The sequence below is a fragment of the Tasmannia lanceolata genome, unplaced genomic scaffold, assembly GCF_043159265.1.
Source record: "Tasmannia lanceolata isolate RefF3 unplaced genomic scaffold, GAP_Taslan_0.1 ptg000008l, whole genome shotgun sequence".
NCBI classification, from domain to species: Eukaryota; Viridiplantae; Streptophyta; class Magnoliopsida; order Canellales; family Winteraceae; genus Tasmannia; species Tasmannia lanceolata.
The window spans coordinates 20012853-20084941 of NW_027518685.1; the positions used below are offsets into that span (position 1 = coordinate 20012853).

The 72089-nt window shown below is 37.9% G+C and overlaps 4 protein-coding genes across 9 annotated transcripts in view; 2 read left to right on the forward strand and 2 right to left on the reverse strand.

The window, feature by feature from the left end:
* Window positions 1-3478: 3478 nt before the first annotated feature.
* LOC143884716 (putative UDP-arabinose 4-epimerase 2) lies at window positions 3479-48135 on the forward strand. Of its 3 annotated transcripts, none has more exons than XM_077388453.1 (11): window positions 3479-3618; window positions 5025-5236; window positions 7151-7275; window positions 10766-10879; window positions 10996-11103; window positions 11218-11309; window positions 20520-20661; window positions 20791-20885; window positions 22204-22333; window positions 22520-22664; window positions 23533-24059. In XM_077388453.1, exons 2-11 carry the CDS (start codon window positions 5176-5178, stop codon window positions 23772-23774), a joined length of 1254 nt encoding a protein of 417 aa, XP_077244568.1. In that variant the 5' UTR covers window positions 3479-3618; window positions 5025-5175; the 3' UTR covers window positions 23775-24059. The 3 variants fall into 3 exon arrangements, with proteins under 3 accessions (XP_077244568.1, XP_077244570.1, XP_077244569.1); XM_077388454.1 differs by having other exon boundaries at window positions 3482-3618; window positions 5055-5236; XM_077388455.1 differs by lacking the exons at window positions 22204-22333; window positions 22520-22664; window positions 23533-24059 and adding exons at window positions 47583-47712; window positions 47899-48135.
* LOC143883395 (putative FBD-associated F-box protein At1g61330) lies at window positions 36968-39464 on the forward strand. The gene is made up of 4 exons (XM_077386751.1): window positions 36968-37128; window positions 37240-38287; window positions 38378-38542; window positions 38654-39464. The coding sequence occupies exons 2-4, from the start codon at window positions 37316-37318 to the stop codon at window positions 39014-39016; spliced, it is 1500 nt and encodes a 499-aa protein (XP_077242866.1). The 5' UTR covers window positions 36968-37128; window positions 37240-37315; the 3' UTR covers window positions 39017-39464.
* Window positions 43682-56971, reverse strand: LOC143884718 (protein DA1-related 1-like). 3 transcript variants are annotated; one of them, XR_013253047.1, is made up of 8 exons: window positions 54824-55346; window positions 54540-54621; window positions 51035-51167; window positions 45608-45820; window positions 45449-45493; window positions 45206-45324; window positions 44967-45025; window positions 43682-44163 (listed from the first exon to the last, which is right to left on the reverse strand). XR_013253047.1 is itself a non-coding variant. In XM_077388456.1 (8 exons), the coding sequence occupies exons 4-8, from the start codon at window positions 45746-45748 to the stop codon at window positions 44150-44152; spliced, it is 378 nt and encodes a 125-aa protein (XP_077244571.1). In that variant the 5' UTR covers window positions 45749-45820; window positions 51035-51167; window positions 54540-54621; window positions 56722-56971; the 3' UTR covers window positions 43684-44149. The 3 variants fall into 3 exon arrangements, 2 of the variants coding, with proteins under 2 accessions (XP_077244572.1, XP_077244571.1); XM_077388456.1 differs by lacking the exon at window positions 54824-55346 and adding an exon at window positions 56722-56971 and having other exon boundaries at window positions 43684-44163; XM_077388457.1 differs by lacking the exons at window positions 51035-51167; window positions 54540-54621; window positions 54824-55346 and having other exon boundaries at window positions 43683-44163; window positions 45608-51010.
* Window positions 56972-60730: 3759 nt separating this feature from the next.
* Window positions 60731-72089, reverse strand: part of LOC143884719 (uncharacterized) — an 11886-nt gene continuing 527 nt past the window's right edge. Inside the window, exons 2-4 of one of the 2 annotated variants that reach the window (XM_077388458.1) lie at window positions 63808-64157; window positions 63524-63691; window positions 60731-63148 (exon numbers count right to left, since the gene is read on the reverse strand). In XM_077388458.1, coding sequence (XP_077244573.1) covers window positions 61495-63148; window positions 63524-63691; window positions 63808-64154 — 2169 coding nt within the window. In that variant the 5' untranslated portion in view covers window positions 64155-64157 and the 3' untranslated portion in view covers window positions 60731-61494. Of the gene's footprint in view, window positions 63149-63523; window positions 63692-63807; window positions 66680-72089 lie in introns of those variants that run through there. The other variant, XM_077388460.1, reaches the window with a different exon arrangement.

The following is a 72089-nucleotide window of genomic DNA, read 5'->3' on the forward strand; positions in this document are numbered from 1 at the left end:
TGCTAGTCTATCAAATCAATAGTTCTGATCCCACACCCTATGCCATAAAGTTATGGGTGTCAATGGATCCTACATCAGGATCAGATCCATCTATGTTTTGGTCTCAGTCCGTTTGGGTTCCTTATCGATCCGATCTTTTCAGAGTGATTTTCTAATCTTACATTCTGAATTTTGGGTCATTATCCATTTTCGAATCCGACCATCCATCATTGTTCTATGTCTCTAATGGAAGGAGTATGTTGTGTGTATATAAATCTATATATATTATAGAAAATAAGAAGTCAATGGTAGTACAAATTGTTTTTCTCTCTAATAATATATTTAATTTTTAATCAATTTATACCATGTGAGGCTTCCAATGTGCTTAGAACATTCAATCTGGTATTCTACAACTATTTAGGGAAATCAATTAGTAGAAAATAGGTTGCAAAGTTTTTTAATAATATTCTTTACAGCTAATTGCTCATAAAAATATTAAAAATAAAGCAACATGCCACCAACATTTGTAACTAGGCCAAACCAATTTTCTAGCTTTTTGCATTATTATATACAGCCCTTCCATGTATACTGCCAAATCATCGATATGAAACTAGTTGGGGTCGGCGCATATATATATATATATATATATACCTCGAGCAAGCCACTATAAACACACTATCTCCATGTTGTTTGACTCGTCCAACCCATTCATTCTATAGAACCTCACATAGATAGGGTGTTCCTAACAAACCATCTACATACAATCATCCTAACCACTCGATCTGTAGAAGCCCACTTTCTAGCTGTCCATTTTAAAACTCAACAAATCAACAGTTACAATGATCCTATGGACATGATTTCTTAGGGACACCCTACTTATATTATGTCCTATAGAATGAATAGGTTGGATGACTCAAACAATATAGAAGATGGCGTATATAGAGGGCTGCTCAGGCTGCGCGATATATATATATATATTTCAAGCTACTGATGTTCCCACCGGCCACTATCATGTTTTGATAACGAGATAAACTCACCTTGACATTTAGTCATTTTGTATTTAACCAACTGTCAAAAGCTATTACAATTACCAAAAAGTTCTCAGGAGCTGATTGAAAATGAAAAGACAAGATCAGTTTGTCTCATTGTCAAAATATGGTAGTGCAAATATCAATAGCCTCATTTAGTGGTCTTTTGATACAATGAGGAACCTAAACACATGACATTAATATAATAGAGCCCATGGCATGATCTTAACACGCTTCTCAGATTATCCCAAATATTCGTTTAGAGGCTGTGTAAATGAACAGTTACAGATAAAATGAGTAACGGCCCTGGTTCGAGTTCCATGACTCAACCGTTGGAATTATTTGAACACAGTGATTTTCACATGTCCAAAAATCAACCTTCTCATGTGACTCTTATGTTATGAGCCGTTCTCAGTGTCCGGCCTTTCCTCTTTTTTTTGTTTTCTTCTTATATTTTCTCAGGCGAAGCTTCTCATGCTGTTCGCATGAGTCTATCATATTTTCATTAACATAAGTCGCACAACTAACACTATATAATACTTTATGTTCATTTCTTCGTAGATTTCAATAATTATATTTCTTTGGGGGGATTTGCCAGGGACCATCGAAGAAGGCATTTCGTAGATGGTTCTTGCATGTCAGACCAGCCATAGAGGCTCACTTTTCAGCAAATTTTGTCATCATTCACGAGGTGGTTGGTTTGACATGGGATATACCATATGTGAAATGCTTTTTCTATTTGGATGCCAGAATTTTTTTGGTTCTCGGGACTTTTGTGAAATTTCCGCAGGAAACCCACATTTGGTTGCTAGTTATATAGTGGGCAAAAAAGAATCCCACAAACCAAAATAACCCGCATGAAACCCAAAGCTAGAAAAAAAAATCCCAGGAACCAAAATAATCCTGCACGAAATCCGAGGAACCAAAATAACCAAAAGAAGAACTTTTGTCTTCCCAACAGTTCAAGCAACCAAACAAAGCGGGATTTTTATTTTACCGGGATTTTTTTTCCCACCATAGTCCGGTCAACCAAACATGGGATTTTTATTTTACCGAGATACTTCCAGGGAGTTTTTTTTCCCACCAATCTCCCAGGAAGTTTTTTGTTCCACAAAAGTCCGAAGAACCAAAATAATTCTGGCATCCAAACGGTTAGTGAAAACTGAAGTCATTATCATTATCCCCTTCGGAGATCAGACGAAGCAGGGGAATGGGAATCACCCGGACAAGATTCACGTTTGAAAAATCGAGCGAAAACTCGTTCTTGCACAGTTGTTTGGTGGGTATTTGGAGAACGGATCTTCTCATTTCTTTAGTCCTTTCTCCTGCAACCAGAAAATGAGAGAAACACTGCAGAGAATGGTTGTCTGCCACACATGGAGGAGATTCCACCGTTCATGCATTGGTCCCAAATAGGCCATCTACATTCAATATCACCTGTTTTTTTGTTTTGCATCTTTATACTTCTCTTAATAATTGGGTCCACAAGGAGGGCTTAGGTGAAAAAAAATATACACAAACATATAACGTACTAGGGTTCCTGATACAAATGGAAACATACCTGACCCCACAAAGCTAAAAACATGCTATTCATACATAGATAAATACATAAAATATGAGGAATGGTCTTGTTTATATGCCATATACCAAAATTTAGTATATAAATCATCACTATCATCTTCCATATGACATGATAAATGAGCATCAATCTACATCAACCAATTAATTAGACCCTTATTAGATGGGTTTCATGAAAATCACACTTATTAGTTGTTATAATAATCAAATCAATACTTGATTTTACGACTTCTGAAGGGGCTAAAATACAGGGAACAAATTATTCTCCTCAAAATATAGTCAACTTTTTCCTGATTTTTAGCCAATTTTCTCTAGGGCTGCAACTTGGGTCGGGTTTTACCCAACCAGGCCCGAAAATAACATGGTTCGGGCTTAGAAATCATGTGTCTTGGGTATGATCGGGTTTTAAATTGGAAGACCCGATTCAATCTTGGGTAGTGCCGGGCTTAAAGAAAAGAAAAAAACTGAAACCCGACTCGATTCATATTTGTGTACTGTGGCTTTCTTAACTATCTCTTGAGATACATAACAAATTATTTTCCAATAGGAAAATGATATTACCATTACCGTATTTTGATGAACGCACTCCTCACTTTATTAAAAAGTACAGTATGGCCCGCACCATAGGATGGTCCAAACCATCCATTAGATGGGTCACAGCCTAAATAAGTTGTGCCCCAAAAATCATCCCTCCCGGCGGATTTCCGAAAATATTTCTCGGTTGCAGGACACATGGCCTTTATCTCTTGAAAGAATAAATAAAATACACGTATAAGATTATTTTATAATGATGTACATGTAAAGTTGGTTGTATAACAAGTATAAGAAATGGTTGATAAAATAAAAACTTTAAAAAAAAAAAAAAAAGGGTTCCTGATTCTCAGGGCTGTTTCATACGAAGAACATGGGAGGGAAAGGTCAGACACTACAAACCTGTCTTTCTCTTTCTCACATCTACTTTCCTTTTCCCTTTCAAACACTTCAAAAGACCACGACTCCGTCCAAAACCCTATCTCTCTCTTCCTCCTTCCAGGTATTTTCTCTCTCCTAGGGTTTTCTCTCCTTTTGCTCTCTTTCAACTTCAGAATTTTGATTTTCCTCATTGGATTCTTCCTAAATTAGGATTTTATTTTCTGGGTTTTTTATTTGAGTTCATGTAATCATGATTTTTTTTAATTTTTAGGGCCTGGTTATTTTGTTTTTGCTCTGGCCCTGCTTTTATTTTCTGTCCTTCTCTATATTTATAGTACTGACTGAGAATTTATTGCTTCTTTTTTGAACGGTAACGCAGTAATTTAAGACCACCCTTTTGTTGGTATTTCCTTGGTTATTTTCTATTTTGGGTTTTTCATTTTTTGGGTTTTCATGTTGAAAGTTAAAGTTTTTAAGAACCTCTTTTGATTTTCCTCTCTGTTCATTAGGGTTTGTCTTCTGATTTTATCTGGTTCTTGATACTGGTTTTACTTAGCGTTTTTTATCTTGGAATTTGAATTTTTGAAGGGTGATCTTTGGGGTTTTATCCTGACAACTTCAGAATTTTGATTTTCCTCATTGGATTCTTCCTAAATTAGGATTTTATTTCCTGGGTTTTTTATTTGAGTTCATGTAATCATGATTTTTTTGATTTTTAGGGCCTGGTTCTTTTGTTTTTGCTCTGGCCCTGCTTTTATTTTCTGTCCTTCTTTCTATTTATAGTACTGACTGAGAATTTATTGCTTCTTTTTTGAACGGTAACGCAATAATTTAAGACCACCCTTTTTGTTGGTATTTCCTTGGTTATTTTCTATTTTGGGTTTTTCATTTTTTGGGTTTTCATTTTGAAAGTTAAAGTTTTTAAGAACCTCTTTTGATTTTCCCCTCTGTTCATTAGGGTTTGTCTTCTGATTTTATCTGGTTCTTGATACTGGTTTTACTTAGCGTTTTTGATCTTGGAATTTGAATTTTTGAAGGGTGATCTTTGGGGTTTTATCCTGACAGTTAATTTTTTAACACCCTGTTCTGATTTTCTCCTTTTGGGGTTTCTCTTCTGATTTTCTCCCAAACCTAATCTGGGTTCTTGTTACTGGTTTTATTTAGGCTTTTGGATCTTGCAATTTTAATTTTTGAAGGCTGATCTTTGGGGTTTTTATCTTGAAAGTTAAAATTTTTAAGACCCTGTTCTGATTCTCTCCTCACTGTTCATTAGAGATTCTCTTCTGATTTTCTCCCAAACCTAATTTGGGTTCTTGTTAGTGGTTTTATTTAGGCTTTTGGATCTTGAAATTTGAATTTTTGAGGGGTGATATTTGGGGTTTTATCTTGAAAGTTAAAATTTTTACGACCCTGTTCTGATTTTCCCCTCTGGTCATCAGGGAGTCTCTTCTGATTTTCTCCCAAACCTAATCTGGCTCTTGTTACTATTATTTAGGCGTTTGGATTTTGAAATTTGAATTTTTGAAGGGTGATCTGTGGTGGATTTTGTCGTTATAGAATTGTTGGGATTCTCCAGCAACGACGAATGCACATTGGTGTGGAGGAGGGTCTTACAGAGTGGTCCAGACTGAGGAGTAAAGGTTGATCTCTGTGTGTTTTGATTGGAGGGTTTTATCACATGCTGTCTTTCGGCAGGAACAGACCTCAGCCAAGGGCTAGTAGATCTTGGTCTTTCCTAGGTGGGTTTCATTTTTTGCTTGGTTGAATTGGGAATTTGGCTTGAATATATATTTCCCCATTTTTTTTTATTTGCAGTAATAATGTTTGTTATTTTTTCAATTTTATTTTTCATGTAAATTAACAGATTACATCTTAGAGACATCGGCCTTTGGTATTATCAAATTGACCGGACTTGTCTGTTTGATGACAAATGGCTCTGACTTTTGTAATTTCTGATCAAGTGAATTCATATGCTTAAATATAAGTGAATTCATATGCTTAAATATCTGTATATTTTGAACCTTCTATAGTTAAATGAATCGAGTATACAAAAATGGTTTTGATTGGTTAGTGGTAACCTAGCATATTTATTTGCATGATGACAGCTCCTTAATTTGATTTGCATTTTTACTGTCATTGATCCTTTTCTATTGATCTATTGTAAGTAACATGTTCGTTGCCCTTTTCCCCTTTTCTTCTATAAAATCGACAGATTTTTCTGCTGACTGCCACGATGCATGGTTTTCTAGATTTTTGGTTAAATGAATATATATATATATATATATATATATATATATATATATATATATATATATATATATATATAGAGAGAGAGAGAGAGAGAGAGAGAGAGAGAGAGAGAGAGAGAGAGAGAGAGAGAGAGAGAGAGAGCATTTCCTACACACTTGTGTAGGTAAGTTACCTACACACTACCTTAAAATACAGTGGGGGCCCACATTGTTTGGGTGATCCAAACCATTCATTTGAATGGTTCTCATAGATAGGGTGTCCACAAAAAATCAGATCCGTAGGATCATCCTAACCATTCAAACTATGGAGGCAAAAAATGGACTAATTTGTGAAGGTTTATACACGTCCATTTTACCTCCACAAATCATAGGGTTGGGATGATCCTATGGATCTGATTTTTTGTGGACACCCTATCTATGTGAGAACCATTCAAATGAATCGTTTGGATCACCCAAACAATGTGGGCCCCCACTGTATTTTAAGGTAGTGTGTAGGTAACTTACCTACACAAGTGTGTAGGAAATGTTCTCTCATATATATATATATATATATATATATATATATATATATAGAGAGAGAGAGAGAGAGAGAGAGAGAGAGAGAGAGAGAGAGAGAGAAGTGTTCCTACACGATCGTGTAGATAAGTTATCTACACCGTCAGCTTAAAACACAGTGGGCCCACATTGTTTGGGTGATCCAAACCATTCATTTGATAGGTCCTCACATAGATAGGGTGTGCCCACAAAATCAGCTCCATAGGATCATCCCAACCCTTCGAACTGTGGAGGTAAAAAATGGACAGATTTGTGAAGGTTTATACCCGTCCATTTTAACCTCCACAAATCGAAGGGTTGGGATGATCCTATGGAGCTGATTTTTTGGTCACGCCCTATCTATGTGAGGGCCCATCAAATGAATGGTTTGCATCACTTAAACATTGTGGGCCCCACTGTATTTTAAGCCGACGGAGTAGATAACTTATCTACACGATCGTGTAGGAACAATCATTGGTAGATAACTTATCAAGCATGTCAATGTCCTTGGTAGAACCAATCATTTTGAAAGTATGGTGTGCCAGAGAAGTGTTGGCTTGGACTTTTTGGTTTTTTTCCACATGTGAATAAACATATATTTGGTTAACTATTTGAACTGCTGTTGGATTATATTTTATTATTCTTTGTTTGACGAAGATTCGTGAATAAATTTACTGATACATATTTTTGCTACTTTCAGTTTGGATCAATTAATTTCCCTAAGCCTGAATTTTTTATTATCAGCAGCAGTTGTTCCAAATGTTGTGCTTAGACTGAATTTTGGTCATCCTAAGTACCCCAAGAGAGGCTTCATCACCTTTTGCATTAAATTTCTTATCTCTTCATGGATTTGACTGTTTGCACTTTCAGGAATGGATTTTGCAGATACAAGGCGAAAGCCTCATTTTATTGGTAAAGTCATTTTGGCGGGTTTCCTCACAGTCATTTGCATAATCATGCTGAAGCAGTCGTCTGGTTTTAGTGGCACAAATTCGGTAAATTTCTAACTTAATATTAAACAAGTGATTTTTCAGTTGCTTCAGTGGGTTTTCGAGTGACTATTTCATGGTGTGCGTGCACACACACACCTACTCACATACACAAATACAAAGACTTATATATATATATATATATATATATATATATATATATATATATATATATATATATATATATGAGGAAAAGGATTGTACGCTCGAGCGTACCAAGCTTATGGTACGCTCGAGTGCCCAATTACATGTGGGCCCACTTTGTTAGGATGATCCAAAGCATTCATTTGAAAGGCCCTTACATAGATGGGGTGTGTACCAAAAATCAGCTCCATAGGATCATCCTAACCCACCATTTGTGGAGGGCAAAATGGACAGACCACAAATCTGCCCATTTTTGCTCTCCACTTTTGGAGGGGTTAAGATGATTCAATCGAGCTGATTTTTGGTACACACCCTATCTATGATAGGGCCTTGCAAATGAATGCTTTGGATCACCACAAAAAATGTGGGACCCATGTGATTGGGCACTCAAGCGTACCATAAGCTTGGTACACTCGAGCGTACAATCCTTTTCCTCTCTCTCTCTCTCTATATATATATATATATATATATATATATATATATATATATATATATGAGGAAAGTGTTCCTAAGCTATAGCTTAGATAAGCGTATCTAAGCTATAGCTCAAAAACACATGTGGCCCCACATTTTTTGGGGGAACCAAAGCATTAATTTGGAAGGCCCTTCCATGGATAGGGTGTGTACCAAAAATCAGCCCTATAGGATCATCCTAACCCAATCAAAGGTGAAGTGGAAAATGGACAAACACTGTGTGTCCGTGTTTCTGCCCATTTTTTCCCTCAACAGATGGCAGGGTTAGGATGATCCTATAGGGCTGATTTTTGGTACACACCCTATCCATGGAAGGGCCTTCCAAATGAATGCTTTGGATCCCCAAAAAATGTGGGGCAACATGTGTTTTTGAGCTGTAGCTTAGATAAGCTTATCTAAGCTATAGCTTAGGAACACTTTCCTCTCTCTCTCTCTCTCTCTCTCTCTCTCTTTATATATATATATATATATATATGAGAAAAGTGTCTCTAGTCGGCCGACTAGAGAACCTTCTCTAGTCCGCCGACCCAAAACACAGTGGGCCCACAATGTTTGGATGATCCAAAGCATTCATTTGATAGGCCCTGACATAGATAGGGTGTGCCCAAAAAATCAGTTCCAAAGGACCATCTTAACCCTTCGATTTGTGGAGCTAAAAATTGGGCAAATTAGTGAAGTTTTATACCCATCCATTTTAACCTCCACAAATCGTAGGGTTGGGATGATCCTATGGAGCTGATTTTTTGGGCACACCCTATCCATGTCAGGGCCTATTAAATGAATGTTTCGGATCACACAAAAACTGTGGGCCCGCACTGATTTTTTGGCGGACGGACTAGAAAACTTTTCTAGTCGGCCGACTAGAAACATCAACCCCTATATATATATATATATATATATATATATATATATATATATATATATATATATATATATATATATATATATACAGCATGTCATTTTACATGCATTTTGTATTGCAGTGCAACGGCGTACAGTTTTGTTCTGTGATTCTTGGTGTTGCCCATAAACATCTTAGAAGTATCTACCATCCCTTTATCCAATGTGATTGGTTCATATATTTCTCAAATAGAATCTCCCATAGATATTTTGCATATTCATGGAATTACAGTTTATCCTATGCAATCAAAGAAGCAGTTTGTTGAAATATTCGGTGATGGTGTTATCTCTTAGTATGTTGATTGTATTATTTAATAACAATAGTTTACTTTGATTGGTTCTCCTTTTCGTAAGTGTTGCTCCTCTGGTAGAGTTGTAAGGTCACCTACAGGGTAGGCTAACATGAGAGAGTGAAGCTTTGGTTGGTTTGTAAGCTGGTATTTTAGACGAATTTAAAAGGTGGTTTTGAGTGTTTGTTAGTGTTTCTTAGGTACTTAGAAAATGTCTCTGTATCATCATGAAATGTTTTGGTACTATATTGAATGGGACTCACCCCTTACCTATTCCTAGGTTGTTGGGGTATATGTCTGAAGTCTTCTAGTGTTGCTCCTTTGGTAGCGTTGTTATGCTTTTCATGTTTATTAAAATTCTTCCGCTGGATGTTCCATGTTCTCATAAATCCTTGTATTTCTTTCACTATATTTGACATAGAACTGCAAAAGAAACAGTATCCCATAAAAGGACCCATTATTGCCAATATGACCATCACAACAACACTCCATCTTGAACCAATTTTAGACAGCTTTCCATCACCACTTACACCAACTCACAATGGATAAAAAGATTAGTTGCTAATTCCTCTTCATTTTGCCACATCACACACAATGTGAATCAGATATTCTTTTTTAACTTGCTGATTGTATTTGATATTTATATACCACTCACCACTATTCAAGTAAAATCTTGGACCCACGGATGAATGAGAGCATGCTATGACTTGGACAATGGTGAGAGCATCATCCTCTCCTCATAGAGACGCAAAGACTTTTCCACAAAGACTTTTCCACTAACCAAATTCTGTCATCACTCCCAAATTAAGACACATAAGCTTCTCTAACAATGTTAGCTGAAAGATGCTTGAACTTGTGATCCTGTAAGTTTGTCCTCAATTATCATAGTACCAACCAAAAATTAGAAAGTAGATAGTTAGATACTAGAGCCAATTTTCCACATCAAAAATACAAAAGCACAAAGTCATCATAACTCATCAAATGCACTAATCTATGTCTTTTTCCTCATTTGTCATCATCATCTTCATCACTGTAGCAGATGCCTCCCCTCATTTCTACCCTCCCCAAGTGAATGAGTGCACAATCACAAACTAATCCACCTCCATTAACTTTGTTTTGATGAAAGAAAACCATCAGAATTGACAACTTTTGATTCCATTGAACGATTGGGGGAGATCATAAATCCCTAAAACCCCAAAACTCTCAAAACTCTCTAAAAAATTTAACATAGATCTTCAAATGGGTCTTATAAGACCTTGCCCTAACTTAAACATTAGTAGGGATTTAAGGGAAGAAAAGCCTAAAAGAAGGGCGGAAATAAAAAAAATGAGGGTTCGAGTCGTCAAAACACTGTTTTTTGTACACCTTTCATCGAATGTTTGTGCCTTAAGTGATAGGTATATGCTTTTCATTCCCTTCCCTGCCTTTATTTTTTCCCTTGATGCATTTTTTGAGCCCCTTGCTTGAGATGGTGCTCCTTGAGGAGTACACCTCTGGCGCCTTTCAAAACACTAATCCTTCGTACCCTCTCATACAAATCTTTACATATCTACATCACAACTTACAACTTAAAGATGCTTGTAGAATATTTCCTTTGATTGAAATGTTTGTTTTAACTTCTATTTGATGTTTCGAATTTCTTGGTTCTCTCCTCATCAGACGTTGATTATCCTGCAATTTTTTTACAGTTTTCCCAACTTGAACCTGGGGTAACACATGTCTTAGTAACGGGAGGTGCAGGCTATATAGGTTCACATGCTGCACTTCGGCTTTTGAAGGACTCGCACCGAGTAACCATAGTGGTATCTTACTATCAGATTCTAAGTTTTTATACTGCCCATTTCAAGTGTTCATTGGTGTTGAAGATTTACTTTACTTATGGGAAATATTTTGTTTATATAATGACGAATTTTGACAGGATAATCTTTCTCGAGGAAATCTTGGTGCCATTAAGGTTCTCCAAGAGCAATTTCCAGAACCCGGGAGGATTCAGTTTATTTATGCTGATTTGGGGGATTCAAGAGCTGTATCCTGATCACATCTGTCATTGACAAATGAACGCATTTTGTTTAGATCTTTTTTTTTTTTTTTTTGCATATAACACTGGATACTAGAGCTTTGTTCTTTAACTAAAATTTAGGTCAACAGAATATTTGCAGAAAATGCATTTGATGCTGTGATGCATTTTGCTGCTGTTGCTTATGTGGGGGAGAGCACACTTGATCCTCTTAGGTATGGTTTGCTTGGTTTTATTTTTATTTTTTTTGTTATCTCAAAAGCAGTATAACCTATTATTAGTTGACCGTGTTCAACATCATCAAACTAGATGAGGCAGTAGGGTTGAATTTGTTTGCTGTCTTCACCTTTGAAAAGGTTTCATGGGTCAAGCTCTATTAAGGAAGCAATAAGAGCTTGTGTTGGCATAATACTTATATTACATGATTAGTATTTAGGGAAAATTCTCAAAAAAATGGGATTTTTAACTGAAAATCTCAAAAAAGGGTTGAGTTGGCTAAATTCTAAAAAAGGGGTGAAACGCATCCCAAGGCATGTTTTAAGACAAAAATGCCCTTGAGTTGCTTTTCCCTCCAAGAAGGTAAGAAACGGATCCCAATGCATTTCACCTACGCTTTCTACCTTTTTATCTTCTTCTTCCCCAAGCCAATTGCTGAAACTCCATTGCCTGTTGTAAAACTCGATTGAAATTCCATTGCAGACCCGGTGAAACTCCCCTTGAGAACATCTAGATTTTATTGGATCTCTTTATTTTCCTTGGCTATGAAACCTAAGGTTCTCTGGTAGGCCCATTGTCATACATATTCTTAGGCTTATCATGTTCCTTACAATGCTATGGTGTATTTTCATCATCTTTTTGTTTTTGAAATGTGTGTTGTCATCATCTTGTTTATTTGTTAGGGATTTGTTATGGTTTTGTTAGGCATTTGTTATTGTCATCATCCTCTTTACAATGCTCTGGTGTATTGTCATCATCTCTCTATCTCTCTATTGCCCTCTATGTTTCTATTTAGAGTGTACCTGGATGAAACTCATGTTTATACAATTAAGACCGCTATTTAAATGTGTAGAAGCAATATTTTGTTCTCAGAACCACTGTTAATATGTGGGAACCAGTATTTAGTCCTCTCAACCACTAAGTAGTGGTTCGAATGGTTTGAATAATGGTTCTGAATGTGGAAATACATGAGGACCCTATGTAGAAGATCAGAACCACTATTTAAACACTTAGGTAATCTATTTATACCATCCTAACCAACCCCCCATGTAGACCTCTGAACCACTATATAGTGGTTTCGAGAGTATAAATAGTGAGAATAAAAGGTTATGCAGCTAAAACCAATATAAAAAGTAGAATCAATGTATAAATAGGGGATTAAACACTCAGAACCACTAATTATACATAGGAACCACTATTTACCACTATATAGTGGTTCCGAGGTATAAATAGTGGTTCTGAGGTATAAATAAAGGTTCACACATTCTACTGGTATTTCATTGGGTGTCAAAGTTGCAATGAATTTATGAACAATGGGTTAAATATTTGTCTAAACACTCAGATCTTATGGTGGTTCATAGTTTAGATGGCCTAATACTTGTTCCGATAGTTTAAATTGTGAGATTGAAAAGTTTATGCACTCAAAACCACTATAAAAAGTGAGAATGAGTGTATTTATATGGTTTTAAACACTCACTAATTATACCTAGGAACCACTATTTACCACTATGTAGTGGTTCCGAGGTATAAATATTGGTTCATACATTCTAATAGTATTTCATTGGGTCTCAAAGTTGTCATGAATTTATAAACAGTGGTTTAAATACTCAGAACCACATTTAGATGAAAGGAACAACAATTAAATCCTTCCAAGCACTAATTGTGGTTTCAAGATTCATGGGAACCACAATTACAGTAAAAACCACTATAAAAAGTGAGAATGAGTGTATACATAGTGGTTTAAACACTCAGAACCACTAATTATACAGTGAGAACCACTATTTATACCTCGGAACCACTATTTACCACTATGTAGTGGTTCCGAGGTATAAATAGTGGTTCATACATTCTAATAGTATTTCATTAGACCCATTATCCTTTTTGGAGTGCTTTTTGGATCTTAGTTTCTGAGTCTGGTTCACAAGCTATTTTGAGTCGAGTGGGACCATCAATCAAAGTGTCGTAAGTTCTACTTATACTGTACATAGTTAGCGCTTAGAGTTGGGGATCAAGAGAAAGTGGAAAGAAACTCGAGAGGATGGACAATTTTTATCCAAACAAAAATACAGGACATGAAATGTTGTTTGAAGTTTTGAGTATGTTTTCCATAGGCTGATCCTTGCCCTTCAATCTACAGAGGTTTCCATAATCCGAATTTCCTCTATGGATTGGCGGGCTAGGATCACCCTATGGAAATGATTTTTTAGGCACAACCTATTTGCATTGTGGCCCATCTAATGGATGGTTTGGATCATCCTATGGTGTGACCCGTACAGTACTTTTTGAAAAATGCTGAAGTATATGGGTTTACACCATATAAAAACCCTTTCTCATGAAGAAACAATAGGTCTTCCCTACCACCAAGTCAAAAGCCAAGCGTATTTATGTAATTGAACACAATTTCTATAAGGGCAGTAATAAATTCACCTTGTATTTTTCAAAATGGACTATATAGCCCACACCATAGGATGATCCAAACCGCCAAATTGATAGGCCACAACATAAATAGGTTCTGCCCCAAAAATTATTTCCATAGATGATCCCAACCATCCAATCTATAGAAGTTTCCATAATCTAAGTCCTTCTTTAGATCGGATGGTTAGAATCATCGTATGGAAATGATTTTTGGGGCACAACCTATTTATGTTGTGGCCCATCAATTTGGCGGTTTGGATCATCCAATGGTATGGGCTGTATAGTCTATTTTGAAAAATATGGGCTGAATTCATCCTAGAAGGAGGCTGTACAATGGAGTTTTACCAAAGGCAATGGACTTTCAACACTTGTCGTGGGGAAGAAGAAGCTAAAAAAGGTGAATAGGGTTTGTGAAATGCAGTGGGATCCGTTTCTCAAAAAAGTAGAGGGAAAAGCAACTCAAGGGCATTATTGGCTAAAAACATGCCTTGGGATGCGTTTCACCCCTTTTTGAGAATTTAGCCAACTCAACCCTTTTTTGAGATTTTCAGTTAAAAATCACATTTTTTTGAGAATTTTCCAAATATAACTTTGAGTTTGATATATTAGGGTTTGCAGGCTGCTTAATTGATTGGTTTTAAATTGTGATGCATAGAACTGTGTTATCTATGTCTCTGATATCTGACAGTTCCAGATTAAAATTGTTGTGGGAGGATCATTTGCAAACTTTCTGTTGTTTTATGTTGTATAATTTAATGTAGTTTCTTGAAGTTCTGTTGTTGTTACTGGATGTCAAAGTCCTTGATTGTGTTTGCTTGCGCTTCTTGTTACCCTTTCTTTTTTCCACAGACAAAAAGTAGTTTATTTGTAAGAAATAAAAGTTATCATTTAAGTCCCCCAATGTATTTGCTCTGCATCATTTTTAGTTTTCTGACTAGCGCTAAAGAGAGTGTCCTTTATTTATGTCTTTTCAAATTGAGTTATGCTAGGAAGAGGCGATTGTGGATCTGTTTTCGATAAAATGGGTTGCTCAGACATATGCTGATTGGCTCCATTAATTTGGGGCGGTAGTGGAAGCTTAATAGATCAATGGAGCCAGTCACCTTATAAGTGTGCCAAATTTATATGTTGCAACTTGTGTTACCGAAAACACTACACACGTGTATTTGTATCATATTATTCTCTCAGATTCTTCATCTTGTGCACTTAAATCGAAAGACAGTTATAACTACTTAGAAAGCTTTGTCCATTTGCATCAATTGCAAAAATCTTTTGATATATTATCCAGATCCTATTATTTGAGTACAATATCTTGCAAATGAGGTGCTAGTTGGAAAAATCATAGATGTCATTCTTTTATTTAAAAATGGAAAAACTTTGATTTTCATGATCATCATTGATTTCAAAGTTTGTTTTGTTTTAGTAATTGAAGGGTATGAATGTTGCAATTAATCGAGCATCTTCTGTAATCCATTTCAAAAAGAGTAGAACATCTTCTGTAATCTTGTTTCATTCTTTCAAACTTGTTTGGGGTTTGATCCCTTATAAGGTTTCATTTTTTACGCAGATTTTTAGCTTGATTTTCTGCTGTTTCTTTAGTGCATCTGATAAAAGAATGGTTCTAATTTTTTGATCTCATTTCACTTTTCTAGAACTTGTTTGGTCTTCCTTACTGCATGTAGAAAAACATTTTATCCTTCCTAAGGTCTTGGTATTGTTTAGATTTGTTCAGTGATACTCTTACAGGGGTTGCCAAGATATAAATTTGAAACTACTGTTTCATATCTTGAATTGCCTCTCAGTTTAGGGATTCCACCAAAATCTATTTGGGAGGCAGTCACTGGAAGGTTGTAAAGAAAGATTGTTCTTGGGAAGATAGGTAACTTTTATTAACTCCTCCCTTTTGAACCTTCGGGTGTATTTCATGTCAATATGAGGGATCTCGAGAGCAGTGGCCTGTTGATAAGCTACATTTCTATATGTGTGCTTCGTATTTTGCTTTAGTGAAATTATATCATTACCCTTCAAAACATAAATAAAATAAAATAAAATTGGGAAGCTACACAGAGATATTCTATTGGGAATGGAAGGAAGCGAGAAAATCCCTTTTAGGTGGATGCTTTGGAGAATGGGTGACAAGAAGAAAAGCAACACGCATATGGGGGGGGGGGGGGTGTTAAGTTTTGGGAAGGCTTGTTGGGGGGGAGTGTGTTTGTTGTGCCATGCATACCCAGACATATCTAGTTCAGTTTGTGCCAACTGGGAAGGGGTGTTTTATCACAAAAGCCTTTAGATGGGCTGGAGGATGGATAGTGTGGGGTTGAATGCTTAGGAGAAATTTTAAAGATGACTTGGTTAAGAGTCTAGCATGGTTGTTATCCTTATTAGTTAATGTGTACATCCTCATTGAGCGACGATAGTAGGATTTGGTGGGGAAGTGTGGTGGTTTATTCATGGTTTGATCTTTTTTGGAGCACAACAATTCTGTTTGCTCTGATGGCTAGAGTGGTAAGTGCCCATTATGGCATGAATTCACAAACCTATATAGGTTGGATTGTGTGAAGTGAAGTCTAAGCAAGTGAGGGGTTGGGCAGTGGGTAATGTGGGATTGGGATTTTGGGAGAAATCTTAATGATGATGTGATTAAGAGTCCATCAGAGTTATTTATTCTCATTAAAGAATCTATCCTAGCTCCTTCAAACCTTAAAAATTGTAGGATTTGGGCGGGGTGTAGCTGTTTTTTCATGGGTTGTTCAGTTTTTCTCATATCTCATGGGAGACATCCTTTGCGCTGGTGGCTAGTGTGTGGAATGCCCTCACTGCCCTAGAGTTCAAACTTTTAGTTGGATTGAGATGTGGGAAGTGTAGTGGTTGAGTCATTGTTAAATCTTTCTATGGGCTGTCATGGGGGGAGAGCAATTCCATTGCTGCGGGGTCTAGAGTGTAGAGAACTCCCATTGCCCCTAGACTTCAGGCCTTTAGTTGGAAAGCGGTGTTGGGAACAATTAACACCCTCAATAAAGAGAAATGTTTTAGATTAACCAACATTTGCACAACACATGCGGAAACCGAGGAATCTGGCAACACTGGTCATGCATTGAAAAGTGTCTCAAAAGGTTTGTAGTGGATTATTTTATGGTATGCTATTCTTTAGGTTTTGCGGATCCAATGGTAAGCCTTCTTAAAGTTGAGGTTGAGGGGAAAATCACCTAGGAGATAAGGTGGTCATTCTTTGGTTCAAAGGTTTGAGGGAAACTCACTTAGGAGAAGCGAGTCATTCTTTGAGTCATAACTCTTTATGTGGTCTTTTGGAAGTTTTAGATAAACGGAGTAGAAAAGTGGTCGAGGATAGGACACCGCCATGAATATAGCTATGGGAAGGGGTGCTTATTAAATGGGCACTAACAATTTATATGTTAGCTCTATGGGAACACGAGCCCGTAGGAGTGAATGTTACATTTAAAAATGATACGGGTAAAAAATTGAAATGGTTTTCTAGACCCATTTGAGTCAAAGATGTAACGAAACTGGAAGCGTTTACTTTTCTTACGAATCCTCACATTTGCTGTCATGAACAAAGTTTTAAATTTCGGTTTTGGTCGGCATGGAAATGGAAACATTTCGTTTTCAATTGGAAATTTTGGTGGAAATCATGTAAAATTACAGAAACATATGCAAATATGGACTTTTAAGATGAAACTTCGGGGAGTGCTAGAATAAACACAAATATATACTAAAAAATCATCACATAAGCCAAAAAAATGCTTGAAAGAGGGGGATAAAAACATGGCGTATTTTCATAGTATTGCTAGTGTCAGGAGATGAACTAACATAATCGATGCTCTAGTTATTGATGTGGTTAGGGTCAATGACCAGAGTTCAATTTTTTAGTAGTTGTTTCTTATTTTGGAGCATTGTACACCTACACTTCCAAAACTTAAGGGAGTGTTGTTTGGGCATTTGCATGAGGCTCTAAGTTGATGGTTATTATGGCCCTATTGATGTGAGATTAGTTCAAAAGCCCAGATTTGTTAAAATGGTGCTTAAAGCATAGTTTTGAAACTCCCCTATGTCATTGTGGACTCCCCCGAGTCGTCGCCCTTTTACCTTGGCCGTGTTCCACGTTTTGCCCTACAGAGTCAATAAAAACTCATTTGACTCTCCCTAATTATGACTGTGTTAACCGAGTACTCAGCCACGTCAACTGAGTACTCGACCGTGTCGTGCCGAGTCGACTAGGATTTTCTTCGGCCGGGTTCCGCGCCTCATCCACGTTTTGAAGCATTGGCTTAAAGTGTGGGCTAAGGAGGTGTCAGGAGAGGCGGGGCAAATAAAAGGTCTGAATTTTTGAGAGACTATCAGTGTTGGAAGAGGGTGAGCCTGGCGCAATGGTAAGGTTGCTCCATTGTGACCTGGTGGTCACGGGTTCGAGTCATGGAAACAGCCTCTCTGCAAAGCAGGGGTAAGGCTGCTTACATCTAGCCCTCCCCAGACCCCGTGATGGTGGGAGTCTCGTGCACTGGGCCGCCCTTTATCAGTGTTGGAAGGCATTAGTTAAGCGGGTCAATCCTCCCGTATGAGATTTTGGGAAGAACCTAACTCCAAGAAGACTATAATCAGATTATTTTACATTAAGAGTTAAAGTGGAAGCAAATGTCCAATTCGAAATGCTTGAATGAGGGGGGTAAAAACATGGCCCTTTTTCATAGTATGCTAGTGTAAGGAGATGAACTAACAGAATCCATGCTCTGGTTATTGATGGGGTTCCTAGTATTGATAGGGTTAGGGTCAATGATCAGAGTTCAATATTTCAGAAATTGTTTCTTACTTTGTAGCATTGTATACCTCGAAGAATTGTACCCTTCCAAAACCAGAGGAAGTGTTGTTTTGGCATTTGGATGAGGCTTCTCGCGATGTGTTAGACATTTCTCCGTGGATGTCTCCATGGAAATATATAAAGCTCATGACCCAGATGGATTGTGTAAGGCTTTCTGTTAGGAATCTTAGGATTAGATTAAAGGAGATATCTTAGAGTTGTTTAATGACTTGGATGAAGCACATGCTACTCTGATTCCAAAAAAGGACAGGGCGGATAGACTTGCGAATTTTTGACAGATCAGTTTGGTGGAAAGTGTATAAAATCTTGGTTTAAGTGTTCGCCGATTGGCTTCGTGGAGCTTTGGGATGTATTATTTCTAATTCGCGGACTACTTTAGTTTATGCTATGCTAATTATAGATGGGGCATTGATGGTTAATGAATGCATCAATATTTATCATCGTCATGGAAAGAAGGATACTATTTGGAAAATAGATATAGAAAAACATATGATAGAGTGGGGTGGGGATGCCTTGATTACCTTTTGGACATAATGGGGTTAGAATCTAAATGGCTGAGTGGATGATGAACTTTTATCTTTGGTTTGGGTTTCAATTTTGGTGAATGAATCTCCTAAAAGATTCTTTAGGACTTCTACAGGTTTACACCAAGCTAATTTCTCTATTTACGATCATGGAAATTGTTTTTAGTTTTTATTTTTAAATGGTTGGCAGATGCTTTTAGTAGGATTATGACTAAAGCCAGATCTAGAGGGTCGATTGAAGGATTTATGATTGGTAATTTCGGAGTAGAAATCTCCCCATCTTCAATTTGAAAAGGACCCTTGCTCTTTAGTGGCCTAGATACTTGGAGGATTAAAAATCTTAAGATAGTCCTTAGATGTTATAAAGTTGTCTCGGGGCAAAATTAACTTCGCTATGGTCATGGCACTCCGTTTGGAGGATAATAAGGTTGCGGAGTTTGCTACTTTGTGTGACTGGTTCCATCCCCAATTCTTATTTAGGCCTCCCATCGTGCATTGGTAGGCCTTCAAAAAGTCTCTGGGATCCGGGTATTAAGGTAGTGGAAAATATTTTCTCTCCTTAGAAGAACGTCTGTTTTTCCTTACGGTAGAATAGCCCTCGTCAATGCGGTGCTTGCAAATCTCCCCATTTATTACTTGTAGTTATTCTATTGCCCTGTGTCGGTGATTAAAAGAATTGAACAGCATCAAGGGAACTTCCTTTGATGACAATGAGAATGGCAGGAAGTGTCATTTGGTTAGATGGGAGGAGGTGTATAGGTCAAGGAAGAAGGGGGGTCGTAGATTTACAAGTTTGAAACTTATGAATAAGGCTCTCCTCTGGAAATGGCTGTGGAAATTTGGTGAGAGAGAAAGTCTTTGGGGGTAGGTAATTGAGTCTTAGTATTTGAGGAATTGAGGGTTGATCTTCCTTGGATAATTTCAGATCTCAAGGATCCTCAGTTTGATGTGATATTAAAAGGTTCAGGCCTCTGTTTCATGATGGCATTTGGCATTTGGCATTGGGAAGAAAATTATATTTTGGAACGATGAATGGTGTGGTTGTCACTCTTTGAATGTTCAATATTCCTCCAATGGTTGAGTAAAGAGTACCCAAATGTATGGAACACGTTGAAGACCAATGATTGACCTAGATGCTGTCTACCTATTACAAAGTTAATGCTCCAATATTTCCTCGCTTTATCTTCAAACATTCGGTTTTGTATTTTATGATGTGTTTCTTACACTGTAGTGTATGTGTTAATTCATTTCATGTAACACAGTTTTCATGTTACAAATTTTGAAGTCGGAATACAAACCCTATTCACGTTTTCAATATGACGAATTTACTATCTATTACTTTGAATTGTGTGTTGTTGTGCATATTGCCAACCACTGGAAGTCTGAACATTATCTTTGCTCGAAACTAAGTGACATTGTCAGTTATGCCTCAGGTATTATCACAATATTACATCAAATACTTTGGTAGTCTTGGAGGCTATGGCAGCACATGGTGTCAAAACATTGATTTATTCTAGTACATGTGCAACTTATGGGCAGCCTGAAAAAATGCCTATTACAGAAGTAACTCCTCAGGTGAGCTCAAATTACTATTTGAATGTTTGTTGCCCAATCTAATGATGGTAAAGAAAGAAATATACTGTTGAAATTGTGGTTCACTTGAAGTTGCACTCTTTCAACTGCTCTCTTTGTGTCTAAATGCAGGTCCCTATTAACCCATATGGAAAAGCCAAGAAAATGGCGGAGGATATCATCTTGGATTTCTCAAGGAAATCTGATATGGCTGTCATGATTTTAAGGTGGTTTCATATTTCATAATTTAGCTCCTGTTAGTCGTTAGATTATTATTGTATTTTATTTTTTTTGAATAGCTAGAATAAAATTGTTAGACAGACATTGTGTTTTTTGTATTGTAACTTTAATTTCTGATGCATACTTTCCACAAGAGATATTAGTACGATGAACCCATTTCATCTTATGGAGAAATTGCGTGGGAGCTGACATTACCGTTGGAAAAACATGGTGTACTATTAGGAGAGAGGACATTTTCTTTGGTGTTTTCTATATTTATATTGATAACGTTTTTTCTATTAATCTAGATACATTTGTTGGTATGTTATTTATCAACTAATATCTCAATAGTAAACTTTCACATTCTAACATGTTGGGCTTTCCAGTGGCTCTTTGTCTGACTACTTTTATGACTGCCTAAAAGCAGCAGATATCTTAACATGTTTACATTTTGTGTAACATATGGTTGTCTCAGAAAGTAACTTGAGGTGTCAAACTTCTCAACCATCAAAAGCTCTCTGGTCTATGGGGTCTATGGGTAAATACGTTTCCCACAGTGGATAGCCAACACCAATAGAAAGCCAGCCAGAACTTCCTATGATACCAGATCTGAATTACCTTTGAAACCCTAGAGCTCATAGGCCACCACCCAATGATTTTAGAATTCACCTTTGAAATCAAGCTCTACTTTACGCAATAATGTCTTAAAAACATTCCCAATTCTGCACTCTGCACCTGAGATCTGAATGCCTCTGAAACCCTAGAGCTGTTATAGGTCAACACCCAATAATTTTAGGGTTCGCATCCTGGGTCAGGGTTTCCCTCACCCAAGATTCTCTGAAAAAGCATTTCCAGTTCTGGACTCTCACCTTTTAATAGGATAGGTGCAATTAATGTAAGTGCGGATTGCCAGGGTTAACCCAGAGCATCACATAAATACATGGTGTCTAAGACTAACATATCAGTAAGTGGCATAATGCTGAAGTCATGCTGACATCACTCAATCAAATGTTGTCAAACATTGGTGATTGGCTGCGTCTTAAACCTTAGTTTTGTTGCAAGTCAACTAAAGCTTTTTCATATTTTGGTGAGCACTAAACATGCAACACTTTATAGTTTGGAAGCATATTTGTGAACTTCCAATTTCCCATAATGAGCACAATCCATATCCTCCATCCTATATAATCTTCAAATTTTAGCTAGTCTGCTGGAATTTTTGTGAACTTCCAATTTTCCTTACTGAGCACAATCTATATCCTCCATCCTATATAATCTTCAAATTTTAGCTAGTCTGCAGGAAGTAACTCTGTTGATGCACATTTTCAGATATTTCAACGTCATTGGATCAGATCCAGAGGGAAGGTTAGGGGAAGCTCCCAGGCCAGAACTGCGGGAGCATGGCCGAATATCTGGAGCATGTTTTGATGCAGCATTGGAAATTATTCCAGGTCTCAAGGTATGCTGAAAATATGAAGGATGGATGTTTTATTTTCTCGTGACGTACATGTGGGTGTGTACAATGTGCATATTCATGCCATGCTACTATTGTCTATTATATATGCTCTTGAATGCTGTATCTATGAATCCCATATGAGATGAAGTTGTATATATAATAATTGGGTTTTTGTTGGCCATGGAGTAGGTTAAAGGAACAGACTATAACACAGCTGATGGCACTTGTATAAGAGACTACATTGATGTCACTGATCTTGTTGATGCTCATGTTAAAGCTCTTGGGAAGGCAGAACCTGGGAAAGTCGGCATATACAATGTTGGCACCGGAAAAGGTCGTTTTTTTTTATATGGTTGCACTTGTCATTGGGCTTTTGTTTATGCTAATATGATTAATTTCAATCCTCCTTAAAACCTTTTGGATGATATTTACTTATAATCTGTCTTCCCCTTATTTGGATGGCGTGGCTATGAATTTTTTTTTAAGATGACATATTTTCCTTGATACTATAAGAATTACAATGGGGACTAGGAATCCCCCTGGCAATACATAGCATCAAATAAAACAGGCCAGGGCATACCTTGAGCCAGAAAGGCGAAAGAGAAACATATCAGATACATTGCTGTCAGTACTTACAAAAAGAAGTTTACCCCGACTGTACCAAAATAAACACCCTGTCTTACAATCTTGCAACCCTTTATCCATCGTCTTCCTCTACCAACGTCCCCAAAAAAACAGGAATTCAACACAAAGCCATTCCAGCCCCACCGAAATCAACTAATAGGAGCATTTCCCGAGCTCGTCCAGAAAACTTTGGAGGTGGGAAATCAGGAAACCCATGCCAACCGCTTCGGGGTTACTTTCCAAAAAGCCAGGAGATGATCGAGTGTCAATTTCTCCCTCCAGATAAGAGATGGCCACCTCCCTCGAAACATCCCATCCCATAGTCTCCTCCGCCGGCTCCTATCTTCTTGCAACCTCCAGAGATATCGCGAAAGGCACTAGTGGAGACTCTCTCTTCATCATAAGTCATTTTTCTCAACTTGTGAAGAATTTTTTTCAGCACCATGATCTCCATGAATAATTTCTTCTTTCGGCCCCCTGGAAATGAAAGATGATTCCTGTTGCAAGGGGGTGGCTATGAATTTGATAATCTGGTTTTTGTAAAAACTGAGCTTGTCTATGATTTTGTGTCTGGACAGGTAGATCAGTAAAGGAATTTGTGGAAGCATGTAAGAAGGCAACAGGTGTGGACATTAAAGTTGAATTCCTCAGCCGCAGAGCTGGTGATTATGCCGAAGTCTATAGCGATCCTTCCAAGATCAACCGTGAACTGAACTGGACAGCTCAATACACAGATCTTCAAGAGAGTCTGAAAGTTGCGTGGAGGTGGCAAAAGGCTCATAATAACGGATATGGATCGCCCTTGGCCAGGATTTCTTGATACAAATACCATCCTAAGACATAATCTAGATGGACCCAGATCAAATCAGTAGTGCTCCTATACCCTAGGACATAATCTAGATGGACCCAGATCATGTCTGTAAGCTCCTACATCCATTCTTACCTTTTACTTTACAGGAGTGATTTTGTGATACAAAGATGCGAAAGGGAGAGAATTTCTTCGTTATGATGTTATATGGAGGATAGGAGCAGCTCATTTGTTATTATTATGTGAAACAGAAATATCCAATAATGCAGTCAGCAGGTTAGCTTTTACCCCTTTGATGTATGGTGGGCATTCTCTGATTTTTGTGCACTGCATCCCCCGCTAAAGTCAGGAAACCGTTTTCTGAATTTCTTGAAAAATTTATCAAGAAACATTGATAAGGAAAATTAATATCATATGCAAATTTTGACCTATATGAGGTCCGAGAATCATTGTTATCTAGAGCTGCCATCAAAATTGAATTTTATCCACCCAAGTAGGGGAGGGCTCTACTTCGGTGTTAACTTTGCCTCCAACAGATTACCTTGGCTCATTGGAGGGGACTTTCATTTTATTTTGAACAACAATGAAAAAACTGGTGGTAGTGCTATTGATTATATTGCTGCTACTGATTTTCGTTCTTGTATGTAGTTAGCTGGGCTGATGGATCCTGGTTTTCATGGAAATGCTTTCACTTGGTGTAATAATCAACAGGGTCCCTCAAGGATAGGCGTGCAACTCGGGTCGGGTTGAACCCGATTATTTGACTGGTCGGGTTTTTGAAATCCCGGTTGGGTTCGGGTTGGAGAAACTCAACCCGATTTGAATTCGGGTTGGGGTGTCGGGAACCCCACCCGACCCGAAACCCAACTTGTATTAGTAAATAATAAAATATACTCAAAATGAAAGTTGCAAATTTGCCTTTCTGATTTTTCCTCTCAAAAATTTTGATTTTTTATTGTACTTTTAAGATTACCTAAAATGCTAAAAGTCAAAAATTAAAAAAGGAATGATATTATCCCCCTCTGATGCATAAAATCCCCACCTTTCGCGTTACTTGAGAATTTATATGATGGGTGGCCGTGAAAACACGTGAAGTCTAAAAAAGTAGGTGCTTCCCACTCCATATGTTGATCCAAACCGTTCATCTGTTTGGGCACAACGTAAATAGGTTGTGCCCCAAAAATCATTTCCATAGGATGATCCTAACCCTCTGATATGTAGAAGATTACATAAATGATTTTTGGGGCACTCCATATTCAGATCAGAGGGTTAGGATCATCCTATGGAAATGATTTTTGGAGCACAACTTATTTACATTGTGCCCAAATAGATGAATGGTTTGGATCATCATATGGAGTGGGCCATACCTACTTTTTTAGACTTCACGTGTTTTCACGGCCACCCATCATATAAATTCTCCACGTTACTTACCCGTTAAGTTTCAAGGCAAATAGAAACGTTAAAGGCTTAAAGCCTAAAGGGGGGTGAATTTATCCTGGAACAGTGAACAATTATCACAGAAACCATTAAAAGGTTAAAGGTTTAATGTGTTTAATTGCCTAAATGGGGTGAATTTATCCTTGAACCCATTAAAAGGTTAAAGGTTTAATGTGTTTGAAAATCGTATCCGGTTGGGTCGGGTTCGGGTTGAGGAAATGACTCCTCGGGTTGGCTTCAACCCGACCCAAGTTGCACCAGTAGTAGTCAAGGATTTGGTGAACTTGATAGGGTTTTGCTTAACAGCTCCTTTCTCACTGAATTTCCTGCTGTCAAGGTCACTCACCTCCCAAGGGAACGATCTGACCGTGCTCCCCTGATTTTTACCCTGCAAGATAATATCAAAATTCCATGAAATCATTGTTCACCGGTTGGTCCCAAAGAAGGGAAAGATAGTTCGCCCGGTATTGTCGTGGAAAACACCACCAATACCGGTGTGACCCAGGTTACCTTTAGAGTTGCCATCAAAATTGAATTTAATCCATCGAAGTGGGAGAGGGCTCTACTTAGTTAGGCTCTGATACCATTGTTAGTTTAAATCCATCTGATTAAGGGATCAAGGCGCAACCGGATATAAATGGCGATCAAATTAGATTTGCAGGAGGCTTAGTTACTATGTTATCAATGGTGATCAAATTAAAATTCCCAAGGAACAAGAGAACAATATCAAAGTGATTACCAGAAATAGTCATCTCCGCTTGATCTACTCCTTGTTGGTTTCAATGTTTCTCAGACATGTACGCCTTGGAAGTTGAATCGATGGCTCCCTTCGATTACTTGGAGTGGTGGAGAAACCCTTCTTGAAGAACTTTTCTCCAAGGAACTAGAAGTAGAAGATGAAGTGTGAAACAACCAGTTACTCCAAAAGCTTAAGCCATTGGAGAAGGTATTATTACATCTTTGGGAAAAATACAATTACACCCCGTCAACTGTTTTACATTTTCAACTCTAACCCTGAGGTTTCGATATGTATAAGGTAGACCCCCTCTTTTGATACACTATCAATGCTAATGAAGACCCCATATGTGAATCCAAACACTACCAAAAACAGTGGGCCTACATTGTTTGGATGATCCAAAGTGTTCATTTGAAGGACCCTGACATAGTAGGGTGTGCCCAAAAGTTCAGCTCAATAGGATCATCCTAACCCTTTGATATGTGGCCGAACCGTCAACAAAGAGGGTCTACCTTATACAAATTGAAACCTCAGGGGGCCTAGTTGGTGACTTTTAAAAGTCAAGGTTATAGTTGAAAATGTTAGAAGGTTGAGGGGGTATATCTGTATTTTTCCCTAAATCTTTAATACTTTAACACTCCCCCTCACGTGTGGCCCCTTGTTTTTTAAGGTTGGCCTACACGTGGCAAATGTGGCCCCTCTTTTGGGTTTGGCCATTGCATGGTTTGAACCCATGAACTTCTGCTCTAATACCACGTGAAACAACCAGTTACTCCAAAAGATTAAGCCATTGGAAAATGTGTTATTAAATCTTTTATACTTTAACATGAAGGACTAGAGAACTTGAGAGAGAGAGAGAGAGAGAGAGAGAGAGAGAGAGATTGTGAAAAACGTCCAAAACCTGTAACCTTCTAGAGTTCTCCAAAAACCTTGGGTGTCCAAGTCGCCTTGGATAGTTGGATGTCCTTAGTTGCCCAAATCTCTTTCTTTTGTTTAAATCAAACACTAATTAGCAAACGAATCCTAACATAAAAAAAGGAAAAACTCCTTTTGGATTAGTTTGCCTGTTAAAAATATCTTACCAAAGCCAATCGTAATCAAATTAGGAAATCAACCTAGAGTTGGACATTCAAGTCTCCTTGGCGCCCAACTCACATGGGTTGCCATAATTCAATTTCAATCAAATTCGAATTTTAGAAACACATTTTCAAAATTCAAATTTAAATAAACAACGAAACTTTTCTTCTCTCTCAAAATTCGAAGTCTCTAATTGATCAATTAATCTAATTAATTAATCCAAATTAGAAAGTCTTCCTTCCAATAAGTATTAACTAATTAATCTAATTAATTAATTAATTTCCAAAATATGCCACATGGGAAAAATGCCCAACCGTATGCACCATACCATAAGGTGCATTTCCTCACATCTCATGTGGTTAATCAAATCCATCCAATTAATAAATGAAATCCATGACCTGGCTTCTTCAAGGGTCGAACGAGTTATGAGTAGGATCGTCGCAGGGATCCGACGGCCTATTTTGCAGGGCTCAAAAAGCCCCACTACAACCTTGCTTTGTAGTCGCACTGCGGTCGCATTTAGGAAGGTGGTCCCCACCAGGATATTATCTGAAGATGACTGACAGATCATCCAAATACCACTAATCACGTCATATGTTTACGTCCTACCTCTTATTTACAGGGCTAGGTCCTACGGGTGGTGGACACTATACCCACTAGGCCCACCCAAGGCATACTTTCCAATATAACAGACTGGGCTCACAAATGGATTTGCAAAAACCTTTAAAAATAAACAATTATTTTTGAAAATATTTTGATAAACCCTTTATCAAATCGACTTGTTTTAGAGGACTATGTTGAGATTGAAACCATAAATGACTTTCCTCTTTAATCAGAGGTGGAGGATTCCTTGTTGGGCATCCCTATTGAACCCGTGAGCTACCCCATAACCCAAAACTGCCCTCAAGTGACTCTAAAATTAGAACCACAATTGGAAAGCCTAAAGCCATGGATTGGGCCCATATATAAATTTGACCCCTTAGGGCTAAGGACAATAAAGGGTCATGATTGGCAGAATAGCCTTATCCATATTCCTATCCATAGGCCATTCTGTTGTGATCCGTTTAGTGCGCAAACCTTTTGAAGCACCTATGCTACCTGCTTAGGGTCTACTACCCCAGTAAGCGAGATAGGCCACCCCAATTCTTGTATGGAGGCAAAGTCTAATGTTCTACAAGTAAAGATGTGCCGTCTCAACCCCTCATGGAACTTTTAGGTCTGCGAAGAACTTGAATATCATATCTCCTCACCCCTTAGAGTAATAATCCGGCTTCACCAAGGGTCAAAAAAGTTAATAATTTTAATTAAAACTTAGCCATAGGTCCTCCGACCAAAGATTAACGGTCTAGATCCTTAATTTGGAGCCGTTCGGACCGTCGGATTACTTACTATAAATAGTAAGTCCGAATTTACTATAGATAGTAAGTTTTTTTTACTATAAATAGTAAATTCTGTTTTTACTATAAATAGTAAATCCGTTTTTACTATAAATAGTAAGTGGGCCACATGTGTATCAAATTTGAATTTCCTCTTTTGTGATAAAAATTTAAAGAGACCTAAATAACTTGGACACTTGCTATTCTTTTAGACTTAGAATAGGAAACACTTGCTATTCTTTCCTAGACCTAAATAAACTAGGAAAACACAGGATAAAAGAAAGAAGAGAAAAAGAGATGAAGAAAGAAAAGGAAAGAAAGAGAAAACAGAGAGGAGGAAGAAGAGAAGAGAAAGGGGAAGCTAGGGTTTCTCCAATTCGATCTTCGTTACAACTAAGTCCTTAAAACTTGAATTTTTCTTTGTAATTTAAGACCTAACAAGATCCAAAACCAAAACACTATTCACAAATCCCACAAAAATCTATTTTGATAACTACACCAATTCAGTTTGTCTTTTCTAATTTTATGCGAAAAGCAGTTAATTTCAGCACACAATTCATTTTGATAACTACACCAAATTAGGTTGTCTTTTTTGATTTTATGTGAAAAATTGCCAATTTCAGCACAAAATTCGTTTTGATAACTACACCAAACCAATTTGTCTTTTCTCATATTTTTGTGTGGCTGCAAATTTCAGCACAAAATATATTTTGATAACTACACCAAATCAGTTTGTCTTTTCTGATTTTATGTGAAAACTGCCAATTTCAGCACAAAATATGTTTTGATAACTACACCAAATTAGTTTTGTGTTTTCTGATTTTATGTGAAAAAACTGCAAATTTAGTACAAAATACGTTTTAATAACTACACCAAATCAATTTGTCTTTTCTGATTTTATGTGAAAAAAAGTCCTCTTATGCATGAAATAACAGTGATTTGGATATGGACAATGTGGAAAAGTATTTTCAAACTTGAATATATGGGTTAGGTTAACTATTTTGTAAAAGCAATTTTTTAAGTGAAAATTTTATTGCCTAACTTGAATCTTTTAGAAAATAATCTGTGTATAGAATTTTAAAGAGATTTAGGTTGATAAGTTCAAATCATAAATATCATATAAGATTAAAAAGGGGACTTTTAGAATGAAAAGAATGACTTAGGTTATACGTTGGAGTAAGTTAGGAAAATTACATTAAGGGGGAAACAAGTAGGTTAAGAGGAATAAATAGGAGTTAAAAAATATTAGAGAACAACGGATTGACACCTTTGACATGTTATAATTACAGGTTACCCTTCGATTTGACACTTGAGCTATCTTTTACCGTCTCATCATACTTATGAAAAACTCAAGGCAAGTTGTAGTTGACTTTTATGATTATCTATCTTTTTTCTGTGCTTTAAGAACTTTGGAAATCCTCATTTAAGATCTTTTTAACTTTGGCCCATATACATAAACTTGATGTTTTTATATGATACTCTTTATTGATTTATACACACACAAAAGTGTGTGTATATATATATATATATATATATATATATATATATATATATATATATAGAACATTTCCTACACAATTGTGTAGGTAAGTTACCTACACACTACCTTAAAATATAGTGGGGGCCCACATTGTTTGGGTGATCCAAACAATTCATTTGAATGGTCCTCACATAGATAGGGTGTCCACAAAAAATCAGATCCATAGGATCATCCCAACCCTACGATTTGTGGAGGTAAAATGGACATGTATAAACCTTCACAAATTAGTTCATTTTTTGCCTCCATAGTTTGAATGGTTAGGATGATCCTATGGATCTGATTTTTTGTGGACACCCTATCTATGTGAGGATCATTCAAATGAATGGTTTGGATCACCCAAACAATGTGGGCCCCCACTGTATTTTAAGGTAGTGTGTAGGTAACTTACCTACACAAGTGTGTAGGAAATGTTGATATTGATCCACATAGTATGTGTGTGATGTGTGCTCCATGTATATATATATGATGCTTTATATTGAGACCATGTTCTTTACACATGATGTAGCATTTCACTTTAGTTACTCACATTTGTATTCCTTCGATATCTTGATATGTTACGTAGTCTTTCTATTTCATATTCTATTGATACTCTCTTTACCTATGCTCGTTACCTTTGGTTATTATTCGTATTCGCCTATTGAGGTAATCATTTGTCTATCTTTGTTTTGATTGGCCTCTCTGGCTTGATAAATTTAGATCATCATTATAATACAAATTATTATGATTCTTTTATTATACGAGTCTGTTATAAACTTGTGCAGCTTGCCTGACTCAGTTACTACCCACAGGTTTTGTAGGTACATGTGATGACATGATGGCATGAACACAAATAAGGGAGCTAAAGGGATCAAAGGAACAATGTTTGGCCATGTGACCTTGTCGGGCAAAATGACTTTACTTTGTGAGTTGAATTGAGTTTCTTTTTAGTCCGCTTATTTCCCCTTTTGGGTAGGGCTGGCAATTTCACCCGAAAAAGCGGGGATCCGCCCCGCCCCGCCCCGTTTGGGGAGGGGATTCCCCGATTTGAAAGGGGAAGGGGAAGGGGAAGGGGATGGAGTTGTCCCCGCCCCGCCCCGCCCCGCTAATCAAATAATCAATGCCATTTTTTTTTTGTAAATTTTTAAGGAAAACTACTAGAAACTCTGTGGATCGGCTACAAGATTCCCCCAAACATAAACTTAGCTTGTCTTTTCCTTTTAATTAGCTTCTGAGAGCATTTTGGGAACTATAATAACCTTTTCACAGATGTTGAAATAATAAAGACAAGCTGAGACGCTGAGTGTATGCAATTATCAAAAAATCGTAGTGCCAACAGGCCCAATATCGGTGGCGAAAATAAAATAATAAATTGCATTTTTATTTTGGTTAGGGACTTAGGGAGTTAGGGTTTCCTTAATTCCTTCCCACGAAAGAAACGACTTAAAACTGATCTGAACGATCCTAGCCCCACAATAAAAAATGTACAATTTATTTGTGGGAGATGATTTTTCGCCCCCTAGTTGTGGATCAGCTAATCTCAAATCTAGCAGGCGGTGGCCAAAGGCCCAAAGTGCCAATTGCCAAACCATACCAACAGCTCGGATCACCTTGCGTGTGTGCCACGTACCACATTACTACATTAGATCACAAAAAACAACAACCCAGAACATGACTCGCTTCGGATGATCTGGATTGTTCATTTGCTAGTCCCTAATTTGGTATGGTATTGAACGGCCAAAAATCATCCCAAATTAGATGGTTTCGATCATTTCCCCAGTAATTAGATTGAGATGTATCATTTCCCCACTCCCCAGTAAATCAGTAATTAGATGGTATGACTATGGTATTGAACGGCCTTCACAGAAACTGAGAGACACAACACATAGAATATCAAATGGACACTAAAATAATAGGGATAATTACATTTACACCCCCTCTAGTTTCTGACACATCCACTTCCACCCCTATAGTTTAAAATGTGACAAATACACCCATGTAGTTTCAATTTGTTTAAGGTAGGCCCCCTCAGCTGAACTGCTGAAGGTTCGTCCAAAGATTGAAGGGTTAGGATGATCCGATGGAGCTGATTTTTTGGGCACACCCTATCTATGTCAGGGCCCATCAAATGAACGCTTTGGATCATCCAAACAATGTGGGCCCACATTATTTGGATGATTTTTTGGTAGTGTTTGGATTCGGGTATGGGCCCACATTATTTGGATGATCCAAAGCGTTCATTTGATAGGTCCTGACATAGATAGGGTGTGCCCAAAAAACCAGCTCCATCGGATCATCCTAACCCTTCAAGACTTCATACACTTGATCTGTCTAACAATTTCTTCACTGGCGAAATTCCCTCTTCTTTAAGCCACCTGAAAAGCCTTGAATACTTGTAAGTACCTTGTTGATGAAGAGAAAAGTGCTTCTGAAGTTCGATTGTTTTAGTTCTTGAACAGAAACCCATAAAGAAAATATATCAATTTTTTGAACCATTGAATTATTTCAACTTCTTTGACTTCTTTCTCTGAATTGACAAGTAAAAACATAGATGATTTTGTATTTGCAATTGTGTTCTTGGCCTGATTCTGACGTTGGATATTTGATTTGAAAGTTGAAACATCAGGAGGCTTAACAATAACAGTCTTTCAGGAGAATTCCCTTTGTTTCCGAAGGATGCGGGGCGGGGCGGGGAGGGGAGGGGATTTTGTCCCCGAAGGATGCGGGGAGGGGAAGGGGAAGGGGAAGGGGATTAGATATTCCCCGCGGGGAGGGGAGGGGGATTGCCCACCATCCCCGCAAAGGGGAAGGGGAAGGGGAGGGGGAAAATTCCCCGCAGAGGGGAAGGGTTAGGGGACCCCAACATCCGGCCCCGACCCGCCCCGTTGCCAGCCCTACTTTTGGGTAGCGATTCGGATTTTGGAATTTTGGAATTTGAAAAAAATAATTTCATGAATAAAAATTTGCCACAAATTTGGTCGTTACACTTAGGATTTGTGAGTCCATGAGCATGATATTCCTACAATGCTACCTAAGGACAAACGTTGTAGAATCGAATAAGCACATCACACACTCCAAGATATACCTAGTGGGTGTCATAAAACAAAAGCTTTATTAATAAATTAAATAGTTCAATACGTCAAATCACTGGCTTTTAGGGCATATATGCTAACAGTAACGCCCTTAAATACTAAAGACACTCTTGGAACACCCTTGGACGTATATTTTATTGGTAACCCATTATGCCTCTAATTGGTTATCATTTGATGGATTTGTAGTAGATTTCATTGTTGAGGGATTAGAGTATGCTTTATTTTTCATCTTTGTACTACATTGGAAGGCTCCTTGTCAACCCTAAAGTGAGCTTGGAGTTGAGTTCAGATGAGTGTACGAGGCACAGATTCAACCTCGGGACAGAGCTTTGGGGATAAAAGCTTGTAGTCAATTTGGACTTCACCAGTAAGAAGACCTGGTTAGTGGAAGCCATGAAAGGGATATTTATGGAGTAGATGTAGGACGGTTTGTACCGAACTACTATAAAAACATCGGTGCACTCTCTTACTCTTGCTCTATCTTTTGTGAATGTGTTTTTATCTTCTTGATTTTAATTGTAAATTTGTTATTTGAATAATTTATTAATTAATCTTTTAAAAGAGCAAATTTTTTTAAAACCCAATTCACCCCCTCTTGGATTGCCACATAGGCTAACAGTTTCTAGACGATTGTGAGTTCTTGTTGTTCACAGTCAAATGCCAATTTTAGAAAGAAAAAGTGTTATAACCCTTCTTTTAGTTTCCTTCGATTTTTCAGTAGTCTTCTTAGTTGCTTTTACTCGAAGCAGATAAGAAAAGGGGGTGAAAATCTCAACCCTAAAGATATTGCATGTTTAAAAATAGTAGTTAGCTTGATACACTTTCGAATCCTTAATAACCGATAGATAGGTTAAATATTAATAATATACCAATTTTGGCTCCCGTTTCAGAAAAAAATATACTAATTTTGGCACCCGCTTCAGAAAAAAAAATCTCTTCCTCCCCTTCTCTTTATAAATATCTAAACAATCTTCGAACGCCTAAACCCTAGATTGCAAGTTTTCAGTCTCAACCCATTTCCTTTTCTTCTTCTTGCCCCTTACTGGCTTGGTACTTTCATTGCCAGATCGTACTAAAAGTCTATTTGCATTGAGTTCAAAGGCTTCATATTGCCCAATCATCTTCCTTAAGGTAATGAATTTTATTTCTTTATTTTCAGTTTATATATCAGACATATTCTTGATTAATTTCTCCAAGATTATGGATACTCAATCGACAATAAATTGGATACTTTACTCATGTTCACTTCTTGGGTTGGGATCAGACTCCATAAAGTACATATAGACCCCCTCAACTATCTGACATTTTCACTTCTAACCCTATAGTTTCGAAGTCACCAATGACACCCCCAAGGTTTCAATGGATTTTTTTAACATGACGGAGTGAACAGAGAGTAGGAAATGACTATAATGCCCTTGTCCTCCCCAACTAAAAATTAAGGTTTTCATTCTTGAAAACAGAAAATTAGGGTTTGATTCAAACCCTCGTTTATTTATCAGCACAAACCCTCGATGTAGGGGTTTTATTTGTCTTCATTCACATCATTAACATGCTTTGCACAGAAACCCTAATATTTTAGGGCTTTTAAAATTTTTATCAGTGTTTTCTTCTTGCAATGTGGGGTTTGATGTAGCCATAGGGTTGGGTTTCATTGTCTGTGGTGGTGGTGTCTTGAAGAAGAGAAGATCTCTCTCTCTCTCTCTCTCTCTCTCTCTCTCTCTCTCTCTCTCTCTCTCTCTCTCTCTCTCTCTTTTCTTTTGTTTTTGTGCTTAAAAAATGGGTCGAGGATGGAGGAAAGCGGCGACGAAAGAGGGTTTCAGAAGGAGCGAGGATGGAAGAAAGATTTAGGGTTTAGGGGTACAGAGATGGGTTTAGAGGTACAACGACCGGAGATGGAGAGGACGGTGGTGGCCGGAGATGGCGACCACGGCGGTGGTAGATCCGGTGTCCATGATGAAGGAAATGTCGTCACCCTAATCCCTCTGCAAATGGCTTAACACCAGTGACGAGGGTATTTCTATCCTCAAAATATTAACCCAGGTTAGTTTCAGTTTTTCCGTCAAGTTAAACTGACGAACCGTCGATGGAAGGAGTCTACCTTATACAAATTGAAACCTCAGAAGATGTACTTGGTGACTTTTAAAAGTTGGGTTTAGAAGTGAAAATGTCAGATAGTTGAGAGGGTCTATCTATATTTTCCCCTTTTTTTATTTGGGAAATGATTTTAGGACACCCATGGAAGGTGGCATCCCTGAGATTGTCACTCCCCATGCAACCTTCATGTGGGCCTGACAACGTGCATGAGTTGGACCACATGCGGAGTCCCAAGGATACCACCCTCTCCAACATCGTGCCAGCAATTCTTTTTCCTCCTCCTCCTCTCTCTCTCTCTCTCTCTCTCTTGGTTGTTTTGGCATGTACCCAGAAACAATTTTTTTTCTTTTTCAAGTAGCTTGCTAGCAGGACATCGAGAGGTTCTCTTCAGGCTAGCAATCCCTACATTTCCTACATATGGGGTAGATCAAGTATGTATTTTGGCTTGCATATAGACCACACAAGGAGTGATAGTCCATAGGATGTTGTCCTCCCTAGTGCCACAAGGTCATTTAGTCCAGTGTTGTTCGCATGGCCAATGGGCCCGTGACTTTGTTGTTTCATATGTACAAAAAAGTGTAGCTATCAATAGTGGACCCGCACAGATCTCGTCATCAGATCGAAGGCCCGTGACATCAGGCATCCTCAAATTATCTTTGTTTTTTCAAATACTGCATGTAGTTCTTTGCTTTTGCAAATACCCACTCACGTTGTAGGGGTATTTTGCAAAAACAGGAACCTCATGTTAAAGTTTATATGGAAACATGTGTTTGTGGCGAAAATTACTAAAATACTTTTTTTTATCTAGAGGAGCTACACGATGTCAGCACCTATTAGACAATTTAACCCTCCGATTTGTGGATATTTTGCGTCATTATTTTCTTATTTGCCAAAGTGTCCATTATATAAAATAAGGTAAAAGATTTAGTAGGGATGACCCCTTGTAGGATGATTCGCACCCTTTAATGTGAATTGACGTCAAAAAGCGTCAAGACTTTAAGGCATTTTGACTTAAATTCACATTAAACTGGTGTGAATCATCCTACAGGGGTGTGAATTTATCTTGTGGGGCTTCCAAGATGATATTTTAATTTTGAAGTGGTATATCTAGAGTATATAGATAAAGCAATTTACTTTCATAAATCTAAAAAAAACTTGAGGGATCGATTTAATGAGTTCACCTACAAAGTACGAGCGGTGGATATGTGTGTTAAAAATAGATTTATAGCTGCATTTATAGTATAGTATAGATAGATGTACATGGGTAGGTCCTACACTAATTAGAAATATAGCTGCATTTATAGTATAGATAGATAGATGTACATGGGTAGGTCCTACACTAATTAGATATATACATACATTTATATACACGATATACACAAGCAATTCATTAATATACTATTGATGCTTAATACCTTTCATATAGCATTTGGCACAACCATGTTTTGATAATTGTACTAGCTCATCTCTGTCTTCTACAACCATGTTTTGATAATTGTACTAGCTCATCTCTGTCTTCTACAACCATGTTTTGATAATTGTACTAGCTCATCTCTGTCTTCTACAACCATGTTTTGATAATTGTACTAGCTCATCTCTGTCTTCTACAACCATGTTTTGATAATTGTACTAGCTCATCTCTGTCTTTTACAACCATGTTTTGATAATTGCACTAACTCATCTCTGTCTTTTATTATTTAAACAACGTAACTCTCAAAGGTTATTACAATTCCCAAAAAGATCTCAGAAGCCCATTAAAAATAAAAGACAAGCTGAGTTTGTGCAATTATTAAAACATGGGTGTTTTTATATGGTGTGTGTTGACGAATAGTACGGTATTTTTCCACTTGTTTGTCTTTCCTAAAAATGGCTGCATTTCCACCTTTTGTATGTTTTTCGTCAAATGAAGTCATATTTAGGAAAAGAAAAATAGAGTGAGTGAAAATGCATGCAGAAGTGTGTTGGAATATCATTTCTCAAATGAATATTGTACATATGTTTTAGGGAGGAATGCTTTAGTAGGGAATATGTTTCCATTGTATGTATGCTGAAATTCCTTATCAAAAATTTAGAAATTTATCTCAGTTCAATAGAACTAGACCCCTTTTAAACTAACAAATTTTCTTTCACTTGTTCTTGTTCTTTGCAGACGTGGGTATTTGAACAGATAGAAGAAGAGTCTTTCTTTCAAAAGGTAGTGACCATTTTTTAAAAACAAGAAGAAAATGGTGAAAAGACAGGAAATAGAGACCAAGAAAAATTTCCTAGGTAGCCTAAAACCCAAGAGAACTCTCCAAAAAGAAAGAAATCCGAGGCCTGTAACCCATGATCAAAGCAATAATAATGGATGCAGAATTGATCTACCCGCTGATGTTATTGACAACATCTTTTCTTTCTTACCAATGAACACTGTGAGGTTGATCGGCGAACGGTCTAGGAGATTCAAGCGTTCCTATATTTCCAATCGCCACCTTAACTTCGATAGAAAATTTGCCAAAGGATGGAAAAGAGAAGACTACACAAAATTCATCAATCATATTAAGTCATTCCATTCATGCCACAAGGTATTTTCTCTCAAACTCTTCTTACATGTGGAGGATGATGAACATTATAAAGTAGAGGATTGGATTGATTTTGCTGCAAGGAAAGCGGTAGAAGACCTTGATCTGGAATTCGCCAAGCGAAAACAGCGTTTTAAGTTTCCCACTAGACTTTTAAACAACATATCAGTCACAAGTTTGAAGCTATCCTTTTGTGAACTGAATCCCCCTTCGGATTTGAAAAGGTTGCACTCTCTGAGGACTCTATTTCTGTATAAAGTCAGATTGAATGAAGAGACATTTCAAGTGATATTTTCCGATTGTACGTTTCTCGAGAACTTGACACTCAAGAATTGTTCGATGCTCGGTCGCTTGGAAATTCCCACTTCATTTCTGAAGCTCAAAATATTGAGCATAGTGGATTGCTTGAAACTGGTGGAAGCTGTCCTCGGCGCCCCGAATCTAAGTTCATTCCATTTCTCTGGTAAGTTTTCAAAGATCACTTTCTCTAATGAAGACGCGTTGAAAGTGAATTTGAGAGACGCGGTACTTAGATTCACCGGTGTGCATGGATGGGAGCAACTTGGTCAATTTAGAAAGCTCATGTTGGACCTCTCTCATGTCGAGGTCCTAACTGTCAACAGTACAGTCATCGAGGTATGTGTCTCATGGGCCTTGATGTTCTTTCTTGGTTTGATTATCAATTGAGTATTTGATTCATAAAAATGAGTTTTAATGTTACTGCAGTGCCTGGCTCCAAATATGACGGCAGGAATGCTTAATTTAGTACCCTTTATTCTTGATAATCTAAAGGAATTTCAGTTGTTGATGGAGCCGATGGGAGCTTGGAATTCCTTTGAGATAGCATTCTTCCTCACCAAGTGTCCAAATTTGGAGAAAGTTTTCATCGATGTGAGTTCACTTAATAAATTCTAATTCTTTTCTATTTCATGTCACTAAATTCCATATCTATCATCTTCCTCTTATGCATCTTCTTTTCAATCTTGATCCAAAAATTTACAGCTCAGAGGATTTTCATTCCATTGTGAATTTTATTCGGACCTATGTGAGCAACACCTGTCCACACATTTTAATTATGCGTTCCCCCACCTCAAATATGTTAAGTTTGAGGGCTTCAAGTACAATACAAATGGGACACAACTTCTGCATATTTTTCTTGACAATGCTAGTGTCCTGGAGACTATGGTTTTAGTCTCTCCGAGGAAAAAGAGGAAAAATTCTCGAGAAATTGCTGCTGAGGACAGGCTGAATGACTATTATGTAGAAGAACTGAATAGAGCCTATTTACATTCAAGCATAGTCGCATGTGAAGAATCCAAAGATACTTGTGAACTCCAACCAACACATGATCATATTAGGGGATGACATAAAGGAGTTGCCTGCAAATTTCTAGTCTTTAGGTGTCCGCCATAAGCTTTTGCCAGACTCTAGGAGGAACTTGAGGCTCCAAATTCGACTCAGCTTCAAAGGTACAATCTCAAGAAATTTGGATGATATACTGCTATACTGCAATTTACATTAAGTTACACCTCATTTTGATATTGTTGAATTAAGTTATGGAATCTCATTGTAATGCCAAATGGAATTCTCACCCAATTTTAAATGAACGGAAATGAATGAGAAGTGTGTGAAAATATTCCCAGTCATGAATTTCAGTTGCTTTCATGAATAGGATTGTTTGCTACCTGTGATTGGCACAATGTTCTTTTGTTTTTGATATTGTTGAATTACGTTGAATCTCATTGTAATGCCAAATGGAATTCTCACCCAATTTTAAATGAATGGAAATGAATGAGAAGTGTGTGAAAATATTCCCAGTCATGAATTTCGGTTGGTTTCATGAATAGGATTGTTTGCTACCTGTAATTGGAACAAAGTTCTTTTGTTGTGTTACCAATAATCTTTGCATGAACAAACCCCATGACTAAAATGATGAAACAGGTTTGTATCTCTCAACACAATCTCTCGATTTTCAATCTTCGAAATTAGTTTCAAAGCAGTATGACAGTCCCCACAACAACGTAGATTTTGCATGATCTGGATCCGAGATCCTTTGATGGTGCCAACCAATGCAAAGGCCACAGCCAACTTTTCACTGTGGTGCATAAGTGAGAATTCTTTCTGTTCTTGTTCAATATCATGCAACACAAAGTTTATATTTGGTACATAGCCAGCCTCCTTCATTTTGATCTTTAGTTCCTCCAACTTCAAATATATGATGTGTATCTGTGGGTGAGATTTATCCTCCATGGAGAATACATGGACCACACCCTTGGCTTCAACCCAGCTTCTAGAAGGCTCCTTTCTCACACCTCTATCATTCATCCTCATTAGAACGTCCGCCTTTCGATCCCACATACCCATTGAAGCATGGATATTTGATAACAAAATGTAAGCACAAGGGTCATCTGGTCTCAACTGCAAAATTTTCTCAGCTGCAAATTTTCCTAACTCTAAGTTTCCATGGGCCTTACAAGACGCCAATAAGGCTTCCCACACCAACAAGTCAGGATCGCATGGCATAGAATCAATGAATTCAATTGCATCGTTAAGTTTACCAGCCCGGCCAAATAGGTCTACCATACAAGCATAGTGCTCTATTTTAGGCTCCAATTTATAAACTACACTCATTGCTTTGAAATACTCACAACCCTCTACAACAAGACCAACATGGCTGCAAGAAACAAGAACTCCAAGTAAAGTAAAGTCATCGGGGCGAATGCCTTCCTTCTGCATTCGACAGAATAGATCAAGAGCCTCTTTCCCGAAACCATGCATCGAAAGCCCTGCAATTATTGCATTCCAAGAAATGGTGTCTCTCATAATCATAGAGTTAAAAATACTTGATGCTGTATCTATATCCCCACACTTGGCATACATTGTCACAAGAGAGTTCTGTACAGAGAGATCATTGTTGGACCCCGTTTTTATAATTCTTGAATGGATTTGATCACCTAGGGAGAGTCTTGCTATCATGGAGCACGCCCGGATTGCACTACTAATAATAAATGCAGGAGGGCTCAGGCCAGATCGAAGTATTTCCAGAAACAATAAAAGGGCTACTTCTGCATGACCATTTTGCACACGACAAGTGAATAATGCTGTCCAAGAGATAATATCTATTTCTTCCAAATGATGAAACATTTTCTCTGCTTTTTTAACTTCACCACATCTCCCATAGAGTGTAATCAATGCATTTCCAACTGACACATCTGATATGAAACTGTTTCTCACAGCATAGCCATGAACCTCTTTTCCCACTCTCAATCCTTGCAAAGCAGAACATGCGCCAATAACACTAGCAATAACAAATGAATCAAGCCTAATTTTCTCCTTCACCATCTGTCTTAGAACTTCAACTGCCTCCACATTAAACCCAGTTTGCACATATGCTACTAGCAATGAAGTCCATGAAACTACATCCTTTTGATCAAGCCTAGATGCCAGTCTAATTGCTTCATCTATTCCCTCACACTTTCCATACATTGTAATCAGAGCACTTCCCAAAAGAGCATCTACTTCAGTCCCAAGCTTTACCATACACCCATGAACTTGCTTTGCTTGGTTAAGCATTTTGGGTTCATCAAATATTTTAGCAATGTTTGCAAAAGTAACAGCCAGAGGCCAAATTCCACAACAAATCATGTCTTTGAAGAGCCCAAATGCAGTATCCTTGAATTGACTCCCTCCAAGATTGACTAAACTAGTTATCATAGTAGTCCGTGTCACTACATCCTTGTTTGGAGTTTGATCAAAGATCCGCCAAGAATCTTTAATTTTTTCACACTTAGCATACATATCAACAAGAATGCTAGCTATAAATGTATCCGACGTGATACCGAATTTAATCGCACTACAGTGAATTTGAACTCCAGTGTTCAAGTCTTTCACTCGAGTACACCCATTAAGAATGGTTCCAAAAGTGAATTGATTCGGACGGAACTCATGTTCGTCCTCTTTGAATTGTCTCATTTGTTTAAAGAGTGCTACTGCAGCTTTCAAATTCCCAAACCGAATGTAGCCCGAAATTAGCGCTGTCCAAGAGACGACGTTTGGTTGAGGAATTTCGTCGAACAGTTTGTGGGCATTGCAGATTTTAAAGTGCTCAGCATAGGCATGAACAATATTGTTGCAAAGAAAGATAAATCCTAGACAACCCTTCTTGAGTGAGAGACAATGGATTGCCCTGGTGTCATGGTGTTTGAGTAAGGAAGAAATCTTGCCTTCAAGATTGAACTCTGGGTTTGATTCCATGCTATTGTGGGTCTATAGAGAGGGGAAATAGCTAAGGTATTAGTGATTGCTTCCATGATTGGATGCTATCATCTAGCTTTGAATCTGGTTGGTTCAATGTGTTTAATGCAATTCTAGTGGTGGAGAGAGCTTTACATTTGAAAGTATAGTAGACGTAGTTTTGGGTACCCTTTTTCTGATTCGAACGTTACATTTGAAAGTATAGACGAACGAGCGGCAGATGAAAAAACGACCGTATAGACCCATATCTTTCAAAAAAAAAACGGTACGGCCCACAACATGATCCAATTAGGCAAAAACACGTAAGCTCATTGCCGTTGGCCCCACCTTCCACTTGATCTAGAAGGCCCTGATTACTTCATCTCTTCATGGCTTTTCAGCATGTGGGCCCCCATCATGATGGTCCACTAGGTCAATGGTCCCCACATGGGACCCGTGTGATAAAAAAAGAAAGTGTTATCCCCGTTTTACTGTTCAAGAAAAACATTTCTGGTAGAAAATTATTTCTTGGGTAAATTTATTTTTTCCACAATTTAGAGGGAAATGGTATGATCATAGTTAATTTAGATAGATAATATCCCAAATTGAAAGACCCTCCAAGTAAAAATTGAATTGGAATGGAAAAAAAGTAGTAACAATATTTTTCCTTTCCAAACTTTTCCAGAAAATTCTTGGAATCCAAACCCAATTTCTTTGGCCTCAATGTAAGTAGGCTAAATTTCAAAAATCATCTGTATTGGATGATCCTAACCCTCTAATCTATTGACGGACTACACCATAGAAATATGTTTCTCTATATATCGAGAGGGTTAGGATCACCCTGTGGAGATGATTTTTGGGGCAAGGCCGATTTATACTGCGGCCCAACAAATGAACCGTTTGGATCTTCGAAATATACATCACATGAATAAACATGTTGAAGTCATTGTGTTCTCAATTCAAATACATGTGAACTGTTATTATAAAACAGCAAAAGCTGATCGCCAACAAATATGCCCGATTAAATTAACACAGGAAGTAAACATTAACTTAATTTGTAATCAAGACCGTTGATCATATAGATACATCAGGAGAAGACTCACATGGTACAGATCTCATGCCAGATTGGCATCTTATACGTACGATAAAGAAGTAAAAAAACAACGGTGTGGATAGGATCATCCGATCAACGTGTTCCCAATGGAAATTACAGTCTCCGTTGATCATCAACGGACCTGATCACTTCCACGTGGCACATGCAGGCACACAAAAAATATTTAGGAAAACCCCTACCAGCTAGCCACCATCTTTTTAGCATTCTTGAGAAGAAAAAAACATAGCGGGTCAAAAAATATTTAGGAAAACCCCTACCAGCTAGCCACCATCTTTTTAGCATTCTTGAGAAAAAAAAAACATAGCGGGTCTAGATATGAGGTTAAAATGGACAAGGGACACATTCTACAGGCGAAATATTAGGAGAGTAATGGATTTTGTCTCTAACATTGGGCCATGCTTAGCCACAAAACTACAATGCTTAAGATTAGCTCATTTTAACCCATACAAGCCTCAATTCTCCTTACATTTTCATGCCTTCTTCTCGCCCTCTCCCTCATGTTTCATCACACATTTGTGACATTAGAAGGGGGACACCAATTTAATCCGAAAAGCATGCAACCAATCAGAAGAGTCCTATTTGTCTCAGTTGGTAGGATAATCCACCCAGTGGGGCCTACCTTTGATAATTCATTGGCACAAAGTTGGATATGATCATATCATGAAAAATATTTAAAAAAATCACTTTTATGCATATTCCACTTCGTTTATGTAATCAGATTCATTAATCCGGATGAGAATGATAAATCCGGCCAATTACAGTTGAGAATGCCTTGATCAGATAATATAGGGTGTTCATCATCATCTCTGGTGTAGAATTCTTAAGCCATTGTGGTTCTTTATACACATGTCCCCAACTAGTTTGTGACAAAGGCTTAGTTGGGTTGGGTTAGGTTGAGTTGAGTTTATCTTAAACAAGAGATTTATCTTACACGAGAGATGTCCGCTACAATGGTCACCTTACAATATTCTACAAGATCAATGGTCATGATTTCACATTTGCGCTCCTATGCCGCCCTCTTATTTTTAACCGTGTGGCTGTATGTACATAAACGCCACTAGTAGATGACGCCCGCAGCACAAAACTGGTCAAAACACCTAGTAAACCCCAGAAATCGTGCAACCAAACTGGCCAACAAGATCAGACCCGGATCAGAACTTCGTTCCTGTTTGGATTTAAAGAAGACATTTCAGACAGAAATTTTTTTTTTTCTAGAGAAAATTTTTCTTCCCACAATTAAGAGGGAAATAATACGATTAAGGAACATCATAAATTGAATCTCACTCTAAATAAAACCAGAGTAAAAAAAAATTAGGTACTTTTAGAAATATTTTTCCTATCCAAACTTTTCCAAGAAATTCATACAATCCAACCAGGACCTTAAGGAAAGCTTCCCGTCAAACGAATATGATCAAGGGTTCGCCGGAGGCCATACCGAAGCACTGCCTTGTTACCAGCTCTAAAACCGTCACCATAGACCACTGAAGTATGTGTTTCAATCCTGTATCTGAAGAATTCACCAAGTTTCCTCTCAAATTGAGACCTCTTTCCCTTCTTTGATGATGTGGACGTAGAGGAGGATGATGATGTAGATGCAACATTACTACCAGACCCAGACATGATCTCCGAATCCAGCCACATGTGAGCCAGAACCTTGGGGTGCAACTTGGATCAATTTTTGGGAAGTCGAAATAAGTTTCTACCATAAAATCGGGTCGGGTTCGGATTGATTCAATTTCATTTTTTTTTTTAACAAAAGCTCAGCCCAGCCCAACCCAAAATGCACGCCTAGTTTTATCATGGAGAGAATTTCATTCCAAGATCTTTAGTTTGTTAGACTGTTGTTATATACCTAATGTTTATGTCGAGGTCCAAGTAACAAAGAACAGAAAGTTGGGAAAAATGCCAAATATCTACATGAATTAAGTATTCAAGTTGTTAACAACCATGAAATCTTTAAGAAATTACCATTAAGGTTCATCCATGCATGCATCAGCTCGTGCGCCAGGATCGACCTAATCTTTAATCTGCATTATGACTTTCAAACCAGTAAGATATCATCCTAATAAAAGTAATTACATGTTTGCAACAATTGGAATCAGCATTTTGTCTGAAAAAATGGCTTTAAGAGACCCTCAAATCAACAATCTAAATCAATAGTGATATTGGAAAAAGGAAGAGCAAATAGAAGAATAAATCAATAATACCTTGGGAACTCATACAAAACAAGAATGGCCGTCACATCCCGTCGACGTGTGAGCCTATATGGTTCTGTTTTTATTTTCCCGATTCGATTGCCTGACCCAATCTTTGGCCTCTTAAGAATCTGGTATTTTCAGAAAAAAGAGAACTTGATCTCACAAAATGCACAAAGAATACCGGTTAAGAATACACTTTTTGCTATTTAAGAGTTAAGAATGAACAATCCTTAGTGTTGGGACAGTCTGCACCTCAGACATGCAAAACCCCACGGTCTCGCCCAATTGATTGTGCCCCTACTCATAACAAAGAGAAGACAGAAAACCAATGGCCAGAAAAGCATTAAGACAAAAAAATGAAATATAAAGTGCTTTGCAACCAAAATTAGGGTTTTCATGTGACTGGCTTACATTCTTTTCTCCCTCCACGGCCTTATTTAGTGCTTGTCTCTCAACCAAAAGTAATGGAACTTGCTGCTCCACTTTCATATTTAGACCCTCAAAATATTCTTGGATCTCAATGTAAAGAGGATGACATTCACCTCTATCCATGATCGCTGAATCCAGACACTCCAGACAGAGCTTCCGACCATCATCCAGAGAGACATATTGTGTCCCTCTTGGCTGAGAAAATAAGCAGAAAAATAGGAAAAGCGTGATTAATCATGTTAACCACATGCATGGTTTTAAATTTCCACCGACACCGATACAAAATGACCGAAATGTCCAAAATGTTTCCATATCCATCCCCACCGAAACCGAAACCGAAATGCAAAAACCAAAATTGTAAGTTTAATAGTCTTATGCTATATTAGTATGTATTGTATATTTATATTTATAAGAAGTGAATGCAAAATGTGGTGCATGCATTATTTATAAATATTTACATAAATCACAAGTGAAATTTGGCAGGCACTGAATTGTTGGACATGCATGACAGTGCATGTCAATTGGTGTTTGCTGTTTTTAAACATTTCGGATGGTTGTTTTGCTTACATGATGATTTCTAAGTTCGTATTTGTGCTTATTCTAGCCTTTCCCGAAGTTTCATCTTTATATTCTATTATTTGCATATGTTTTCATACGTTTCCTTGATTTTACAAGATTTCCACCGAAACCGAATCGTTTCCGTTTCCCTGGCGACCAAAACCAAAACCGAAATTTAAAACCTTGACCACAAGATGACGTGATGAAGAACTAAAAGAATGCAAGAGAGCAGTGCAAATCAAGGGTTATTGATGCATGGATAAGGTCTCAGATGGAAATGATTCTAAATCACTAAATTAACTAGATATCCTTTAAATTTTGTGAGCATAAATGGATGCAAAATTTTCATGCTGGATCAAAGAAGATGTCTTTAATAAATGAAATATTTGAGCCCAACCTCCATTTGTTTACAGCTATAGCAGCGAGGAGTACCTTCAAACTCATGCGAACGGCAATATTTTTGGCGCCAGAAAGGATATGCCCTGTATTCAATTTTGCCAGATATCTTAACATGTTTACATTTTGTGTAACATACGGTTGTCTCAGAAAGTAACTTGAGGTGTCAAACTTCTCAACCATCAAAAGCACTCTGGTCTATCGGGTCTATGGGTAAATACGTTTCCCACAGTGGATAGCCAACACCAATAGAAAGCAAGCCAGAACTTCCTATGATACCAGATCTGAATTACCTTTGAAACCCTAGAGCTCATAGGCCACCACCGAATGATTTTAGAATTCACCTTTGAAATCAAGCTCTACTTTACGCAATAATGTCTTAAAAACATTCCCAATTCTGCACTCTGCACCTGAGATCTGAATGCCTCTGAAACCCTAGAGGTGTTATAGGTCAACACCCAATAATTTTAGGGTTCGCATCCTGGGTCAGGGTTTCCCTCACCCAAGATTCTCTGAAAAAGCATTTCCAGTTCTGGACTCGCACACCTTTTAATACGATAGGTGCAATTAATGTAAGTGCGGATTGCCAGGGTTAACCCAGAGCATCACATAAATACATGGTGTCTAAGACTAACATATCAGTAAGTGGCATAATGCTGAAGTCATGCTGACATCACTCGATCAAATGTTGTCAAACATTGGTGATTGGCTGCGTCTTAAACCTTAGTTTTGTTGCAAGTCAACTAAAGCTTTTTCATATTTTGGTGAGCACTAAACATGCAACGCTTTACAGTTCGGAAGCATATTTGTGAACTTCCAATTTCCCATAATGAGCACAATCCATATCCTCCATCCTATATAATCTTCAAATTTTAGCTAGTCTGCTGGAATTTTTGTGAACTTCCAATTTTCCTTACTGAGCACAATCTATATCCTCCATCCTATATAATCTTCAAATTTTAGCTAGTCTGCAGGAAGTAACTCTGTTGATGCACATTTTCAGATATTTCAATGTCATTGGATCAGATCCAGAGGGAAGGTTAGGGGAAGCTCCCAGGCCAGAACTGCGGGAGCATGGCCGAATATCTGGAGCATGTTTTGATGCAGCATTGGCAATTATTCCAGGTCTCAAGGTATGCTGAAAATATGAAGGATGGATGTTTTATTTTCTCGTGACGTACATGTGGGTGTGTACAATGTGCATATTCATGCCATGCTACTATTGTCTATTATATATGCTCTTGAATGCTGTATCTATGAATCCCATATGAGATGAAGTTGTATATATAATAATTGGGTTTTTGTTGGCCATGGAGTAGGTTAAAGGAACAGACTATAACACAGCTGATGGCACTTGTATAAGAGACTACATTGATGTCACTGATCTTGTTGATGCTCATGTTAAAGCTCTTGGGAAGGCAGAACCTGGGAAAGTCGGCATATACAATGTTGGCACCGGAAAAGGTCGTTTTTTTTTATATGGTTGCACTTGTCATTGGGCTTCTGTTTATGCTAATATGATTAGTTTCAATCCTCCTTAAAACCTTTTGGATGATATTTACTTATAATCTGTCTTCCCCTTATTTGGATGGGGTGGCTATGAATTTTTTTTTAAGTTGACATATTTTCATTGATATTATAAGAATTACAATGGGGACCAGGAATCCCCCTGGCAATACATAGCATCAAATAAAACAGGCCAGGGCTGAGCCAGAAAGGCGAAAGAGAAACATATCAGATACATTGCTGTCAGTACTTACAAAAAGAAGTTTACCCCGACTGTACCAAAATAAACACCCTGTCTTACAATCTTGCCACCCTTTATCCATCTTCTTCCTCCACCAACGTCCCCAAAAAAACAGGAATTCAACACAAAGCCATTCCAGCCCCACCGAAATCAACTAATAGGAGCATTTCCCGAGCTCGTCCAGAAAACTTTGGAGGTGGAAAATCAGGAAACCCATGCCAACCGCTTCGGGGTTACTTTCCAAAAAGCCAGGAGATGATCGAGTGTCAATTTCTCCCTCCAGATAAGAGATGGCCACCTCCCTCGAAACATCTCATCCCATAGTCTCCTCTGCCAGCTCCTATCTTCTGGCAACCTCCAGAGATATCGCGAAAGGCACTAGTGGAGAAATTTTAAAATGAAATTCATCTATTCATATGTATAAACAAGTAAATAAACCAAAATAACTAAATCAAAAGGTGGGATGAAAAGCTATTCATTTTAAAATATCTGTAATTTTTCTTATTTCGAGGTGAAAAACCTCGAAGAATAGAAAGTGTCATCAAAAGTGGACAAGATATGCATAGGAAGAGATACGGTTACAATAGTTTAAGGAGGGAGGACAAATGTAGGTTAGATTTACAAGTTGAGGAGGTCTTCAAGGTTGATTACAGTTATAAGTTTTAGGAATTTTGAAGTATCACTCATTTAAGTTTCGTGTTAAAACTCTACTCTAAAATTATCCTAGATGGTTATATTTAATTTTTGAAGAAAATTTTTCATACGTTCTTGCCTTTCTACTTTTTGCCCTTTTGGCATTACCAAATAGAGAAAAGCACTCCTTAAGGAAAGCTCCCCTTGGTGTAACTGTGATTGGGCAACCTAGATGACCAATAGCAATGTACTGTGACTAATCCCTATTTAAGAATCATCTGTTGTCCTTCTTATTTCATACCTTACAAGTAGGTTTGACATGCCAGGAATTCTCAGCACAGTGGTTCTCTACTTGCCTGAGACCGTCATTTTAAGGATAATTCATATTCTACAATCTAGGTCCCCTCCACACATTGTTTTCCTTTATCTCATACCGTACGAGTAATATGTTGTCAAATGAGGTTTCCTACTGCAGAGGTTTAAGAATGATCATTTTTATGTGTTTCCATCTAGTGGGACTGCTTCTTTACCTGCCTAGCCAATACCACCATATTGAGGATAATCCATATTCTTCATAGCAGGCTCCCTTTACACATTTTGCCCCCCATTAGTTTTGGGTAGGCATCAATTGCAACTTCATATAGCTTTTGTGTGAAGGACTGTCCAGGTTTTTCTTTTTCTCTTATGAGCAGCCAATGGGTTGTTTTGGCTAGTGAAGCCAGCCGAGTGGTAAGCTTGGAGTGCAGTGAACTCTGGGCATGGGGGTTGTAATGTTACTCTTTAAGGAATCCATGGCCTTCCTCATGAATCCATGCTTTTGGGTGAAATGGTTAAGATCCTTACATTAAATCTCCCATTGCTTGCCCCCAAGCAATTGCAAGAAGGATGGTAATACCATGTCGTATCGTTTGCGATAAAATGGGAACATGGGTGGTACGTCAGGGTCATGCGCTTGATGTCGTCCACGAGAATGGAGAAAATACCAAAGGCAGCCCTGTCGATCGATGTTGGGGCTGCAACTGTCCCATTTTAGTTCCTCCAGACAAGGAAGAATTACTGATCGAGCTATTCCAGACGGCATGCCCATAGGAGCTTCTGCCAATGAGAGGGTCAATGAGAGAGAGAGAGAGGTGCATGTGGAATAATGTCTCTATCAAGCGCACAACACACACACATACACACACAATCTACACACTAACACACATACATAGACACACACTCGCACACATGCACACACACACACACAGCACTTCAAAACACACTCATACACAGAATTAAGAGAAGGTGCAAGCTATTCTCTACGGTATTCATTGCATTCACCGTGAGAATTTGGATCACATTATTGTTGAGGGAGATTCCCTCAACTTGATTCGTTGGGTGAAAGAAAAGATTAGCTTTCTTTGGAGATTTGTGGGCACAATCAAGGAAATTATTGATATGAATGAGAGGGATGATGTGGAGTTCAGGCATGGCCTAAGTGTAGCTAATGTTGAAGGAAATCATTCAGATGTAGTTGCCATTGATAGGCCTCAAATCACGTATTTTCATTTCCTCCCTCCTTAAGAGGATTGTTTGTCGGGCCTTGTTTAACTCTCGAGTGTTATCTTCATTTTTTCTACTTTTGTTTTGGACGGTTTCTTTCCTTTCTAAGACCTTCTTAGTCTCTGTCATCTTTTTCCTTTTGGCCTTTTAATGCTATTGCCATGATAGGTCCGAATAATTGGAAGAAGGTTAACCTTACAGAAACGTGATCGATTTTTATGAAAGGGAAACTATAAACCTTTTATTGTAGGTTTTTGCAATGTGCACAAAATATTGATGAGCTATTTGCCACAACGCACTTATTTCTATAAATTTGTGCAATTCAGGGTTGAAAAGAATGCCAGGTTTCCTCCACAATTTATAAAATTGTATCTAGTGATAAATTAGAAAGATAAAGACTTTTATCACATGGCTTCTGAAAGAATAGATGCTTAAATACAGGTTTTACATATCTTGTAAGGGAATAAAACTACCAAAACAAGGAAAAGTGGCAATTAGAGCACATTCAGAATTGAGACCTGGACCAATTTTACCTGAATCCTATTGAAAATGGGAATAATAGACCATGAAAAAAATGACCATTTTCGTGGGGAGGAGAGTTCGTGCTCAAACTTTCTTGTAGAGCTCAGGCTAATTGTTCATCTACCTCAACATGAGATCCATTATCTACAAAAAACAATGAATAAATCAATATAGATCATGAATCACATAATAAAAACATTAATGTATTATTAACAATATGAGAAAGTTATATTAAATCGAGAGGAGCACACGAAAACTGGAATGGTGCCCTGAGGACCCTTCATTAAGGGTGCTTCTGCCCTTTGCATTCTCAAGTATATAAGAATTATAATCTCTTAGTTTTGATACAATGCCATGAATTTTATCCTACTTCTTCACATATTATATGACTATTGAAGTTACAGAGCACAAGATTGAGACTTAGGGATTGGATTTGAGCTCCTTCATAGAGACTTACCTCTACCCCTTCCCTAGTTTCTCTTTCTTCTACCTCTTTTTCTATTTTGAAACCCCTAGATAGTTTTTTCTTCTTCCAATAGTTCATCTAAAAGCATGTTACATGGATTTTTCTGAATGGGTGAAGTTCCCAAGTCGGACACTTCTGGATCTCTTTTATCTGGTTTTATGATTTGAGTTTTATCCATCCTAATAGCATGTTTTTTATATAAAAATAAAACATTATATTTATTCAAACTATTAACATTTTTTAATATATTACTTATTATACCCATCTTATTATGTAAATAAAATGCGAATTGATTAAAATATGTTGGGAATCACGAATTTTTCTTTTTGAGGTTTGCCGACCCTGGATACCCTGTCGGATTCAAATTATTGATGCAACATAGATTAAAAACCTTTCAAACCTTGAATCTCCTCCTTTCATATATTGTTTAAACTACATTTTTTTTTCCTTTTTCGTTAAACCTCATCCCTTTTTCTATCTCCCGGAGCTTTTTTCCCCCTCACCCATCTTCTATTGGATGTTTCCTTTCTCTCACTAGTCGAAATTTCTCTTGCCTCTGGCCAACTTGCTCCTCACTAAGCTTACCATAAAACATAACTTAAATGAGGTCTTTTATTCATAAAAGAGTGTTGTTCATTTAAGTTTGGTACATTTTAGAACCCTAACTCAGAAACAGCTTCAAGTTAGCAACCTAACTCATGAGAATTCAAGCCTTCACTCTTGTATAAACCTTAACCACAAGCCTTCTCTCACATAAAAACCCCAACCCTTATCCCCACCTCATTAACAAGCTAGGTTTTCCCCTTCTTTCCCAATCTTTCTTGCTTCCACACCTCTTCCTCCAACTTCTTCAAAAGCTTCAGCTGTTGGAGAAAGGTGTTATTTATCTTTTATACTTTAACACTCCCCCGCACGTGTGGCCCACTTGGCAAACATGTGGCACATGTGGTCCCACTTTAGGCCGACCATTGCATGTGGATTTTTGCTATCCGGGAGGTTTGAACTCGAGACTTTTGGCTCTGATACCAAGTTAACTTACCAACTTCTCCAAAAGCTTAAGCTGTTGGAGAAAGGTGCTATTTATCTTTTATAATTTAACACATTTGTCTCTCCAATGGCCTCTTATGCCTTTCAAATCTTCTTCAATCCCCTTTCCCCTTCGTTCTCAATTAGTCACAATCAACTCGATCATGATAAGTTCTTGCTCTACAAAGAGAAAAATACTCCATATTGCTTTCGCTCAAGAATTTCTCAATCACCTTTAAGTATCAGCCATACCCCAAAATGAATATGTGAAGGGAGGAGGTGATACAGTTGTTTTGAAAGAAAAATCTTACAATTGAGTGAGAAACCGGAATCACAAAATGAATATGTGAAGCGAGGAGGTGATAGAATTGTTGGGGAAGGAAAAAAAAGCTTAGAATTCAATGAGAAACCTAGAATTTGATATATGGCATGCCAAAGATCAGGTCATAATTGATGGCATAAATAAAAGGAGCCGCTTGAAACCATAACAAATGTTTTATAATTGCCATACTAGGCACAGAAATGTGCTAGTAAATCAAGTAACAAACTCAAGAGTACCATTGTTCTTCACAGACACATAATAAAAAGTGATAAGTAGGAAGAAGCTAAAGAAAGAAGATGAGCGCTATCCCCAAGAATGATATTGAGAAATTGTTGTTGAGCCAAAAGTGAAATTTTTGTTAGATGCAAGTGGGTGTTTAAACTGAAGCAGAAATGATGCAAGCAAAGTTCCTGAAAGAGCCCATAGTTGAGTAAAGATGATCCAAGAGAAGAAGAAGATCGACTGAAGTAGGCCCCAAGACGGTATGCTAAAATCAATAACGGGTCTTATGAAAAATAAGTTCTATTATTTTTCAATGATAATTCTTTTAAAACAAAGAAAACAAAACAACAAAGGAGACTGTGATCACTTGCATGTTGACAATCGATCACTTGCAATAACAAAACTACCATAGCTCAATGATAAACATACAACGAGTCCTCTTTTGTACGAATCATGTAATAGATCTGTGCGTTGTATAAGCATAAACACCCAAACATGGCCTTTAGATGTTTAAATGCTTATATAATTAGTCCTCCATTAAGAAAAAGTCGGTGCGGCAAGATTCAATCACACAAAAAAAATTGTTAAATACTTAAATAACTTTGTACGGTGGTCCTTGTGGTTCAAATCCATGTTTTGCAGCCATTGGTTTCGGGTACAAATTCCAAGATGACCATGTTGGAGAAAAGCTTCACCGTTCAATTCTATCACCAAGTTCTAAGGAGCTGTATTTTGCAGTTGGAAAATCCTAAGTGCAACAGCTACACTGTTGTGGGTTCAATCTAGCTTTTACCTATCAAAAGAAAAAAAAAATTGTATTTTACAAGTTGCAACTCTAGGTTGCAGATCAAGAACCAATTTCATTGTAGCTACTCGGCTATGGACATCCAAGACTCGGTGCTTGGACTGTCAATGAGATGAACCCACTAGCTAATCTGATCGTTTTAACATGAATTCGCATTAATCATTTTTTTTTCTTTTTTACAAAGCTGTGATAAGCTGTGATTGAGCTCAGCCCATTGACAAATCTATTCAGTGCCATACCTAGAATAGTCAAGAGTTGACCTAAACATATCTAAGCATAGACCCAACCACTCGGTGCCAAGTCTTGGATGACTATGAGTATTATTATTATTAATTCACTATATTTTGATTACTAATTTTATTGATGTATTTTTTATAACTTGGTATGGTTGACTTGGATCACCTACGACAAGTTGCAAGCCAGGTCTGAATTCTAAAACTTGAGCATGATATGATGAAAATATGAACATGAACTTAAGATTTATGACCTACCAAAAGGTTGTAACTTGAAGGTGTAATAAGAAAGGCATCAACCATTAAGTTTCACTTTATTTGCAGCTCCAAAAGTAATAATTAAAACAATATAAAGCACTTCACAGATAGCAATGGAATAGATAAGCTGAGTGTTTTATAGCATAAAAGATCCACAATTATATATAAAAGATACAGTTCTCACCAGTAACATTTGCCTTTGTTTTCTCTTCTTCTGAAAGTGGAATTGCAATAGCATGATCTATATCTTCATTCTCAGAGCCACCCTACATTCAAGTTGCCCGGCAAAAACAAAATTAGCATTAGCAGAGGAACATAGCAAGAGAAAGTGATGAACAAAGGCCACATAATTCAGCAATTGAAACCAAAAGAATCATCTGAAACCAAAATTTGGTGTTGGTAAAGAAAACAAGTCCCAAATAGATCAACAAAAAGAGAATTTCGACACGCAATAGCAATGGATTTTACCAATGAATTAGAAGGCTTGTTCAAATCTCTATTAGCTCCCTTTTTTCCACGATATTGACCTTCCGAAATTTTATGGCTCGAACCTTTAAATATTTTGTTCAGCCAACCCATAATGCGAGATGTTATTTGACCATGCACTAGCAAACAAAATTCTGTATAGAGTACACATTTTATCATGGAAAGATGTAAGAACCACCAAAACAGATTTCTAGAACGTATGGTTAAAATAAACATTGTTTTTGTAAGGGATAGCCAGAAGGAATGGGAAACTATATATGGTTTCAAGATTTTTTCTCATTTTTTGGATGCAACGATTAAAGAGAATGGAAATTTCATTAACAATTACAAATAGGACTAAACTTTAATGTGAGAGATAAGGGCAAGGTAGTAAGGTATTTGAAACAAACTTTCCATACATTAATCAATATATTATGAATTTATTTGGTCCTTCATGCATCCCTAAAAAGGGCAAGACAGCTAGTTTAAAATTTTGGCTTTCTTCCAAGCAATTATTTTGCCTTCAGCCCAAAAATAGAAAATTATAGCAGTTTATACACGATAAAAAAACAATATTAATTAAAGAAGAGAATGAGTTCATAAGAATGCAGCTAATAACAAAAGATATTCTGTTTTGAATCATTACCAAAGGAAAAGCCATGCATTAATAATAGAAAATCAACAATATGGTGGACCCTAAGGTAGCCAAAGTGTGGGATATTCAAGCACCACCACCAAGGGTTTGCTTGTTTGTTTGGGCTACAGTCCAAGAAAGGATTCATACTGTCAACTTTCTGAGAGACAGGAATATGTGGTGTATAGATTAGTGCTCTATGTATTGAGGTGGGTGAAACAGTGGATCATCTACTTGTACAGTGCAAGTTGATATAAAATATATGGGGGAGACTATTAGAAAGGTTTGGAATGGCATGAGCTCTCCCGGCAAAATTCATGGAACATTGGGAAAGTTGGGCGTTGGCGCCATGGAAGAAAAAGATTTTGTGGCAAGTCTCATTCCTTGCTACTATTTGGGTTTTATGGAAGGAAAGAAATGCTAGGATTTTTAAAGGATATTCTAAGGAGCTAAGTTTATTTTCAAATGCTGTCCATTCAAGGAAGCATTGGCAGTCAAGCAATTTACTCATCATAACTTGATTGTTAGATAATGGCAACATATAATACTGGCAACCTATTGAGTGTGGAAAACACAACTTCTGGGAGAAAATTCTTCTTGATTGATTTACAGTGGCACCTAATGAGTGTTTATATAGAGAACACTCAGAGGGAGTAACATAGAAAGACATCCAGATAAATATAAAAAATTGATAAATCAAGATTATTCCAATCTAGATCAGTATCCTAATCCTATCTTATTTTCTAACCCATACCAAACAACTAATATAAAAACAAAACTCACGTAACACAACGAAAATGAACATGGAAGAAAATAAATAAAATGGCTGTACACCTCGTGTGGAGAGAATTTTTATGATCCCAGACATGGGTATCTAAGTCTAATCCAAAATAATGGGTCATTCCCATATCAATAAGCAAAACAAAACAAGCAAAGACAGAGACCAACAAAAGACCCACTTGACATACAGAAATGCACAAGATGGTCATGTTCCAAAATTGCAATAGAATATCAACATCAAACCCAAAAAACTTTTTGTTTTGAAATGAATGATGATTTCAAGCCTCTATTCCAAAACCTTTTGGTGGCTTGTGGCTTTTGGCTATTTTCAAGTGGGTCCTCTGCCTTTTCAACACACACCCCAAAAAAAAAAAAAAAAAAACACTTTTGTTTTGAAATGAAGGCTCTGCACTTCGTTTTGGAGAATAAAAAATGAAGATGAAAAGAGGAAGAAAATAAGAGCAGGAAAAAAGAGTAACCAATTTACCTTGAAACACCCCCAAGTAAAGGTGGGGAGAGAGAGGGGGATGAAAATTCATGACCAAAATCATGCTTGCTTCGTTTATGGCAGTAAACTTCAATCTCTCTCTCAAACACAACAAAACCTAAAAAGGGAATGTTTGCCATTATTTGAGAGAGTAAGTCAAGTCAGTGAAAGGAATTATCTTCTCTTGGGATCTGATCAAAGATTTTATCGATTGTGTTTCTAATCTAAATTCGGGATTTTGGCGATGCAAAACTACTTAATTAGTTAAATGTGAAATGATATAATCAAAACTAAATACACTAGATGGCGCTGTCCCAACTCCCAAGTAAAGAAGGGGCCATCTTAGAAAACGTAGATTAACTCCTATTTTACATCGGACACCCCCCTCTAGTGTAAAAGGGAGAGTCCTAAATACACTAGAGTAGGCTGCCCCAAGTAAAAAGGGCAAATATATTATTTCCCTTTGGATCTTTGAAAAGGTAGACCCACCGTAGTGTTAAAAACAATTACGTGCATGTGGAGACCATATGCTTGGGCCCTCTTCGATCTCAAAATCCAAATCATTCATTTGTTAGACACCAATGTAACTAGCCATTACTCATAAAATCATCTCGATATATTGACGACAGACAACATCATATATAAACTTCTACGTATTGAAGAGTTAGGATCATCGTATGGAAATGATTTTCATCGGAAAGGCCTAGTGTGGATTTAATCGGAAAGGCCTATTTGCATCGGGGAACAGTTGAATTCTCTTAGGGCCCGCTTGGATGCCGAGAAGAATTTGATTTGGATTTCTCACTTTTGCAGCCCTTTTTTCATTGTAATTTGGATCAGATCAAATTCTTGGATTTCTAATTCAGCAGCTGACAGTGAAAAAAATCAGATTTCTAAGTTTGCTGTGGAAATAATAAATTGGAAATCCACAAGTCTGGGAGTTTCCTTCTACCCTATTTACTCCTCAATCTCTTCCCTCCACTAGGAAGTATCCCCTTCCCTCTCTGTCTCCCTCTACATGAGCTGCCGGATCTATTCAATTTGTATTCAAAACTCAATTTCAAATCCAAATACAAATGGAAGGTATCCAAACGGGCCCTAACGGAAATTTTAATTTTTCGTTTTGGGATCTGAATTCTTCTTGATCTATAATAAAGTTAGAAGAGGGAAATTTGAGCACGAAGGATGGAAATAAAGCTGAAGAGGCAAGAGAGATAGAGAGCCGATATTTCTATCCACCTTGATAGGAAACCCCCATCCTAGGTTTTTAGGTGGAAAGATTTTGATGGATTTAGGCATATTTTCCATGCCAGAACTTTCTACCAAAAAAAAAATTCTTTCAGTCCGGAATTTCGGATTTCGGTCGAAATTTAAAACCATGGTACTTAGGGTTGCCAATTGACAGTTGATATGTTGCTTTACTTAAAAACCAGCAAATGCTGATCCGCAACAAATGTGCCCGATTAATCTAACACGTCAACTGTCAATTGGCTGGGATGAAAAGAGGAGAGTTTTTTCGATTTTTTTGAAAATTACGTGAGAATTACACCTCACATTTTTTGACTTTTTTGAACAAATGCACCCATTCAACTCATATAATTTCAATCCTCCCCCCCGCGCCCTCCTTTATGCTTTTAACAAAGGCACCCATTGAATCATATAATTGCAATCCTACCCCTCCTTTATGCTTTTAACAAAGGCACCCATTAAAGCCGTATAATTTCGATCTTACCCCCCTCCTTTATGGTTTTTTAATTAAAAAACTATAGGGTGATCTTAACCATCCGATTTAAGATAAGAGGAATTATGGAAACATCTATAGATTGGAGGGCTAGGATCAGCCTATGAAAATGATTTTTGGGACACAACCTATGTATGTTGTGTTCCATCACATGGACGGTTTGGATCAACCTATGGCGTGGTCCGTACCGTTCTTTGTCGGCCCGTGCATCGCACGGGTTTTTTACTAGTAGATAGATAGATAGAGAGAGAGAGAGAGAGAGAGAGAGAGAGAGAGAGAGAGACATTTATATATAATCAAGGCCATTGATCATATAGATATATCAGGAGAAGACCCACATGGTCTAGATCTCATGCCAGACTGGCATCTTATACATACGATAAAGAAGTACAAAAACAACGGTGTGGATAAGATCATCCAATCAAGGTGTTCCCAATGGAAAATACAGTCTCCGTCAGATAAACGGACCTGATCACTTCCACATGGCACAAGCAGGCACAAAAAAATTAGGAAAACCCCTAACAACCTCCATCTTTTTACCATTTTCAGGAAAAGAAATTAGTGGGTCTAGAAATGAGGTCAAAATGGACAAGGGACACATTCTACAGGCGAAATATTAGGAGTGTGATGGATTTTGGCTCTAACCTTGGCCCATGCTTAGCCACAACAACTACAAGAAAGAAAGAAAAAAAGAGAGAGAAGAAGATTGCTTAAAATTAGCTTATTTTACCCAAACAAGCCTCAATTCTCCTTAAATCCTCTTTGTAAAGACTAAGAATTAATGGCTACCATTACAATTTCATGTCTTCTTCTCTCCCTCTCCCTCATGTCTCATCACACATTTGTGACATTAGTGAAGGGGGACACCAATTTAATCCGAAAAGCGTGCAACCAATCGGAAAAACACGATTTCTGTATCTCAACTCTCGAATCCTATCCTCGGAGTTTGAATGCCGACATCTCGGGACTAACACGAATCGTAATTCAGTTTGGATTGTCAAATGCGACCAAGACGGAGTCCTATGCGTCTCAATTGGCAAAGAGTGTGATAGATGATGACAAGGACTTGAAGGAACTCTTCCTAGGTTGCCGGAATTTGTATTCCGATGCCGCGTAGAAGCACTCAAAGCCTTGAATTCTATGTCGATTGGGGATGCCCTTCGGGGCGTAGAGTCCGCCGTGGACATGGCCGGACTTTGCCGACAGGGGTTCAATGAGATGCAACATTCAAACTACAAATAGCCATCAGGGCTGGATTTTAGAGCTCAAGTTGTAGAAATGTTATGTGGTGTGGCTTATGATATTATCTATCTTAATCTTTCTTCAATGAGTTGGAATTTATGACTAGGAATGTTCAAGAGGGAAGAATACACTTTCAAAAGTAGGGGTAATTATAGCACAGTTTTGTATTATTATTGCTCTTTTTTTTTTTAGAAACATCTACATGCAGCCAATTTAGGATGTGGCTCAACGAATGAACGGTTTGGATCATCCTATGAAGTGAGCCCCAGCATGTAAAATATTCAGAAAAGGGTATATTGTCCCAAAGGCTAGGTCTAATGGTTTGTTAATTCAAGCCATTCATTTACTATTGGAAGAATAATAAAAATAAAAGAACCAAGTAGATCTGGATCATTCATCAGACAGCGTTCCAACTAATAGAGCAGATAATGCGAAAAATTGCACAGTTTGATCATAGCACTTGAATGTGAGCATTTTGCCTACTTTTTACTAACTATCTATTTGAATGCCATCTATAGAAAGTTAAAAGTGTGATTTTTCTTCTACTCATATCATCTCATATCACTTGCTTTCAGTTCTGTTTAACATGTTTAACCACCTCATTTTTACAAGGGTAAAAACAAGCAGTAAAAGTACAAGTGGGTTCCAACAGTTTGATAATCAAAACCATTTAACTGATGAGTCTAATAATTACCAAAAATCTGCTGCATTGAACACCCTAATCCCCATACTTGTTGGGATTTTGAGCCATCCAGTTTACATACTATGATAAGTAAGACCACCATACCCAACTGCTTCGTTTCTTTCTACGTAGAACGGGGCGTAAAACAAATTTTACCCCATGTTTAACCATTAAATTTGTTTTACACCCATTTTATGTTGAATGAAATAGAGCAGGAGAAAATCTTTTGGGAATGGCATTTCTCCAGTGAAAACATACAAAGAATGGTTTCTGAATCACTGAAAAAATGGCCACTCTTTTACCCGTCCTGAAAAAAATGGAGCAAAACACAATCTGATTTTACAAACATGAAGCCCAATCTTCTGCAGTCAATTGGAAAGGTTGATTGATCGAACCATCATAATAGTCCAGTTGATATAACAAAAAAAAAAAGGCCTATCCACAGTGACTCTTAACTAGATAACTGGCCCATATCACTGTTAAAACAGTGATTTATTGCTTCCTTAACCGTTATTGCCTCCATCTCTGCTCACACTGGACTAGCAATCTAATTAGCTAATCACTGAGCCCATCAAGCCTTGATAGCAACTTAATGAACTAAAGATACTATTCATTGTTTTGAAACATTTAAGTTGGTTCTTGAACATCACCCCCTTCGCCACTTATGTTCGCAGGCGGTGATTGGTGGTCAGGATTCAGTATCTTCCATTCGTCAAGGCAATCTCAGGGATGGACTACTTTGATGTTCATTGGGCAGATCAACGGTCCTGATCACATGATGGAATATGGACCCCACCGCAGCCCCAATGATCATGCAGTTGTAGTTTGGGGTGCAACTCTGGTCGATTTTTTGGGAATTTGGGTTGAGCTTTTACCATAAAATCAGGTTGGGTTCGGGTTGATTCCAATTCATTTTTTTAAGCAAAAGCTCAAGCCAACCCATCCCAAATTGCAACCCTAGCTGTGGTGCAGTGCAAAGATCACGGGCATTACTCTGATTTTTTTTAACATTAAATCAAACATACCTCATTGAACATTTCGATGGTCCCATGCAAATATGTTCGACTAAAGTGCCAAAACCTCCCCATCTTTGCGTCAATTCAAAGTTTCAAACCTTTGTGGTAAGAACATCTGCATTTTTATAATCTTTGAAAACAGGATTAATAAGCTGTGCGTAAGTTGCTCGATATCTGGCAAGCGTAAAGCAGTCATCACAGTAGTCATAAACATCTTCTCCACGACTTCGGATAGCTGCTATAGCATGAGAGCATGGCCACTTTTCGATTTGCCACCTACAACAAGAGCAGGATCTCCGTACAAGGTCCACTCTATGAGAACCACCCACATCAACAATTTCAAACACCGTTGGACTACACTGGTGCACATCGTACTCTAATGATGCTCTATCTTGACACCCCACATGGAATTGAGGCTCAGATGCTAGCCTTCCGGAGCAATCTAAACTCCGGCGATGCCGCTCAAGAAATGAATCCGCCATTTTCGCACGGATATACTCCATCATCGGAACAATTGATAAGTCTCGTGTCTCATCATCTACCCAAGCATCTAAGCCTCGTTTCTCGATGTCCCATGTGATTGTATATCTATCTACTTCAAGGTGTGATGCTGCCCAATACTCGGGTTTAATCACATTCAACAACCATTCGTATCCTTCTTGACATCGATCAAAGATTTTATACATCCAATCATAAAATTCAGGACGAGTTCCTGCATGAGCCGCTTTCACAAAAATTTCCCCCAACAAATCATGTTCATTATGCTTGTCAAACAATTGCAACCTTTCAAGAAGGTAAGTGTGAAGATACCCGTGATAGACGTCTGGAAAAAAGTTACTAACCGCCTCTAAAACGCCACCCTCTCTGTTTGATAAGATCGTCAGCTTTTTCTCTCTTCGTCCCAAAATACTCGCAAACCCCTCGCAGAACCACAACCAGCTCTCTCTGTTCTCCGCCTCAACAGCACCACACGCCACTGGAAACATTTCATTTTGTGCATCAATCCCCAAGGCGTAAAGTAACACGTACGGGCGTTTCATACATCTAGGAGAGGCTTTCATACAGACAAGTGGTCGGCACCCTTGCACGAACCCACGAACCGGAGCATCATATGCAGCAAATAGTCCGAAGGAGTCGCTTAACTTACAGAACCTTGCGACACTTCCTGGATTAGTTTTCTCTATTTCTTTACAATAGCCTCGAAGGGCATCAATAGTTTCCTCATGGCGTATTGCTTCCAATACCAACTCTCTAGCCCGGCGAGCTTTATGACCACTTAGTGTGATCCCAAATTCACGTTTTATGAGCCCAATAATTTCTCTTAGCGTATAATCCATAGAATGTGTTTCTCTTCGAGCCATGATGAAATCCGCAACCCATTTTCCACTAGCTTGTCGATGTCCGGCGGGGTTGACTGTGCTTGATATCGTGTCATGTTTACAAGTATGGTTTGAGTTCAAAGTTTTTATTTTGAAGGTAGACTTTCCACGAACCTCAGAAGCATGTATACGCCATGAACACTTATCATCAACACATGTTGCTGTAAAACGATAACGGCCTGTCCTGATTGGCTTGTATTCGAAATTGGAACGCAGAGCATACTCCCTCAGTACGTTTCGAAAGGTCGCTGCATCTGCAAACTCTTGACCAACTTCTAAAGTAAAAAGTGCAGTTGTTTGATTCCTCACATGTAAATCTGCCGGTGTTGCTTGAACGGTTCCATTATCACTATCGTGTATAGGATTACTGCAGAACAAAAATAAAAAGAGAAAACATATGTAAACTACACATGGAGCGCATAAAGACGTGACCATGGTTTAAATTTCGGCCGAAATTTCCACTTGGAAATTTCAGATTTCGTCCGGGACCGTCACACCGAAAGTACATAAATCCGAAATCGTTTTCCAAAATTTTACATGATTTAGGCCAAAACCGGAAAATTTCACAACCGAAACTGACACCGAAACCGGCATCTAAAACCATGACTCTAAGCAACTGAAAAAGAGATGTAATTTCTACTCCATACCTAGGATTACTGCAGAATGAAAATATAAAGAGCAAAAGAGAGAAAACATAAGTAAACTACAAAGCAAATAAAGATTAGTAATTCCGATTCTATACCTAGGACTTCTAATGGGAATTGATGCAGTTGAAATGTTTTCAGTATGAGCTCTCAGTTGGAAAGCCGTGGAGGTTTGATTCCTCCCATCTAAATTAGCTGTATTGGCTAGATTTCCCCGGTCTAAATCCCTTGCTATTTCTTGAATGGATCCATTATCAGCATCTCGTCTAGATTATCAAGGAAAACAAACAAATGTAGATCACATAACAAATTTATTAGGGGAGCATAAGTAAATTATATAAAATGAAACTGCAGAAATACAAACAAATGTCATATTTAATACCTGGGAGTTGGAGCGGGGATTGAAAGGCTTTCGGCTGCAGAAACAAAGATCTCAACTGGACTGGATCCTTGAGGGAATATTTGCATCATATTGCGTACATCACCGTCATTTTCAATAGATACGAAAGGCGAATCCAATTGTAGGTTAGGATACTTGTACTTAACGTTGATGATAATGTTGGGTAGTGACATGCAAGTCTCATACACCTTGGACAAAAGATCAATATAACGGGCATTGCGATGAATAAAGGTAAGACGTGTCTTGCCTCCTTTGTAATAAACCTTGCCAGCATCACAAACAAAGTCACCCCCAAAGGCACAGAGTAATGGCACCATATTTGCAGACATTGACTGTGGATCATTCAACGAACTGAAAGCATGATTGCCTATCCATGGTGATGGTGCAAACTGTATACTAAAATTTGTAAGATAGTTCTTCTTATCCTTTTTGCATTTCTTCCCTTCAATCTCTACACTCTTATCTTAGTTTTACCCTATGATTTGGCCAACACTTTGAATTTCTTGTTGACACACGTGTCGTGTCGTGTCCGACACGACACCTGTGTCCACACTCCTTTAGACACTTTTAAATGTACTGCTTAAGTTTTAGTAACTTTATATGTATGCATGTGTATGAGTATGCTACTATTTCTAGATTTTTTAGGATTGCCATGTCAGATACCTCATATCCGTGTCAAAACTTGGCATACGAATCTGTATCCACAAATCATGATTATATGTACTTTCTATTTTATCCGTGTCCCCGATTCTAAATTTTGGAAGTTTGCCGTGTCCGACACTCCGTGTCCGTGTCGACACGCGACACCCGTGTCCGTGTCCACAAATCATAGGTTTTACCAGTTTTCAGTATTAAAACTTGGATCAAAAGTTTTGACTTAGTTTTAATGGCACAGCGCATTAATAAGTGACGCGATTCTGCCTGGTTTTCAGATTTAATATTTCCTGAACGGATGTACCATATGCCGTGGAAACTGTACTTGCCTTGTCCGGCTGAAAATTGAAACCCCGCACCAATGGAGAGAGGGTATTGTTCGATAGTGTTAAGGACAAAAAATAAAACTTCAATTTTAGTCTGAAAATGAGTCCCCACAGAAGTTTAAGTACTTTATAGAAGTTTATGGAAGTCGATAAAAATCTTGTGAAAGTCGTGCAAGTTTATGGAAATCCATAGAAACAATGGAAACTTGAGATGATACTTCGGGAAATGCTAGAATAAGCACAAATACACATTTAAAACTCATCACATAAGCAAGATAGTCACCCATAATGGTTTAACAAGATCAGATACATAGCCCATGTCAGAAATAGTAAGGTTCATTCCAAACATATTTCACATATTTTCAAAGAAAATTGTAGTGTCAATTCTTTTACTTTTCAACTCATCTTATTAATGCATTGGGAATTAATATTTTCTGGGTATAGTGTTTTTTGTTATGTGAGTAGATAAGAAGGAATCAATGTTCGGATTTTGGTGGACAGGTGCCGGCTGTAACCAACATGTGTCAGCCGAAGTTTAAACCATTGTTAGGAGTGTCTCGAAGGAGGAAAATAAAGAAAGAATGAAAAGGTAGGCCAAAGAAAGCAATTTTTACACAAAGAAAAAAGGGGTGGTATCTCATCTTTGCAAACATCACAAACCACAAAGCCCTTTCTTGAAGAGAATATCAAAGAAAAATAGAAAGGTATATTGCGAGAACAAAAGCATTTTCCCCATTGGTAAGCCGCATAGAATGGACATCCAGGATTCAAACTTAACTAGAAAATAGAAAGAAAGCCAGGTTTCATGTTTATGTTATACACTATCTTATGATCAATTTGGAGAAAGGAGCATAGTAACAACTACTTTGGTTGCATTTGAAGAGACTGAGAATACACTAACCCCAAACTGAATGCAACTAAGCAGAAGTTTTCAAAGAAGAAGATTGGGGAAGCAGACTTCGAGATGAAAAGGTATAAGGTTTCACACCTTGATGATTTTTGCATTTCACTCTTTCATGTTTGATGGGAATTTATGAAACAAATATGTAATGGCCTTCTTTAAGGAGTTTTATGAGAGTGCTCGGCTTGACAAGAGGAACAATGCCAGTTTTATAACACTTGTACAAAATAAGGATGACACAGAGGAGCTAGAAGTCTTTAAACCAATCAGGCTGGTGGAGGGTGTACAAAAATCCTAGCATAAGATATTTCAAAAAAAAAAAAAAATACTAGCATAATGGTTACCAATAAGGTTGTGGAGAGTGATTGATTCTACTATCTTGCGACCTCAAGGAGCCTTAAAACATAGGTGATGATATAAGATAGTGCGCGCTGATGCCCACGAATGCATACAGTCACCACGGAGTCAGAGGAGACGGTTTTCAAGATTGACTTGGAAGAACCTTATGATAGGGTGGATTGGGACTTTTTCAACTATGTGTTGAGGGTGGGCTGCGAGCAAAAATGACACAAAGGGTGAAGGATGGGTGGTTTTCTGTTCTTGTAATCAGCATCCCAAAAGTACTCTTGAAAGCTGAAGGGGGTTAAGAAAAGGCGATCCCCTATTTCCCTTTTATATATTAAGGTGGCAAAAGCACTTAGGCTGGTGGAGAAAGGCAGACAATAGAGTCTTAATAGAGGAGCTCAGTGATGACCGGTCAGAATTGGAAGTTATCCACTTGAAATATATTGAGAGCACTTAGTTAGCCCTAGGGCAATTGTATTTTGCTGAACAGCTGCGCCTGGCAAGATTTTGACTAGAATCACTTGATTTACCGTAGCTGGAGAGTCCCCAATAGATGCATCATGTTTTAGCAAATGAGAGAACTTTGGATCGCCTATGTTGTGGAATTCTATCTTACCATTGTTCAAATGGGTATTTTGTTTTTTCTTTTTTTAAGAAAGGTTAAATTTTATTAAAAATAATAAAAATACAATACAAGCAGAAGGGGGGGGTGTCCACTGAACGAGAAAAACCAGATTTCAAAGTTGGCATTTCAACCACACAATTATATCCTTGCAAATGCCATGGTATTTCCTTCGCAATGAACATGAGTAAAAGAAACCTTGAAAAATCTAGGCAGACACATCCAAATCTCTTGGAGAAGGCTGCCTCTAAACCTTCAAGGAGGGGGCTCTATTCCCAAAGCCACGAGATGGTGACACTAGAATCACCCTCAATCCAAACTTCAGATAAGTTGAAATCAAATACCTTTCAGATATCAGAGGGCCTTTGGGGGCAAGCATAGCCCATTCTAATGGCAAACCAGTCAGTAACAATATCCAACAATAGAATACCAACAAAAAAAGAAAGAACTAGAATACCATTCTATCCGGATTTGGAATGTCTTGGCCTCTTGGGTATTTTCATCCAAGCTTTCAGATCTTTTGGAAGGATGGTCAATGGTACCTTGGAAGAAAAAAGGAAAAGTGCTTTGGAACGTTTCCCTCTTAGCAATCCTGTGGATCCTATGGAAAGAAAGAAACTCTCGAGTCTTTGAAGGTGTTGCTAAGTCCCCTCATTTTTTATTTATTAAGGTGATAGCATTGATTATAGCATGGGTGAGAATCCTTCGTTCTTTTTGCTTCGTCTTGGCCTTCGATCTATGGGAGGGTTGGAAAGAGGTGTGCTCTAGCGTAGAAAAGCGTCCATTGATTGTTCAAGATTGAGAGGCTCTAGCGAATGGGTTGCTAAAGCTAAACTTTGATGGCTCTTGTATGGGTAACCCCGGTCTAGTAGGCATAAGTGGTGTCCTAATAGACTCAAATGGCGACATGATCTGGGCCTATTGGGATAGCAGACGCAAGCGAGGCAGAAGTTAGAGCCGTCCATCAGGGAATAAAGTGTTTGACCAAAGATTGTATGGATAAGGTAATAGTTGAGGGAGACTACATGAATGTCATCCGGTGGCTTAGTGGATCAATTGTCCCTCCTTGGAGATTCGCCCAGTTCTTTGACGAGATTCAAGATCGGGTGGAAGGGTTGACAATCATATTTAAACATACCAGAAGGTCCGCTAATAGAAAGACTTGCTTGGGATGACTCTGCCACTCAGGCTTTGGGGCATGTTGATGATATTATAGTCATTGGAAATGGTAACCGTGAGATTCAGAAGCTTAAAAATTTACTAAAAGAAAACTTTCTTGCGAAAGGCCATGAAGAACTTAGAACAAGAGGCTACAAAAGAAGTGTCAGATAACTCACTTTTCACCAAACACATCACCTGGTGTGACTCTGGCTTTGGGGCATGTTGATGATATTATAGTCATTTCAAATGGTAGTCGTGAGATTCACAAGCTTAAAAATTGACTAAGTTGGCCATATTCGAAGTTCCATACTGAGAGATTCAGAAGCTTTAAAATTGACTACCAGATGATATTTCTTGGGCATAGAGATAAAAAGATCAATGAGAGAATGCTCAATGCAAAAGAAGTACAGTACAGATCTCCTCAACAAATTCTAGATGATGAAATGTAAAGCGATTAGCACCTCAACAATCTACAACAAGAAGGCAAGTGGCAAAGAAAGAAACAAAGTCAAACATCCTCTTATTTAGCAGATTATGGTTGGAGTACTACAATATCTTACGGTAATCAGACCTGATATTACGTATGTAGTAAATTTTTATCTGTCGCTACGCTACGTGAAGAAAGCTCCTGCCAACAGTAAGCCAATGTCAATCAACCTGTTTATGTTGATGAATTTCGAGAACTTCATCATACATGTAATATTTGATCTTTCATTTTTCCTACAGAGTAATCTTGTATTTTGGTAGGTAAGCTCATTGAATCTCCGACCTCCAGGTTTAAGAACAAAGCCTTAACCACTGGGATCGAACATCCGACCTGCAGAGTAATCTTTTTTTTTTAAAATGATCTGCAGAGTAATCTTATTAGTATTAATGCCAGCCCCTGACTCCCCAACCCAAACACTAAGGTTCTAGTCATCACCTTCTCACTCCATTCAGCTCCTCCCACCACCTGCTATGAATCCGCAAGTTTGTTGAGCCAGAAACAGTATTCAAGACGCAACTTAAGTTCCCATGTTTCATAGATAACAAAACAAACACAGAGAATCTCCCACAGACCACATCCATTGCGAGGCCCTCTGGATTCCAAATACGATAATCCCACATGTGGTCTCATTTATTGGTAGATCAACCCATTCTTTGCTTTTATTTCCCCCGTGTAGCTCGCTGCATATTAGATTCCTAAATAAGTCAATCACTCTGCCCTCCTCTTCTCAATTCTCCCTAAGCCATTGATATTCCTAGAAACTATCCTAACGACAATAAGAATCGATTCCCCTTCTGACTATTGCATCGCCCACCTCCAACTTTGTTTACTGACGTGCATCCGCATTTAACACATGAAGATATGCTTCTTCTTTTTTTGGTTATAGTACAAAAGATTAACTGATGTCATCTTCAACAGCTTAAGCTTTTGGAGAAATTGATTGTTTCACATGGTATCAGAGCTTTTTTCCGAAGTAGTGAAGTATCAATAACAACAACAAAAAAAAAAGGGAAAAAGAAGGCAAACCATAGTGGGTTTGTGGAGCCGCCACCACCACCATCCTCCTAGTGCTGCTGCCATCACCACCATCCTCCTTTTTGCCGCCACCAATCCCATCCTAGAAGATCCGCCCCCCCACCCCCATTTCATTACCGCCCCAACCCCCCACTTCCAGATCTGCCATCCCACCCACCAAATACATTTTCCGCGCCAACGCCCCAATTCCATATCTGTCGCCCTCACCCCTCTATAGAACTGCCGCCCGCTTCTCCCGCCGACAGGATAGCAACTACATGTTATCGTACCTTTGGTGGAGTAAACTTAGTCTCTTGGAAATGCAAAAAGCAGGAAGTGGTGGCTAGATCCAGTGCTGAAGCAGAGTATAGAGCTTTGGCGCATATATGTGGAGAGTTGACCATGGTTGAGGTCGTTTTTGTCTGAGAATGGCTTTCCTTCTTCATCTCCAGCATCGTTATCTTGCGATAATAAGGGAGACGTTCATATTGCTTCAAATCCAATCTTTCATGAGAGGACGAAGCACATTGAGGTGGATTGCCACTTCATTCGTGAAAAGATTCAGAAAGGGAAATGCATAATGTGTCCACTAGATCAAGAGACCAAGTGGCTGACGTGTTTACTAAACCACTAGGCAGAGCGAGGTTGAATGATATATGTACCAAGCTAGGGTTGTATGATATATACACCCCAGCTTGAGGGGGAGTGTTAGAAGAAGCGGTGTAATTTATATACCCGGTTAGGGGTATTTTTGATATTTCACATGTAACCCTAGTCACACATATATAATACACTGAATGAGAAGGAGAGCTATTCTTCTTTCTTCTCTTTCTTCTCCTCCTCTCTTCTTCTTCTCTCCAATGGAACTTCGAATATGGCCAACATTTTTCAATAGCATGTAGCTGCCTTTTTTCCAACTCTTCTAAGTAGCTAAGCTCATCGCTTATCCCACTTCCATGACCTCCTTTAGTACTTGGTTCTCAATTGACTGTTCAACTTCAAACCCAGATAGAAATTCAGATCAAGAAGAAACTTCTGACAAAATGGTTCTTGCCCATTCCATTTTCTCATTTTTGAACATCCGTCCCCATTTTCCCTCTTCATCCAAAATGCCTTTAGAACTACATTTATCTTCACTGACACCAAACACAGTCTAAATGGCCATTGATATCTCCTTAAGGTTGCATCCTTCCCAAATTCAGAAGAAGCAAAATTAAAGGAATCTTTATCCCTCCAATTGTTGCCATCGTCTATTGTGTTAGGTTTCTCCGTGAAAACGATAAAGAGATAACAATCTCCCTTTTCCGCCTCATCGTTACCAAGCACATGCTCAATTCCATCGCTCCATTCCTTGGAACTGTCCTTAAAAGGCTCCTAAATTGGTATACAAAAATAACAAATAGATTGTCAACCTAGTTGGGGGTCCTAGGGACAACCATACACTATGCCTGAAAGAAGTACAACCTGTTTTTTTATGTAACTCCACATGCTTTGAAATAACCACCACTAAATATGGCCTCGACTTCTTTCCTCCTTTCCCCTCTGTATAAATGTATATTCTTGTGTAACTCCTCCCAAACAGACGAGCCTTACCCTTAGCTTTGCCAAAATTTCCCCACATTCCAAGCTCCCTTCCATTCCCTTTACGATAGTTGTCTCACCAAAGGTCATGGGCCTCGGCAATTGACCACATCACCCTTTGAAGCATGTCTGGGTGGTAGCTGAAAACAATCCGCCTTTCTTGGATGTCTTGTCTTTTCTCATCCGCACAAAAAAGAAAGTGATTGATCATTGTATTTCTATGACTACGACCAATCACGCCATACCATGCTAAACACTGATGATTGTTTCCCAAAAGTAGAGGAGCCACCACAACCATTGTTTTCAAAATCTTACAATTTACAATTCAAATCAAATCTTATGGATTATGATTAGAATTCCATGAATGAATCTTGTTATTTTCGATTGAATCTTACGATTCGATCTTAAATCCTATGATTTATACGATTCATGCGATTTTTTGTTTTTGGAATGGCAATAGCAATTTTATAGACGAAACTAATTCTCACCAACTGTCCACTCCAATCACTGGTGATTCTAACGGAAAAAACAACAGATGTGCAAAGTGGAAACTAAAGCAAACTACCAATTGCGGTATAGTTGAAGGGCTATAATTTTTTCCCACCGCCACATCTAAGGGACTTTTTAATTCTTTTTACCATTTTTTGTAAAAATAAAACTTTCAAACCACACAGAGAAACCATCTTTTATAAAATACCCAAACTCAAAGGAAGCAAGAACAAATGGAGAAGAAGGGGCTATTAGGTTATTTGGGATGATATGAGGGATACAATAAGGGCATTTCTTAATTTATAGTGTCAATTAGAGAATTTCATAAAGAACACAGATTGTGATTCTATTACATATAAATACAACTTAAGTTCTGGTAATTTGGTATGGTAAAAGAGCATTAAATGGTTAATGATATTTCGTTATTAATTTTGTAAGTGAGGGTTCGTTTAAAAAGGGACTCAGTGTACTCCTTTTGCATTATTAAAATCATGGATTTGCTTCTTCTTTTTTAAACTTGAAGATGTGGTAAACTACCATAAACCCCTCATAATGTTGGGTTGCCAATACCTCAAACATAGATGTAAAGGTTTCACCATTCAATTGGAATTTTTACCCACTTATCAGTGTTATTATCTAGTTTGTGTGAAATATGAGATTGGTGAAGGCAAGGAAAAAGAAAGA

Coding starts and splice junctions, on each gene's coding strand:
- LOC143884716 (XM_077388453.1), top strand. CDS start 5,176: ATGCTGTCTTTCGGCAGGAACAGACCTCAGCCAAGGGCTAGTAGATCT. Junction 5,237..7,150: donor TAGATCTTGGTCTTTCCTAG/GTGGGTTTCATT, acceptor TTGCACTTTCAG/GAATGGATTTTGCAGATACA. Junction 7,276..10,765: donor GTTTTAGTGGCACAAATTCG/GTAAATTTCTAA, acceptor ATTTTTTTACAG/TTTTCCCAACTTGAACCTGG.
- LOC143883395 (XM_077386751.1), top strand. CDS start 37,316: ATGGTGAAAAGACAGGAAATAGAGACCAAGAAAAATTTCCTAGGTAGC. Junction 38,288..38,377: donor TCAACAGTACAGTCATCGAG/GTATGTGTCTCA, acceptor ATGTTACTGCAG/TGCCTGGCTCCAAATATGAC. Junction 38,543..38,653: donor TGGAGAAAGTTTTCATCGAT/GTGAGTTCACTT, acceptor AAAAATTTACAG/CTCAGAGGATTTTCATTCCA.
- LOC143884718 (XM_077388457.1), bottom strand. CDS start 45,748: ATGGATAGAGGTGAATGTCATCCTCTTTACATTGAGATCCAAGAATAT. Junction 45,494..45,607: donor CCGTGGAGGGAGAAAAGAAT/GTAAGCCAGTCA, acceptor TGTTATGAGTAG/GGGCACAATCAATTGGGCGA. Junction 45,026..45,205: donor GTTTTGTATGAGTTCCCAAG/GTATTATTGATT, acceptor GTCATAATGCAG/ATTAAAGATTAGGTCGATCC.